The sequence below is a fragment of the Aulonocara stuartgranti genome (genome assembly GCF_965226115.1).
Source record: "Aulonocara stuartgranti genome assembly, chromosome: 12".
Lineage (NCBI taxonomy): Eukaryota > Metazoa > Chordata > Actinopteri > Cichliformes > Cichlidae > Aulonocara > Aulonocara stuartgranti.
The window spans coordinates 20,772,139-20,844,227 of NC_138948.1; the positions used below are offsets into that span (position 1 = coordinate 20,772,139).

The 72,089-nt window shown below is 43.4% G+C and overlaps 2 protein-coding genes across 7 annotated transcripts in view; both read right to left on the bottom strand.

Annotated features, from left to right (window-relative positions):
• Window positions 1-1,014: 1,014 nt before the first annotated feature.
• Window positions 1,015-32,671, bottom strand: slc14a2 (solute carrier family 14 member 2). 5 transcript variants are annotated; one of them, XM_082553306.1, is made up of 11 exons: window positions 29,929-30,149; window positions 18,664-20,041; window positions 4,785-4,856; window positions 4,514-4,697; window positions 3,759-3,948; window positions 3,449-3,577; window positions 2,514-2,706; window positions 2,147-2,294; window positions 1,855-1,989; window positions 1,654-1,703; window positions 1,015-1,553 (listed from the first exon to the last, which is right to left on the bottom strand). In XM_082553306.1, exons 4-11 carry the CDS (start codon window positions 4,680-4,682, stop codon window positions 1,215-1,217), a joined length of 1,353 nt encoding a protein of 450 aa, XP_082409432.1. In that variant the 5' UTR covers window positions 4,683-4,697; window positions 4,785-4,856; window positions 18,664-20,041; window positions 29,929-30,149; the 3' UTR covers window positions 1,015-1,214. The 5 variants fall into 5 exon arrangements, with proteins under 5 accessions (XP_082409432.1, XP_082409433.1, XP_082409431.1 ...); XM_082553307.1 differs by lacking the exons at window positions 18,664-20,041; window positions 29,929-30,149 and adding an exon at window positions 31,881-32,671; XM_082553305.1 differs by lacking the exon at window positions 29,929-30,149 and having other exon boundaries at window positions 18,664-20,509.
• Window positions 32,672-48,200: 15,529 nt separating this feature from the next.
• Window positions 48,201-72,089, bottom strand: part of setbp1 (SET binding protein 1) — a 38,158-nt gene continuing 14,269 nt past the window's right edge. For both annotated transcript variants that reach the window (XM_082553657.1, XM_082553658.1), the window contains 5 exons: window positions 61,362-61,783; window positions 59,194-61,134; window positions 58,865-59,072; window positions 57,679-58,747; window positions 48,201-53,106 (listed from right to left, as the gene is read on the bottom strand). In XM_082553657.1, coding sequence (XP_082409783.1) covers window positions 52,601-53,106; window positions 57,679-58,747; window positions 58,865-59,072; window positions 59,194-61,134; window positions 61,362-61,783 — 4,146 coding nt within the window. In that variant the 3' untranslated portion in view covers window positions 48,201-52,600. The remainder of the gene's footprint in view (window positions 53,107-57,678; window positions 58,748-58,864; window positions 59,073-59,193; window positions 61,135-61,361; window positions 61,784-72,089) is intronic.

Consider the following 72,089-nt stretch of genomic DNA (forward strand, 5'->3'; position numbering starts at 1 on the left):
ATGGTGGTAAATAACTTCCTCATTGGAAGTTATTTACCACCATGGATCAGTCCACCTTTTTCTGTTATATTTTGCAGCTGACTTTTCCCCTCCCCCTTTTTCCCCTCATAAGGACATTAATAAACCACCTTCAATTAGTCTAGTCTTAATAGTGTCAGGAAATTAATAATTTACTTATTTATTGCTTTGACTGGCCCAACCAGCAATCCTACATGGGTTCTGCATTAACAGATTTGCATTAACAGACATTTTACCAGGGTTATAACCAGTTGCACCAGTACCTCTGTCATTTAAATCACGTGTAAGTGCAACATGCTGCGTCCTCAGATCAATGGAGATTTTACTGTCCAAGTACAACAGTCCAACACAGGAACTGCAAGCTTCATTAAGCTCTGGAATGCTTAAAGCTCATTATGTAACCCAATTACATAAGCAGACACGAGATAACAGCAAATCCACAAATCTGCCGTGAACCCTGGAGATCAGCGTAGCCTTTACTTGCTCTGAAACTAACATTAATGTGGATATTTAACTTAAACCTAGATAACTCCATTAAACTTTAAGAGAGCAGAGGAAGTGCTTTGTGATAAGAGAGTAGTTCTTATCACGAAACGCTGGAGTACAGTTCAAACTGATCAAACACACTACTCTAAAAAGCTGAACTCCAACAACTGTTGTATGAAAAACAGCTTTTTTATGTCTGCATAGATTTTCAGTCATCTAGATCATTGTAGTCTTAACAGCTTGAAATGAAGGTGGGTGAACTTCTTTACATTATATTAAAAAAGGAGAAAAATAACTAAGAAGTCCTTCTTTTTAACAGCTTCGTTACTTGACCAATGTATTTAGCCAGTTGGGGATTGACCGATGCAAAACCTGAGTATATTTGATGTGACTTTAGGGCGTTTTTTTCTGTTTTTATTAAGCACTGAATGAAACACACACACACACACACACACACACACACACACACACACACACACCAGGTTTTTAGTTTAAAAAAAGGTCTTTTAAATATATAAAACCACACATATTTGTATAAACATTGCAAAGAACCACCAGAATATTGAAACATACATTATCTCTGAATGAAATTTACCGCATATTTACTCATACATTACTCATACATAAATCTAGCTTTAAAGATAATCAGTGAGCGTGACCTCGATCAAATCATTTTCCGTGTTTCTTTCATCTCCAGGTCCCTCGGCTGTCTAAGGTACTTCAACTTCCGTCAAGTCATTTTTAACCTCTTGAGCCTCATTTTCTGTTTTCCCTTGCTCCATTCTTTCTAGCTCTATCTTAAGTTGCTCTTTCTCTTTTATTATCACTTCTTCCTCAACAGCTCTCTGCTGCTCCTCTCTCTCTTTCCTCTCTTTTTCAGCCTTTTCCATCTTTTCCTGCTTCTTCAGCTTCCAGAAGAATCTCAGGTTTTTCTCAGGGTACGTCACTTTGGCCAGTGGCAGCTTAAAGATTCTTTCGGTCCCCGTGGTTAAGAGAAGGAAAGTCAGGGCAGACAGGCAGAAAGGCCAGGTGCAGGCTGGAAGACCAAACTGTGGATTTAAAAAAAAAAAAAAAACAGTTGTGAAACATATTTTAATGTTTTTTTTAACAGTTTTTATAAAAATAGGAGTGAGAATAAAATGTACTTACCCTGGACATGATGTTGGCGATGGCTGAGCCAAGGTATGCACAGAAAAAAGCTGCAGAGGAGGAGGGAAAAATTGTTTGATGTAAATGATAAAGTGTGATTACAAATAACAGCCTTTGTTTGGTAAGGTTGCACATGGTTGCTTGTCATTTGGCCTTATTTTGCAGATAAGAGAATGCATTTTTGTAATTTTTTTTACTCACCACATGTGATAGCAAGCAGATGCACTTGCCAGGTGAGAGCATAAAACATTCCTCCAATAGCAATGCAGGCTAACACACAGTTGTACCCCCAGAGGCCAAAGTAAATGTCTCCAAACGGAGCCGCCAGGGCCAGACCTGCAAAATATTTCGTTACTGTTACCAGAGAAGAGTTCACCCAAAGATTGGTTTATCTTAGTAAATTAAAACCCTCCTGATCAGAACAAGTTTTACATGGCATGTCCTTTTTTTTACAATATCGGATGCCTGGTTAGACACTGTGACATCCTCTCACCTGAAACCATTCCCACTGCAGATCCCAGGACAGCATGAGCACAGGTGATGGGGGAGGAGATAAAGAGGGAGATGATGAAGATGCCTCCAGTCCAAGGGTTGTCACAGCCATAGACCTGGCCTATTCCTACTGGCACTGACATGAAGAGCTGAAAGTGTACAGGCAGAAATGTAAAGCCCGCTTTATTGGATGTGCAGCTGTATTTAACTTGTGAACAACTTAAAGTTGCATATATAGTTAACAACATAGGTCCACATTATTTTAACTTGTTAGCTGAAAGCATGTGCTAAAACCTCGGCTACAAGACCATGACTTCTGAAGTTAAAAAGGCTGCGAAATCTGCATGTTATCATTTCCTTTCAGCTACCTTTGCTACGTCAAGCTCAGCCCACGTGATGTTGGGCAGCTCCGAGCGTGGCTGAATGAGGACTTGAGGGAAGTAGTTGTTGTAGTGGCCGGTGGCGACCATGTGGAGACACACCAGGATGTTAAAGGGCAGGGTGAAAACAGGAAGATCCCAACGACTGTTGATAGATGCCAGGGCGCTGGACACAATGGGGCTGGACATGAAAAGGCATCACATCAGAAATCTGCTCCACATTTAACTCACATTTACAAAATAACCCAAGTACATCTATGTTCAATCACACCAGTCTGCGCTAATGTTAAAATCACGGAAAGGCAGCGTAAATAACACCTGTATTGTTCTTCTGGAAAAACCTTGGGTCCTGGCCTTCATACCGCCCACCAAAATATTGTTGTAGATGGAGCACACCCTGACAGGAACACCCTCTCACTGCAGAACAATGCACCCCACTGCATTATAGAAACTACTCAGGAATGCTTTGAAGAGTTTGACAAAGATTTTGCACTTTGATCAAACGTGATGCCCTGGAACAAGCCCGATCCATAATACCAGGGAGTGCTCTTAATATCCCAGTGCTAAATACTACAGGAGGCACCCAGACATCCTGTAGTTTTATTGTTATGACTCATCGATGTAGATCAATCATTCTTTTTACACATTTCCAGCTTTTAGGAGCAGAGATGACAGATCTGTATATGACTGATATGGTCTCTTTTGTCTACTTAACTACAGCAAATAATTTGTATTATTTATTTATTCATTCATTTGTTTGCTTTTATTACAATGTCTCAGAACAATACGTAACCTATTATGACACAGAAAATGACAACTGATGGCATTCATGATTCGTGACTGGCTTATCTACTTTTCTTTATCTACCTTTCACTTTTTATGATGCAAACCTAGTGCACAGTTTCACCATTTCTCGGTCTTACCACATCATGGACATAAAGATGTTCGGCAGAAGAAGCCACCAGTACCAGTTTCCTGCGTTAGAGAACACGGCCATCAGCAGACCCACCAGTATCCCGTTGTAGCCGTACAGCCCTGCAGCTATTGCACCCCTGAAGGAAAGTTTTTTGAATCAATTTTTTTTTCTAGCTCAAGCCAAATGATAAATTTTCTTTTACTGCCAAGCAGATAATCATCAAGAATGACTTCTCGGCCCACCTTCTGGCATTAAGACTGACAGTATTTAAAGATAGCATCAGTTAGGGGGGGAAAAAAACACCTGAGTGCTCACACCTGTTCTGTTGCAATAGGAGAGCGGAAATGGTTGCAAAGAGCGTGCCCACAAAGCCATTTAGGGCCCACCAGTAGTTCTGCAGGATGAGGCCGGCAAAAATGACAAGGCCACTCAGGGGGTTGTTGACAAACATCACCTGGGCCGCGCCGCGCAAGACCCAATCCAGCAGCCGCAGCAGGAAGAACTGCTCTGAAAGATGCGACAGTGAGAGATATTTGACTGCCAGCAAACACTTCACATCTTCAAAGGCTGTGAAAGGGTTACTAACATAATCATCTTCTTCTATGCAAACTCTCACATGTATGGAGGGAAATAGTTACACATTGTCTGTAGTTACACATTAAACTCGATAGTGCTGCTTGTCTCAAGGGCACATTTTCAAGTTCCCGTCATGATTTTTGCCACTGCTGGGGAATACTGTCATACATGGAATTTCATGGTAGTGCTTTATTGATGTTTTCTGATTTAAGTACTTCAGTTATGCCAGTTGGTATTTTTCACTATTTTAGAAGCTAACTGGGTAATCCTACCAGTTTCAACACCCACACGCTGATTAACTGACTCATGCACGCTCCTATGAAAAGGCGGCATTAGCAGTGAGAAAGTTTTCTACAAAATAGCATGACCAAATTTTTTTTTACTTAACACAACTATCTTATGTCCCAGATTGTTATACCACCTGCACTGTTGGCAAAACTACTTTCTATTTAGTTCCAAACTTTAAATTTGAAGTAAGCTGCTGATGTTAACCTACTTTCCATCCATTTTCCAAACACCTCCATGTCTCCAGAGAAGTAGGACACTCCTTTGAGGAAACGGGCCCTGGCTTTCTGCAGGGCTGTTGCTCCTGCAGGTTGCACTCGGTCCTCTTGCCTGTCCTCCTGGGAGTTCCCATTCTGAGATGGTAAGTACGGGTGTGCCATCAGGGGCTGGAGCTCCTGCAGTCAGCAGCATGTTCAGTAATTAATTTCAGAATTACAGTTTGAGTCATGATAAGTTGAGGTGAAATATGAATATTGACTAACAGTGAAGGTGGTGGCAGAAACACTGGAGGACAGCACATCAGAACTGGAGCTGCTGGTAATCTTCTGAACTTCCTGACAGTGCAGAGATGTAGCTGTTACTCAGGAGCAAACACACTCTTCCTCCATTTATATATAACAAGGTACACCATAGGTATACATACTGACCACTCGTGAATGTGTTTTGTTTTTCAGTATGATTACTGTTATATTGGTGGCGGTCACGTTTCTGTGCTTCAAAGTCATTCTACATCATTATTAAGTGTGGCCTTTGAAATATCCCCTGAGGGACAATAAATGATTAATTACTGTGTCTGTACCTTTGTTCTATCAAAACATGTAAAAAAAGAAAAATGCAATCTCATATCTTAGGAAATTTTAATATATATCAATGCCTTCTTTCCTTACATGCTCGATTAAATGCAGCCCTTTTAACCCTTTATTTTAAATTTGTATTTAAACTTGAGTGTTACTGGAGGGGATTACAATACTTTTTTTTGCAGTGTCTTTACTTTTGTGTCAAGGTCCTGAGTCTGACGACTCAGTGTTTTGTGTTTCTTTATGCTTTTGTTTATCCTGAGTATGTATTCTGTTATGATTTACAGTTTGTTAGGTTTCTGTTCTTTGCTTACCCTGGTCCCACTTCTGTGTTCTGTCTGTTTATGGCGTCACACTGTCTGTTTGTGAATCTGTCTGTTTAGTTAGTTCAGTGTCTTGTCTGGTTCTGTGTCTGAGTTTCCTGTTTTATTCTGAAGGTCCCTGTCTCGTGTGAGTGTGTTCAGTTTACGCTTCCCCTGTCCCGTCACCTCTGACTTCTTCCAGGTGTGTTGTCCTCCTGTCTCTCATCCCCTGATTACTGCTGTGTGTATTTAAGCCCTGTGTGTTCTCCTGCCTGTTGCCGGTTCGTCTGTGTTCCACGGTGTCCTGTTCCGCGTCTGCCTCTCTCCCTGTTTCGTGTGTTCTCAGGTTTATTTAGTTTTTTCCAGTTTAGGTTTGTTTAGTCCCTTGTCATCCCTCACTGCCTCTTTGCCACTACACCACCCTGTAAATAAACATCACTCGAATCATCAGTCATTGCCTGCATTTTGGGTTCTCCTTTCCTCCAACACCACACAGCCCGCCTCAGCAGCCGTGACAGTAAGAACACCTGTTCTGACAAACCATCCTACTTTGGCAAAACGTCCTACCGTAAGTAGTTTACGCACATTTCTGCTGTCACAGAGTAATCCTAGCACCAATTTAAGTAGGTATGATGGGTTGCCACTTAACTTTGCCCATCAGAGTATGCTTGTAGCTCATATGCATACAGCCAGAATGGTTTGCCACTTCATTTTGCCCGTCAGAGTATGTGTGTAGCTGTTATTAACAACGGTAGGATGATTTGGAGTTACCTGGCCCGTTGGAGCGATCTCCGAGGAGGAAGCAACGTTCGCGTCGTAGGTAGGGATGGGTACCGGTTCTGACACAAATGGTAGTAACCAGACCGAAAAGCAGCGCACATTTCAGTGCTTTTTTTTTTTCCTGAGATGTCATACAGTTTGGATTCCAGCCAATCATTTTACCTTCGCGAGCGTAGTAGGCGGGCCCAGGTACCTACGTTCTTTTAGAGCAGAGCTAAAGATTAAAAATGCCCAAGACAAAGTGGTCAAAGTCTGGCTGTACTTCACAGCAAAAGATTCAAACTCAGCAGCCTGCAATAAGTGCTTTAAGGTGATACTGTGCAAAGGAGGTAACTCCTCGAATCTGATGAAACACCTGGCGACATATAGCATTTTGTTAAAAGCCGAGAAATGCGCCGTATTTGATAACTTGCTGCGAGACCTCACACTGCGCACGTCTACTGCGCGTGGGTTGCCTGTTATCTGACCTGGAGTTAGCAACATCCCCCAAAAACCCGAAGAGTAGAGTCCTGGCCCCTAGCCCTGCCAGTCTAGCACAAATGATGACCGATGATGATGCAGCAGCAGCCGTTCTTCTCTGCGTGAGTAGCTTAATGTTGTTCGTGTGTAATTTACGTTGAGTAGGCTAACCACGTTATTACATTAATGCATGTAAGGTGAACTAGCAAACAGTCGTAGTTACATGCTGCTGACTTCTTGTTTGATGGCAGGTACTCCCTTCACCCTGGCCAAAAAGGCTAAGATGGCCAAAGAAAAAGAGGGAAACGGCTAAACATGAGAGGTTTTTGGATAAAGTTTTTTTTTTTTTTTTTTCCATGGTTGAAGCACTGCTTCCAGCCAAGAGTGATGCCATAAATCCCCTATAGCTGTGGAAAAGGCTAACATTGTTATCTTTTTACAAAAAACAGCTAAACATAAGAGGTTTTTGGACCAATTTTGTGTTCTCCATTCTTTAAGCACCGGTTCGAGCACCGTTTCAAAAGTACCGGTTTGGTACTGGTATCAGATAAAACCTAAACGATACCCATCCCTAGTCATAGGCGCCTCACCCCACAGCCGGATGGTGGGACCTCATAACTGCCGGCTGTGGTGAGTGAGAAAGACACTCTTTCTGTTTCACCAGACTTTGGGACTGTTAATTCTGGGGCTGTGTTTATTCTGTTAGCCGCCCGGCCTGAAGCTCTGTTAGCCGCCCGGCCTGAAGCCCAGTCGCCACCTCCACCACATTCAGCCTCACTACCCATAGCTCAGTTACAGTCACAGCCAGACTTACTACAGACTATGCTACAGTCCATAGCCCAGTCTGTAGCTCAGTTGGCAGAAGATCGATAGTATCGATCCCAAGTCGGGATCGGTATCGGATCGATACTAGCCTGGTTAGATCGATTCTTTACTTGGAGTTCTGCTTGTTTGCTATGCTGTGCTTTCGGCAAAAACGAAACAGCCAGGTCGCTGGACTCGCCGCTCCTGTGTCAGCGGAGAGCAGGCACACTTTGCTTCCCCTCCCCTCCCCCCCCCTTATGTTTCGGTGTTGCGCTGACACGTCACGTGACTTAGACACTTTGGGGGTTATTAAGTTTACATATTAAATATATTTTTACCAATTGTTTTTGTTGTTGAGAATTTTAATTGTAATTTTTGTATTATAGTTTATCAACAGTATTTGTTTTAATTTGTTTACTGGTTTGCCTGCACTTAAGATTAACAAAAAAGAGGGGAAAAAAAAAAAGAGCGCCACCACGGCAGACCCCATGGCATTTTCATGCTTCGCCGCATCATTTATTCTTACAATAATCACACGGTTGCTGTAACAGTACATTCAATGGCTGCAGCTCTCCCGCTGGCAGCCGTACACATCAACACCAAAAACAACAACAGCACAAGCAGCGCACAGGTTTTAAGCCGGTGAGGCATGATTGTAGATGCAGTGAAGGTGAGTCCATCTCATCTGCAGCAGCATCACAGACCACGGCCCGCCACAATAATAAAGCATTTTTTATTTAATTATAAATAAATTATTTCTCCTAATTATGTCCTGGGTTTTAAGTAATTAATAATACAAAAGGAAAAATCACAAAAAACACTTAAAGGCATGAAAATTAATTGCAATTTAGCAATTCAATGAGGCATCCACTTTATTTATTGAAAAGTATCGGTATTGGTATCGGCAATACTGGCCCGAATTTACTTGGTATCAGATCGATACCAAAATATGCAGTATCACACACCACTACTGGCCAGATCTGAGACTGTGATGCACTCCAGGGCCTCCCCAGAGGCTGGGTTTCAGCCCCCAGCTGACTCTGGACCCCTGGAACTTAAGAAGCCAGCTGAGGACTGCACCCGGCTGTTGCTGCCTGAGCAGAGTCAATGCTCCGCGCAGCTGCAGTCTGCTATGTGTTTGCCAGAGGCCCGTGTGCCTGCTGGTTCTGATCTGTTCCTGCCAGGGGACCCGAGGAGCCCGTCCAGCCTCCTGCTGACTGTCATGGTCCTGAGTCTGACGACTCAGTGTTTTGTGTTTCTTTATGCTTTTGTTTATCCTGAGTATGTATTCTGTTATGATTTACAGTTTGTTAGGTTTCTGTTCTGTGCTTACCCTGGTCTCACTTCTGTGTTCTGTTTATGGTGTCACTCTGTCTGTTTAGTTAGTTCAGTGTCTGGTTCTGTGTCTGAGTTTCCTGTTTTATTCTGAAGGTCCCTGTCTCGTGTGAGTGTGTTCAGTTTACGCTTCCCCTGTCCCGTCACCTCTGACTTCTTCCAGGTGTGTTGTCCTCCTGTCTCTCATCCCCTGATTACTGCTGTGTGTATTTAAGCCCTGTGTGTTCTCCTGCCTGTTGCCGGTTCGTCTGTGTTCCACGGTGTCCTGTTCCGCGTCTGCCTCACTCCCTGTTTCGTGTGTTCTCAGGTTTATTTAGTTTTTTCCAGTTTAGGTTTGTTTAGTTCCTTGTCATCCCTCACTGCCTCTTTGCCACTACACCACCCTGTAAATAAACATCACTCGAATCATCAGTCATCACCTGCATTTTGGGTTCTCCTTTCCTCCAACACCACACGGCTCGCCTCAGCAGCCGTGACATTTTGTTACTTTTTACCACATGATTCGTTGTTCTTTTGGCAATAAAAGTGCCTTTACATTATATATTTCACATTCTGTTCAAGAGTTTGTGATCAATTTTGTCTTCTAATTAATGAAATGGACTGAGCTAACACTAGACCTCTAATCTTCCACAGATATTTGTTAATCTCATAAAGAAAAATCATTAACTGCCCTGCTGGACTTCCAGAGGCTTTGCTAAACACCAGTGCCCCTACCTTTGTGCAGTTCGGTCCAGGCATTTGTCCCAGAAAAGGCAGAGGCAGAGACGGCTCCCAGCTTCTCTAGAGCTGCTCTAGAGATCCTTCAGCTGAAGGCTTTTATACTGTAGTTACAGGCTCTAAAGAAAACTCCACCTCATCTCTCCCTCACATCCACCTCTTCATCTCACGTGCATCCTCTGCAGGAATCATTGGAATTCAGCAGTGATAGTCACCGCCTCACTCATATCTTCCTGGACATGCTTAAAAACAGTCCTCAATTCCAAAGGAAGAAAAACTCTGTAACATTTCCACAATAAAAAAACAAAACTGTTTTAAGTCACAGTACTCCACCTTCCTGAATGACTGGCAATGGGCCATAACACACATAAGAGATCATTCTGTTAAAAGTTAAGTTAAAAAACAAGAGTTTGTAATGTAAAGTAATTTAAGGATAAGCACAGCACGACTCCCACTGTGCTTGAATTGATTAAGTTTAATCTGCTACACTTTAGCGCCGTCACTGCGTATCCAAGTAGCATTACTACAACCAGCTGACACACATACACTTAAAGATGAATGATGGAACTGAAGATCGGTTTGTTTGTTTGTTCCTTCAGCATTTATTTTGTCATTAAACACAATTATGATGTAATTGCAGAGATGATTAGCAGCCCTGATTGCCGCCGCAGAGTTTTACGCATTGCTGGAGATGAAAGACGAGTTTGATGATGAGGGCATGAATGAACAACAAACAGGTTTGGTAAAATATTTTGGTCAAAACAGAACACACTAGAACTTTCCAGGAATGGTTATTCAAATGCTCGTTTGGTACTTTTTTCTGATATAGGCTAATCTTCTAATCTAATGCCAAAAACAACAACAACAACAAAAAAACCTGAAACTCTGGCCAGTCCACCCACAGCTGCTTCTACTATTTCCCACCATGTTAAAGTAGCTCAATGTTTTTCCAGCTCTGAGCTCATTGAGTTTACTCAGACTAAATGTTCATATTGAATGAGTAAGGTGACATTACAGGAATCTGTGTCAGCAGTAGACAGATCACCCTGTTCTCCATCAGTATCTCATCTGTCGTTTCAGGACCTGTTATTGCATGTACTGTAACGGCTTCAGTGGGCTGTGACAAGCAGGTCAGCATGATTTCAGATTTACAGGACAGTCGACTTGTGGTACACGTGTTTATGTATAGGGAAAAAAACGCGCAACTTAGGGACCAGGGCCCTGTTTCAGGAAGCCGGTTTAGTGCCAAGTCTGACTAAGTATACCCTGAGTTAACGAAAACTCTGGTTTTTCGGTTTCACAAAGCGAGTTCAGCTGAAGCCTGAGTGAGTCACTATGACGACACACTCCGTGAAGCTAACCTGCCCCCTAGCAGGTTTACTACAACTAACCCTGACTGTCCAGGCCTCTTTGTCGGAAACCTGACAGTAGGAAGTGTCAGACATGGCGTGTCCCTTCCTTGAAGAGCCAGTAGATCTTGAAGCCCAAATACTCCGCAGAGCTCTCCGCCGGGAGAGAGTGATCAGAGCGCGTATGGACATTTTATCATTACCTGATGATTTCCTGTGCGAACGTTACCGTTTCTCAGCACAATCAATAAGTTATTTGGATAACATCCTCAGGCCATATATTGCGCATGTGACACATCGCGGACATGCGCTCAGTCCATTACATATTCTTTGTACCGCACTCCGTTTCTTTGCAAACGGGAGCTTTCTGTACAATATTGGTGACGCTGAGCACGTTTCCAAGGCTACCGTCTGTCGGGCAGTCAGGAATGTTACAGTTGCACTGAAACGTCTCCTGTACACGTTTGTGGTGTTCCCCGGTCATAGACCCACAAGTTTTATCAAAGAGGGATGCCACAAAATTGCAGGTATCAGGATGAACGAAACTTAATTTATGATGTGGTGATACTTGAACTACTACTTACATTTTACATTTATTTCCAGGGTTCCCAGGCGTGATTGGCTGTACAGATGGCACTCACATTCCAATCATTGCTCCTTCAGTAAATGAAGGAGACTATGTGAACAGGAAGTCTTTCCACAGCATTAATGTACAGGTACATAGTTCCCTGTAGCATTTCAAACTAACAAATTATTTCATTATAGTAATGGATGCTAATTTGTGTTCTCTGCACTGTGAAGATCATATGTGATGCTGCCAACATTATCACAAATGTGGAAGCCAAGTGGCCAGGCTCTGTCCATGACTCACAAATATTCCGTGAATGTACACTGAGCACAAAATTTGGACATGGTGAGTTGAAAATACTTTAAAATATATAAAGACCAATTGCTACAGGGACATTTGAACTGAAGTGTATCCTTCTGTCTTAGGAGAGTTCACTGGCTACTTGCTTGGTGATAGGGGTTATCCATGTTTACCCTATTTGCTTACCCCTTACCCTGACCCTGAACCGGGCCCACAGCAGCGATATAATCTGGCTAATTGCAGGACAAGAGCCAGAATTGAAATGACTATCGGAATGCTTAAGGCCCGGTTCCAGTGCCTGCAAAGACTCAGGGTCACCCCAGAAAGGGCATGTGACATTATTGTGGCATGTGTGATTCTTCACAACATTGCCACAATTAGAGGAGAACACTGTCCTTCTGAACCAAACATCAGCAGTGATCCAAACCATGAACATCCTGACCCTCCCACGGACATACAAGATGGAAGCGCAGTCAGAGACACCATATGTCACAATCATTTCTTTTGACCCATCACCTCAACATGTTGAAAGACGAATAAACAGATTTTCTGTTCAACTGGCTTTATTGGTCGCCTGTATTTCCTGTACACAAAGTATTAAAAGATGTAAACCTCATAAAGTGTCTCTGTTGCTTCCTCCTCTGTAACAGCTGTCAATGTTTCTTCATTATTTTCCTGCAGTAAAGAAATAAACAACATTGCTGTTCTACTGTAAACTCATATAATCTGTGGAGTATTACTCACAACTGCATGTTGGTCTGGCTCAACAGGAGGCTGCACCAGATGCAGTACACCATCACCATCAACTGATAGAATATGAGGTTTATACAGGTCACTTATAACTTACAAGGGACCAAATGGCAATTAACAAACATATAGCACTCAGCTTACACTTCATTGTCATTATGCTCTCAAAGACAACCAAGACTGAGGGAAGGCAAAATCAGTAGGAAAATAACTTCACTACAAACAAATTCATTATGGTGAAGAGTTTATCAAATGAATGAGCAGCACTGCAAAGGTGACTGTGAAGAAAGGATGTACGCACATCATGTATTATTTTGAATTTACCCCTTATGTCGGCACTTGTGTCTTGCGGGGTTATTGCCTCAGAGGATGTCCCCACAGAGATGCCTTCGGCCACAGGGCGCCCACTGTTTTGGCTGAGGGCCAACTGCTCAGCCTCTGTGAGTGGTGGTGGTGGAGGACCCCCACCTGTTTTTCGGGCCTCCGCTTTTTTTCTGTTGGCTATAACGGGTCACATTTGAGCATACAGAGTAAGCAAATATGTACTTGTAATGTGCTCAGATAATTTCAATAAGTGCTTACAGAAAGAAAATTAATGTAGCCTCTAACTGCAATCGATTTACATCGGACAAACAGACCAAGCACTATGGCTCATAATACAATTACACCTCACCTGTTTGGACTATATTTTTATATTTCATTTTTACTTGCTGCCAGGAACGTTTGGGGCCTGTTGGGTTGCACCTGCGCTCACATCATCACAAAATAAAATGTATAAAATAACATATGATAAAATAACGTGTTAAATGGGTGGAAATCCCTAGATCAATGTTTATATTAACACTCACGCATTGACTCTGTCGGCTTTGTTTTGCCATGCATGCTCCCTTTCTTTTGCAGCTGAGGCTGTGTTACCTTTTTTTCTGCAAAATTTGCATGTTATCGGCATATGCTGCCATCAGAATTTCGGCCTCAAGCGCTGTAAAATACATTGACCGCGCCTTCTTTCCCTCCGTCTCCATGGTGACTCGCTTACTCTGTGCTCCGCTTATCAGGGCTTTATGTATCCTCGTGCGCGCGCTTCACTTGGGGTTAAAGCAACTCCGCGTTGATTGAACTAATTGTTATCAGCCTTTCTGAAACCGAATATTCCGAGTTGGACAGTTCGGGGTTACTCAACCCTGAGTATCGTTTTTCACTCTAAGTTTTCTAAACCGGCTTCCTGAAATAGGGCCCAGGCGCCAATTCAAAATGTAATGGTAATCTATCTTTGTCACTCGATAATGGAAACCTAAACTAAAACTAAAACTGAACTCGAAAGATATTAAAGTGTCAAAATTTGCGGATGGAGCATTTGGGAATGGCCGCGCCATAGAGAGTCTCTGACCCCCGTCGACCCTACATTAGTTTTAAAACGAAGTAAACGCTCCCAAATAATATATTTCCTCACTGCGGTGACTTGCTAGATCAGTGTCCTCGAATTTATTGAGAGACATGGCCACAGGAACTAAGAAGAAGAGCGTGCAAACCCGAATCTCCACGGTGGCGGCGGGGGAAAGTAATGCTAGCAGTGCCAAGGTTAGCCCTGCTAGCCAAGAAGAAGGGCCAAAGATGGATATAAGCGGCCTGTTTGCCGAAATGACTAAGCTTGGAACTATCCTAACTAGTGTTGCGGCCGATGTATCTCACATCAAGTCAGACGTGGGCGAATTTAAAAACGCTATGAGTGCAATCCAAATACGGATGACCGAAGATGAGGGCCGCATTTCAGATGTGGAAGACAAAATGAGGAGCATAACAGAAGATAATGGCAAAAACGCTAAAAAGCTTGAACAACTTTGGGCCCAAGTAGACGACCAGGAAAACAGAAACCGCAGAAAGAATGTTCAGCTTATCAGTCTGGAAGAGGGCCTGGAAAGTGGTGGCAGCATAAATGATTATCCATCCATCCATCCATTCGCTTCCGCTTATCCTTTTCAGGGTCGCGGGGGGCGCTGGAGCCTATCCCAGCTGTCATAGGGCGAGAGGCGGGGTACACCCTGGACAAGTCGCCAGTCTGTCGCAGGGCCAACACACAGGGACAGACAACCATTCGCACTCACATTCATTCGCACATTCACATTTAGTGACAATTTGGATTATCCAATTAACCTATCCCCACAAGCTGCATGTCTTTGGATGGTGGGAGGAAGCCGGAGTACCCGGAGGGAACCCACGCAAACACGGGGAAAACATGCAAACTCCACACAGAAAGACCCCGGCCTGATGTTGGAATTGAACTCAGGACCTTCTTGCTGTACGGCAACAGTGCTAACCACCGTGCCACCGTGCTGCCTCATAAATGATTATGTGATGAATATACTCGCGGATGGCCTAGGTCTACGAGGGGAGGAATATGAGCTGGAAAGATGCCACAGAAGTACGAGACCACGGCCGAGACCTGGTCAGCCACCTCGAATCGTGCTGGTGAGATTTCTCCGTTACACTGCACGACAAAAAGTTCTCATGACCGCTAAGCAGAAGAAAGGAATACTGTGGGAGAACTGCCGCTTGTCATTTTATGAAGATATGACCGCGGAGCGAGCGGCGCTGAGGAAGCTTTTCTCCCCAGTAATGAAGAAGCTATGGCAGCATCAGATAAAGCACACCCTGGCACATCCAGCAAAACTTCGATTAACATGGAAAGGCCAACAGAAGAGCTTTGACAGCGTTGAGGCGGCAGAGAAATTCGTGCGTGAGAACTTTCAGGAAGTGGTGGAGTAAGGGGTTAGTAAGCTAAATTATGTGTATGGGAGCGCATCGTTAATAATTTCATAAGATGGGGGCGGGCTCCCTGGGGTGTCGACGGGACAGCAGGAGGACAGCAGTTCACTGTCCACGGGACCATCACGGACCAGAGACGGTTTTGCCCACGGGGCTTTTGCTCTGTCATGTTCCTTTTTTAGACGGCGCTATTTCTTTTGTTATGTTTGTTGTTTTTTATTTTTTTGGTAGAGATTCTATAGGTGAGGTACTGTTCTTGTTTAAACTTATGTTCTGGTTCAAGCAGGGTTATCAGCACAGGTTAAATGGTTATGGGTTGTAAGATATAAGGCTTATAGATACCTTAACATGGCATAGTCATGGGGAATGTGGACGTTAATATTGTGTCATGGAATATAAATGGCTGTGGCACACCAGTCAAAAGAAAAAAAGTGCTTAGCTACCTCAAGTCTCATAATGCTTGTTAAGAGATATATTCTAAAACACTTCTTCAGCAGAGAATCAGAGAGGAGAAACACACAGGTTTTCTTGCTAGCAAGGGCAGTCACCAGAGTGCTCGCACGAGAGAGTGAGGGCTCAGAGACTCGCGGCCCTGAGACTGCCCTGGTCTTTATTTATACATCAGTGGGTGTTTGTTCCTTACATTGGAATGTGGAGGTGCATATGTATGTGTGTGTGTGTGTGTGTGTGTGTGTGTGTGTGTGTGTGTGTGTGTGTCAGAGTGTGACCCCATAAACGACTTCCCTAAACCTGCTGGTCTGGAAAATCCAACAGTTCATCTATATGTAAAAAAGGCACTTAGACTAAAACTGACATAGCTACGTTAATCCTACCGTAAAACAATAAAAGAGGGTACAACCTTTCCCATGCTCCCAGGATGTGGGTGTGAATGCCAGAGCACTCTGGAATGCACACAAAGCCTTTGCAGACTGTTAAGGATCGCACATCCTATCACTACCATATGCAAATTTATATTATTAAAAGATTATACTGACTACTAAGTACAATTTTCTATTGACATTCCCTCCTGTTGTCAGTATAACTTTTAGTGAGATATCAGTATGTAACACCTTGTACATTTTCTGTCACATCGTCATTAATCACACAAAGTCTTCATGTTTCCATGGATAAATAAGGCCACTCGTTCAGCCAGACGAGAGTGCAGGAAGGCTGAACGTAAGTGGAAAAAAGATGGGCTGCAGGTGTCCTTTCTCATGTTGAGAGACAGTCTGTACAGGTATCAGGACATTGTTAAAGCAGAAAAGTCAAGGTTTCTTTCTAATGCTATTGAGAATAGCTCCAATAATCCTCGGGTTCTTTTTTCAATTATTGACTCTGCCCTGAATATTTCCCCAGCTTCTTGTATTAATAGTTCCTCAGACACCTGTGAAAGGTTTTTGAAGTTTTTTATCAATAAGATAAAACAGCTTCGATCTATGATCGCCCTGCCCTCACATGACGTGTCTAAAATATTCACCTGCTCTGCTGTTTTTGATCAGTTTGAGCCTGTGTGTCTTGATCAGGTGGAGGAAGTATGTAGTGGCACAAAGACATCATCGTGTCCAAATGACATTATTCCAACACATCTTCTAAAAAAGATTTTTAAGGTTGTCAGTTCTGACATTTTAGCTATTTTTAATAGCAGCCTTAGCTCAGGTGTTGTGCCAGCCTGTTTTAAACATGCTGTTGTACAGCCTGTACTTAAAAAACCTAATCTTGACTCCTCCGTCCTCACTAACTTCAGGCCTATTTCAAAGCTCCCCTTCCTGTCGAAAATTTTGGAAAAGATTGTGTTTGTTCAGCTGCAATCTTTTCTAAATGGGCACAATGTTCTTGAGAGGTTTCAGTCTGGTTTTAAAACTCTTCATAGCACAGAAACTGCACTTTTAAAAGTTCTTAATGATCTTTTATTAGCCACTGACTCAGGTGACTCAGCTGTGCTTCTGCTTTTAGATCTGACCGCTGCCTTCGATACTGTTGACCACAGCATTTTAATTTCACGGTTGGAGCATTGTGGCGTAAAGGGCACCCCATTAGAGTGGTTCAGGTCATACCTGTCTGACAGGACCTTCTCTGTGAGCTTTGGCGATTTTATCTCTTCCTCAGCTCCCCTTACTTGTGGTGTTCCCCAGGGATCTATACTGGGGCCAATATTGTTCTCCATTTATATGCTGCCTTTAGGTCAAATTTTTAGAAAATACAACATTTGTTTTAATTCATATGCCGATGATAAACAGATCTATCTTCAATTGAAGGGAAACAGTCCTGCCTCACTAGAACCCTTACTTCAGTGTCTCGGTGAAGTTAAATCCTGGATGGCCTCTAATTTCCTTAACTTTAATGAGAACAAAACCGAAGTGATAATTTTTGGACCAAGCGGTAATCCCAACACTTCTAATTTTAACCTGCACAGTTTTGAGCCTTTTGTCAAATCACATGCCAAAAATTTGGGGGTTATACTTGACAGCAATTTCACCTTTGAAAAACAAATTAGCTCAGTTGTACAGCGGTCTTTCTTCAAACTGAGGCTTTTATCTAAGGTGAGTTCATTTTTATCTTTTAAAAACTTTGAACGAGCGATTCATGCTTTTATTATATCCCAGCTGGACTATTGTAACTCCTTATATGCTGGAGTCAGCCAGACCTGCCTGGCAAGGCTGCAGTTGGTCCAGAATGCTGCAGCTCGTCTTCTGACACGTACTAAAAGATGTGAACACATTTCCCCGGTACTTGCCTCCCTTCATTGGCTCCCTGTCCGCTTCAGAATTAATTTTAAAATTTTATTGTTGACTTACAAAGCCCTGAATGGACAGGCTCCCGGGTATTTGTCTGACCTCTTGCAGACTTATACCCCCCTTAGATCTCTTAGATCAAGTGATCTTTTGCTTTTAGCTGTACCAAGGTCGAGGCTGGTTCATAGAGGTGATCGAGCATTTGCAGTCGTAGCGCCTAAGCTGTGGAATAATTTACCCCTACACATCAGACAGGCTCCTACTGTCAATCTTTTTAAATCTTATCTTAAAACGCATTTTTATTTACTGGCTTTTAATACAGCATGAGAGTTATTTGTTATTTGTTAATTCATATTTGGTGTTTGCTTTTAATACTCTAAGTTGTTTTATTATGTATGTTGTATTCTTGTACAGCACTTTGGTCAACGCTCCTGTTGTAATTAAATGTGCTATATAAATAATTAAACTATTAAACTAAACTATTAAACTATGTTTCAACAGGTCGGAGTCATCATTTGTCACGGCTATGTATGCAGCAACAGTGGAAAATATTATGCAGTTAATCATGAGTTTTAGACATGGCAGGATACATGTTACAAAGACACAAGATAAAAGTAAAAATGTTCCAACTCCAATGAGTAGTCTTTTTAGCACCTGTAGCCAGGAGCCAGTGTAAAGCCAAGAAAACCAGTCACTTGTATCACTTACTTAGTCCTGATTTTGGGCCTGCTGGATCTCTCTCAAGGCATTCAGGGCGTCAGTCATGTTTGATGAGTGCATATTGTCTGGTATGTAAGTGCAGCAGGTGTTGTTGAAGAGGACACAAAGTCCCTCTTTCTCTGCTAGTATCATGGAGTGGTTCTTCCCTGGGAGTTGGTCCAGGAACACATATAGTGTGGGGTGTGTTGACGTGCTGGGCATATGAGAACAGACATAACAGTCTGTATTTGCCGATTCTGCCTCTGTCCTGTCGTGGATATAACGGTACCAGGCATTGTTCATCCACGGATGGATGTGGTCTTGTGTCATGTCTCTTAGGTGGGAGTTGTCGTGTGTCCATCTTTTCTGTCTGCCTTGTGGTTCAACGGTTTCCGGCATCAGCTGGGGTCCTGTAAGGGTGAGCGTCGTAGTCAAGGTAACCAGGAGGGTCCACCTTCCCATGGCTACGTACAGGTCCGTCACACCCTACTACTTGGTTACTCTAGAGTTAGCCAATGGCTGGAGGTTGAAGTGCAAGCAATGCTCAATCAGCATTTCCCCCTCACCACTGAAGCAACCAAGTGAGGGTGAAACTTTCCCCTACTAGTTGATTTCTGTGGAGGAAGTGGAATCCTCTGGGACCTCAACCTTTTTGCAGTGGCTCTGATGTATCCAGGAGGGTCTCTCCGCTATTTTGCAGGCAGTTGGAGTGGTCAGAAGCACTTGGTATGGCCCCTGGCACCGTGGCGAGCTCCAATTTTCCTTTGGAGTACTCTGACAAGGATCCAATCACCTGGCTTCAACCTTGGGTATTATGTTTTTGGCAGGTCATACATGTTCTCACATATTCCTTTGCTGAAGTTTCAAAATAAAATTGTTGATTTATTATGGAGATCATCCCTCCGGTTGAGACATGGCTTAAACCATGGCTCACTAGAGCAGCTGTTTTGTGTAATGATTTGGGAAGAATGGGTTTTCCTGCTATTTTCATTATATCATCAGTGTCTAGTACTGCTCCGTGTTTTAGCCATTGCTTTTGTTCTTTTGATGGTGCTGCTTTTTGTTCGTCCTCGAGCTCCCCTGCGCTGTCGATGGAGCTTGGCACGCTCCCCTCATCATCCAGGTGCCCGTCTGTCGTCCACAATTTCCTCTGTTGGCCTCTGGAAAGCTCACTGGCACAGCTCTCATTCTAACGCAGCTTCATTGTCCTTGCTGTGGCTCCGAAATCTGATCTCATGATGAGCCCAAACAGCTTGACCTTTGACCTCAACCACTGCCTGGGCTGTCAGCTATGGCTGGAATGATTCTCGCTTCTCACTGGGCCTCTGAAGATTTCTCAGGAGATTCCTTTCAGCAATATTCTGACTGCTGCACCTGTATTTCCTTGCTAGGAGGAAAAACTTCTATTTGGAAAGCATGTCAACAATCATCAAACCATATTCTTTAGTTCAATGAACTTCACTTATAGGCCATCAAAGCCTTATCAAAACATGGATGCACCACTTGTATAGGTTTAATACCCGTTAATGAACTGTTAATCACACAAATCACTGCAACAACCATAAAAACATAGTTTAGAAAACATAGTTTTATGTAATTCATGTAATTCTGGACCCCCTCCTCTTGACGCATGGACACTCCCATGAGTCAACTCATCAAAACCAGATTCCTGTCTGAAAGAAAAAGGTTAGCTAGATCACATCCCAGGCAACATCAGGGAGTCTCCTCCTCCAGAGCAGCACCACCCCGGACCTACAATCCTGCAATAAGAGATGTTAGTGTCTTTTGCATATTAAGTTTGCTTAAAAACTGGTTCCGCCAGGAGCCTGCATACACACCATCATGGCCTGGAAAACAAGATTTGGAAGTGAACTTCATGCTTATAAACAATTGTATCATAAGAGTAATAAAGTATTCAGCACTTCTGATGGCTCTTTTGCCATCAGAATTGTTGTCTAAAGGCAAAGAAAGATGCCCAACGGATTGACTTTACCAAATTGACCATCCCAGCCTTGCTGTAATAGTCCATTTGATTCACCTTTTATTGTTTATTTTATTTTCACTTACTGAATACGGGACAGAAAGAGGGAAAGAGAAACAGCTGAGAACAGGGACGGGGGAGAAGGGCAAAAACCAAAAACCAACAGAATGGGCAGAGAAAAAAAATGCATATATCAATCACCTGGATCACCTGCTGAGAAAGAAAAAAGAAAACAAGCAGAAGAGAACAAGAGTAATAGACTAAACAACATCACAATGATATATGGGAATATGACAGTAAATACTAAATATTAAACATTATTGTGCAGCACATAAGATCAACAGAACACAGTGTGCTTTGAGGTAGGAGCCAAAAAGGGTGTAGTTTGTGGGTGTGATCACCCGTGTGTACACCTGTGAGCATGGACGCGCTTGGTTTTTTTTTGGTTTTTTTAAAGGTTCCTTCATGTAATGATCTGCTAGAGGGTGTGGGGGGGGCACAGCCCCGTCCTCCAGGGCATGAAGCAGGTATGGAGGAGATCAAAACTCCAGACATCCAGAGGCCCCCAGAACACAAGAGACCAAGGAAGACCAACAGAGGGGCAACCGCGCCACTGTCCCAGAAAGAGCTGAAGAGAGTCCCAGATGAGGGCTCACTCAGCAGCCGTGGAGCAGAAGCCAGGGGGAGTTGCAGTGACGCGCCCGTGAGCTCCACCGGCAGCCAGCCGTGCCTGAGTGACCGAGCCCCAGGCCGAGAGGCCGGGGGCACCCCACCTCCGAAGTGGCCCGAGCGAGCCCCAGGCTCCAGGCCCCGATAAGCGGCCGCCAAGGAGTGAGCCGGTGTGTACCCGGACGCCCATCCCTGGACACAAAGAACCACCAACGCACCGATGTCTGAGGGAGTCCGCCACTGGCAGGGGAAGTGGTGGTAGGGGGAGATAGGCCTCCAAACCTTGGAGGGCCTAAGATGTCCCCAGAGAGGTGGCGCCTGACACCCAACCTGATATATAGACACAGAAATACAGGCACACACATATACAAACATCCATTCCCACCCTCATGCTCTCATATGCACTTACTCCACACTCAACCAACGTGGAGACAGACATAAAGAGACGCTGTACACACGATCACACTCCCCAAGCGTACTCTACGAACCGGGTCTAGGTACCCTTGCCCCTGGAGGGGGGAACTGCACCCAGACCCAGGTGGTGTTACCCTTTTCCCTGCGGTGGGGGGAGGCAGACCGCCCCGACTCCGCAGCAGCAGGGAGGCCCCACACTCCAGACCGCAGTCGGACGGCCAACTCCTCCTCCTAGCCCCCCCGCTCCAGCAGGTCGCAGAGAACGGGGGTGAGTGAAGACTCCAAACCTCCCTCCACCCACTCATTGCAGTGTTGATGCATGTGTGTTCTAAGGTGCATTTAAAACCCAGGAGGGCATGGAGCTACAGTGGGGCAAAAAAGTATTTAGTCAGCCACCGATTGTGCAAGTTCCCCCACCTAAAATGATGACAGAGGTCAGTAATTTGCACCAGAGGTACACTTCAACTGTGAGAGACAGAATGTGAAAAAAAACTCCATGAATCCACATGGTAGAATTTGTAAAGAATTTATCCGTAAATCAGGGTGGAAAATAAGTATTTGGTCAATAACAAAAATACAACTCAATACTTTGTAACATAACCTTTGTTGGCAATAACAGAGGTCAAACGTTTACTATAGGTCTTTACCAGGTTTGCACACACAGTAGCTGGTATTTTGGCCCATTCCTCCATGCAGATCTTCTCGAGAGCAGTGATGTTTTGGGGCTGTCGCCGAGCAACACGGACTTTCAACTCCCACCACAGATTTTCTATGGGGTTGAGGTCTGGAGACTGGCTAGGCCACTCCAGGACTTTCAAATGCTTCTTACGGAGCCACTCCTTTGTTGCCCAGGCGGTGTGTTTTGGATCATTGTCATGTTGGAAGACCCAGCCTCGTTTCATCTTCAAAGTTCTCACTGATGGAAGGAGGTTTTGGCTCAAAATCTCACGATACATGGCCCCATTCATTCTGTCCTTAACACGGATCAGTCATCCTGTCCCCTTGGCAGAAAAACAGCGTGGTTCTGGGATCTTTGCTCACCGTTCTCATGATCATTTTGACCCCACGGGATGAGATCTTGCGTGGAGCCCCAGATCGAGGGAGATTATCAGTGGTCTTGTATGTCTTCCATTTTCTGATGATTGCTCCCACAGTTGATTTTTTTCACACCAAGCTGCTTGCCTATTGTAGATTCACTCTTCCCAGTCTGGTGCAGGTCTACAATACTTTTCCTGGTGTCCTTCGAAAGCTCTTTGGTCTTGGCCATGGCGGAGTTTGGAGTCTGACTGTTTGAGGCTGTGGACAGGTGTCTTTTATACAGATGATGAGTTCAAACAGGTGTCATTCATACAGGTAATGAGTGGGGGACAGAAAAGCTTCTTACAGAAGACGTTACAGGTCTGTGAGAGCCAGAGATTTTTCTTGTTTGAGGTGACCAAATACTTATTTTCCACCCTAATTTACGAATAAATTCTTTACAAATCCTACCATGTGAATTCATGGATTTTTTTTTCACATTCTGTCTCTCACAGTTGAAGTGTACCTCTGGTGTAAATTACTGACCTCTGTCATCATTTTAAGTGGGGGAACTTGCACAATCGGTGGCTGACTAAATGATGACTTGCTCTTGGCCAACACCCTTAACGACTTCTACTGTCGTTTTGACGAGCCATCAGGCAGCCTTCACACCTCCAACGGCCCCAACAATAGAGACACTTTGGACACTAATTCCCCCACCTCTCCCCCCTCCATAGAGCCATCACCACCTTCAAACCGTTCACCTACAACACCCCCCTCCTCACCCCACACAAAAGAGGATTTCACACCACCTCCTCCCACCACAACTCTTCATATTCATGAAGCAGATGTGAGGAAGCAGTTTAAGAACCTGAATGCTCGGAAAGCTCCCGGCCCAGACGGTGTGTCTCCTGCCACCCTCAGACACTGTGCAAACGAGCTGGCCCCAGTGTTTTCTGGCATTTTCAACCCCTCACTGCAGGCATGTCATGTGCCTGCCTGCTTCAAGTCCTCCACCATAATCCCTGTCCCCAAGAAACCTAGGATCACTGGACTAAATGACTACAGACCCGTGGCTCTGACATCTGTGGTCATGAAGTCCTTTGAGCGCCTAGTTCTCTCCCATCTCAGGACCCTCACGGCCCCCCTCCTGGACCCCCTGCAGTTTGCATATAGAGCCAACAGGTCTGTAGACGACGCCATCAACATGGCCCTACACTTCATCCTGCAGCATCTGGACTCCCCAGGAACCTACGCCAGGATCCTGTTTGTGGACTTCAGCTCTGCCTTCAACACCATCCTTCCAGACCATCTCCGAGACAAGCTTTCCCAGATGAATGTGCCTGATCCCATCTGCCGGTGGATCACTGACTTCCTGACGGACAGGAAGCAGCATGTGAGGCTGGGAAAGAATGTCTCGGACTCCCGGACCATCAGCACCGGCTCCCCTCAGGGCTGTGTTCTTTCTCCTCTGCTCTTCTCCCTGTACACCAACTGCTGCACCTCCACCCACCAGTCTGTCAAGCTAATCAAGTTTGCAGATGACACCACCGTTATTGGACATCTCGGACGGGGACGAGTCTGCCTACAGGAGGGAGGTTGAACGTCTGGTGTCCTGGTGCAGCCACAACAACCTGGTGCTGAATGCCCAGAAGACAGTGGAGATTATTGTGGACTTCAGGAAGCACACAGCCCCACTCCCCCCCATCATCCTGACTGACACCCCCATCACCTCTGTGGACTCATTCCGCTTCCTGGGTACCACCATCACCCAGGACCTGAAGTGGGAGCCCACCATCACCTCCGTCATCAAGAAAGCCCAGCAGAGGATGTACTTCCTGAGGCAGCTGAAGAAATTCAACCTGCCAACACGGACGATGATGCAGTTCTACACTGCAATCATTGAGTCCATCCTCACCTCCTCCATCACCGTGTGGTACGCTGGAGCCACTATCAGGGACAAACAGACACTGCAGCGTGTTGTGCGCTCTGCTGAGAAGGTGATTGGCTGCAGACTCCCATCTTTGCAGGACCTGTACACCTCCAGGACATTGCGGCGTGCAGCTCGGATCTCAGCTGACCCTTCTCACCCTGGACACAGTCTGTTTGACCTGCTCCCCTCAGGCAGGAGGCTCCGGTCCATTCGCACCAGAACCTCTCGCCATAAGAACAGTTTCTTCCCCTCTGCTGTTGGACACATGAACAATAACCATATGACTGTCCCCGCCACTAACACATGACCCTACGCTGTGTTCACTGCATCATTCTATGTTTGGCACTGATCACCACCTGCACTCATGTATATATCTTTCAACGTAGCACTCTTAATTCTTACTCTCATGTATATATCTCATGTATATCTCATGCACATATCTTTCCACGTAGCACTTTTAATTCTTATCCCCACTTTTATTTTTTCCATGTCTATTTAAGTGTTATTTATGACACCATGTTTGCACTGAAGCACCGCAGCAATTTCCTAATGTTGTAAACCTGCTCAACATTTGGCAATAAACCCCTTTCTGATTCTGAAATACTTTTTTGCTCCACTGTACCTGCCAGAGAGCAGCAGGTAAGCGCATGGTCCCTCCTGCTAGCCCTCAATGTCTACGTGTATTTAACCTTGAGAGGTGGGCAACGACGCCAGGGGTGGGGTGTACACCCTGATGGTACTTTGGATTCCGTGTATCGTGCCCACCCCCAAGATCCTATATGTATGTGTAATGAGAGTGTGAGTAATGTGAATGTCTAAGTTGTGGGATAAAATTGAGGCAGAGGCAGCCAGAAGGGGACAGAGGGGGGGTAGCCTCCTCTGCACCCTGGTGACATACCCCTACTCCAAGGTCCTGCATGTGTGGGTGGTTGTGGTGGAGCGGGAAGAGGGAGGCAGCTGGAGATGGGGAGGGAAGGAAGGGAGGGGCACGATAATATGATAAAAGATTTTCTTTGGAAGGGTGGTAAACCCCGTATTAACATTAATCGACTGTCCCAACCTAAGAAAGAAGGGGGGCTAGCCCTGCCCAATATAGAGTATTATAGCATCTCTTTTGAAATGGCTAGATTAGGCAAACATTGGGCAGGGAAAAACAATATAGATTGGATTTTATTAGAACAAGAGCTTGCATCTCCATTCACACCAATTGATATTTTATCACAAAAAGTGAATAATCACGGTAAGACGCAAAACCCTATTTTGAAATTGTCGAAAATGGTATGGTTGGAGGGGAGGGGCATAAGAAATATAAACTTGTGCCATATGTACAGAAGTATGCCCCCTTGTGGTATAATCCTAGAATTAAAATTGGTAAGCAGACTGTTTACTGGACACAATGGCTAAGAAGAGGTATCAGAACTGTTAGTGACCTATTTGAAGGGGGTGTTTTCATGTCATATAAGGATATTAAAAATAAGTTTTGTTTAGAGGGTAACAGTCATTTCTGGAAGTATTTACAAATAAGAAACTATTTAAAAGGAGGAGTTACAATAACATGTGAAAGTAACCCGATAGAGAATTTTATGCTACTACCCCCATTTCTGTGCACAGCTGCGAAATGGTATAATATTTGCCCATGAATTAAAAATAATATAAATAAGAGCCTGAAAAAAGCATGGGAAAGTGATCTAGGGCGTACAATGGATGAAGGTACATGGGATTCTACATTGTCGAACAATGGATTATACATTAGGGAAGTTTTGTTTGTTTGTTTTGTTTTGTTTGTTTGTTTGCTTCTTGCTTTTGGTTGCTGCATCTTTGTATTTGCTGTTATAAAATGCAAAATCTAATAAATACTTGAATTATAAAAAAAAAAAGTGTCAAAATTTGCTGTTTCTGAGATTAAAATACAACTAAATAGCACATGTTAGACATCATCCAAATCCATGGACAGTACCAAACTATCCCCCAAATCTTTTACTTTTTACCTAACTGTGTACAAAATCTTTTATAAAAGGACTCATTTAATGAGAAACACTCACACTACACACTTAAAGAATTCAACCTGGTGAGTGATTAAAGCAAAAGACAGAGTGACATTGACATCTAGTGGAACCAAGTTGAATTACACATCAGTCCTTCGTTACTCTACCTCCTCCTTCCATTATGATTATTTGACCTGGATGCTTCACATTGCAACAACCCGGCACATTCCTCTGCATTCATTCAACCTGTTTAACTTTGGTCTTGTTTTGTTTTTTAATTGTATAAACACTCAAAGAGAAAAATAAACATTTCTCTATTATAACTAAATCTACCATTTTATCCTAATGTCTCTACAGACAGGTCTTAAAAGGTTACAAGAAGCAGCAGTTCATGATTTTTGCGCATTTTTATCTACACACAATGGTGTGGGCTGTGTTTGCGCGTGTTTATCTCTTCTTATTATTTTCTTTGACTTATCTCTGTCCCGCTCTGTGTGTGTGTGTGTGTGTGTGTGTGTGTGTGTGTGTGTGCGTGCGTGCGTGCACGCACTGAGGTGGTGAGGGGGCTCCAGCCTCAGCCAGAGTCTATGGAACCTGATACTTGATGACTCCTCATCACAAGAATGTGAGTTTCCTTCTCTCGGAGCGTCTGGCCCGACGCCCGGCCACATCTCCATCTGTGTGTGTTTGTGTGTGCATGAGAGTGTTACTTGTTACTATTTTGCCCCCTTTTCATGAGTGGCCCCTTCAGCACAGGGAGACATTCTTTGTGTGATGCTTGTTCGATTTGTTTTTCTTTTGTTTAGTGAGAGCTGTTCGCTCCTGATCAGATCACTGAAAATGCATTTTAATAGTAAGCATGAACAGGGCCTCAGTCTTTTGCTAACACACTGTCCCTTTTATTTGCAATGCTTTGGAAGGAAATTAAGCCAAATAGTAGAGTTGTAGCGACAAAACAGACTCTTGATGGCTGAGAAGAATTGAGAAGAATTCCCTTTAAAAGGTATGTAAGTGTTATTTCATGGTGAGAGGTATGGCAGTTTTTAAATTATGACTAAACAGAGGACTAACATAAACAGCCATATTCATACTTTATAAAATATTATTGCAGGCTTCTATTGGTTCTGTCACCTTGTATAAAGTGATGCAACTTCAAACTTAAAGGTTATTTCTATTTATTTTGTAATTTTGTTTTTAAATCCTGTGCTGTCTGGCAGCTTCTGCAATCACAATTATGATCTGAATGCACTGTTGTGCCAAACATTTTGCTTTTCCAAGATCAGCTCTATAAATTCTCTATAGGCTTCTCTTGTTCAGGTGTTTCTTTTATCTGTTTATTTCTTCATTTCTCTTTGTGTTGTTTCAGTTATTACATTATATGCAGTATACAGTATGACAATGTCCAAGGAAAGACAGGCAAGGAGAGAAAAAAGGAGGGGGTAGGAGAAGATGTAATAAAAGAACGGAGTACAAATAGAAATGCACAATATATCACCATCTGCCGCACCTGTAAGAAAAATAAACAACACCTGGAACACAACAATTTGAAAATGCAGATGTACATAAATCAACAAAGTTACTGTGTGTGTGAGTGAGTGAGTGAGTGAGAGAGACAGAGAGAGAGTAGAGTGTGAGTGTGCTTGTGTCTTTGTCATGAAATGTATTTGAAAAAAAAGCTGTGAAGCTGCAGAGGCAGACAGACATGGATCCAGGAGAACCGGGTCATCCACAGCACCCAAGACTACCGAAGACCTGCGGCCACATATCTTGGTGTCATCTGTGCGCCCATCCCAGCAGGAGAAGGAAGGAATCCCCAGATGGTGCAGCCACAACCAAAGGGTGGGACTCCCAGAAGACCAGCGGCCATGGGTGGCAATCTCCACTAGAGGCCGGCCATACCAGTGTAATTCGAGATCAGGGTCCCGGGGTGTCAGGCAGCCCAGTACCCTGCAGAGCCACCCCCTCTGACATGGAAGAGATCCAAGCCACCCTGGACCACCAAGGGAGCAGGTCAATGACCACGACAGCCATGCGCCCTGGAACCAACAAGCACCTGCATCCCAGGGGGGGCAGCAGCGGGGAGGGTGAACCCCTCCCTCTATGACTACGTCCAACAGCCATGCACACTCTCTCACACACGCAGACAAACACACCCACCCACACCCACACACACACACACACACACACACACACACACACACACACACACACACAAACAGGCCATTCACTCACTCACTCGCTTACACACACCTATCCTAACTTTAACTGTTATTTGGTGTTATCCACGATCATTTGAAAAAGCCTGGCTGTTTCCATAAGAATTAAGTGGGTAAGTAGCAGCCATGAGCTGCTAATCAAACTTGATTAACTGATCAGCAGCAAGTGCGAGCACATCTATAAAAACCATTTTGGCACTTTGCTCCTCTGGCTCACTCTGCCATAATCTTCCCAAGAATGAACAGCAAATTCACCCCAAGGTCAGATCGCACAATGCTCAGAGAAATTTTAATAAATCCAGGAGTCACATTTTCGACTCTATGGGCCCTGATTTTTATCTTAAATGTTAAGAGAAGACGAATGAATGTCCAGAAACTTCAATGAACAGAAACAATGCTGACAGCTGCAGTAGTTAGCATTGTTGCTTCACAGCATGAAGGTCCTGGGTTTTTACATGTTCTCTCCATGTCTGCATGAGTTCTCTCCAAGTCGAACTAGCCAAGAAAACAGTTTTGCTACGAATAATTGCAAGTCTGTACAATGTGCTCTAAAGTGAAAGACACCTCTAATTCTTATGGTGCACCACTCACTTGAAAAATGTGCAAATGTGTGTGTATGTGTTCATGACAACTTCCCAGCACTTTCTGCATTCCTGACATATTTGTGCTGTGCTAAAAAGACATAACAGGACAAAAATGGTCAAATATTTAAGCTCCTTCGCCTCCTCAGGAGAGTCAGGGGGGAAAAAGACATATTGTGAAGCCAGATTTTTTTTAAAAAACAAAAAACATTTAAAATCCTGTATACTGACCGTTTTTATCAAGGTGAAACCAATACAGTTATCAGTTTTCATCCTCAGGATGTCAAATACTCAATTACCAGACTGTAAAAATATTATTTATATTTAATTTATTACTTACTTCTTTGTATTGACGTTTCATGAGGACAAGCAAGGCAAGCAGTGTTTTGGTACGTTTTGTAGACGTCAATTAAAACATACTAAAGTAAAGTGAACCCTCTCCTTTCATCTCAGACAGCACTGTCTTACAGCTCCTCACCTGTCAATGAATATGTGCATCCGTCCTTGACATTACTGCCATCTTTAAACCGCTTTTGGATATTGTTGCTGACGTCTGTGCTTATTTCAATCTTATAGCAAAGTGTTGTTGTCTTTGTCTCTGAGGTCTTGTGTCCATCTCGTGTTAACAATTATTGGAGCTAGGCAAACTGAGCAGCATCTTGTTTCTGGTGGTTTGCCCGTGCATCATGGATAAACAGGTCTTTGACAGGAAACAGGGGCTGTGTCCCAATTCAGGGTCTGCACGCTTGAAGTACGCACACTACGCGTACTACGTACGGTGCGTACTATAAGTACGAGAAGTGCGGAAGTGAGAGGCTTGTGAAACGGGACGGTCTAGCCTTCGTCGCGCTGTTCAGGTTGCCAAGCAACCATGATACTAACCGCGAGAAACGTTACATACAACTTTGTGTGACAGAAATGAAGGAGAAAAATGTTTTGTTGGTCATTCATTTTTGTCATGACATCACTGTGATTAGTTGAGTATCTGAGGCTGAGACCACGGGACTGTAAAACATGATTGTCGGGCTTCATTTCAGTGCTGAACAGTTATTTAAGATTAGTTAGTAAATAACAATTAGCTAATGTTGTTCATGAGACTAAAATCATCTCACTGTGGTAATGTAAATATAATATGGCCAATATTATAGTATTGTCAGATTATTATGAGATATATATATATATATATATATATATATATATATATATATATATATATATATATATATATATATATATGTGTGTGTGTGTGTGTGTGTGTGTGTGTGTGTGTGTATAAGGCTTTACAACCAAGTTAACGCTGAAAGTACAAACATCACTAATGTCACACAACTTTGCCGACACGTGACCAACAGCAATGTTTTAATGCTCTTCGTTATTAAAGATTCGCACATAAATAAGTGACATCATATTCAGTACTTACTTTTGACAGTTCACTCTTCGGCCGCTCCCTTCTGCCATATTTTGAGGCAAAATTATCCACACCGACCGCCGTGCACCGGACCACGCTTGATATTTGGGGAAATCGACAGCGCATTTGGAGTACACTTCGAATAGAGATTGACAGACTACGTGACTTTCGCGCATTGCATGCCGGGAACTCGTGGCAAAACAATCCAAGTACCGCATCAAATGCAAGCATTTGCAGCACCGCAAAACGTTCATTCTCCGGTTCCAATCCCTTTTTGCTTTTTCTTTGCCCCCCAAAAAGCTATGTACAAAACGAAGGAGAACAATGCCAGTCCGTACAAAGACAGACTTGATGAAAAGGCAAAGAAAAGATACGAGGAAAAAATCAAAGGAGTGAAAGGTTTAGACCCTTACGAGCACACAGAGTGGACAAAATACGTTAGCGTGCTGCCCAACTTTCACCACGCTCATATTTATAATTATACGGTTCTTGGAGTGAGTGCATACACTCATGAAGCTTAGTAACTTCAGGTCACTGCAACAAGCCCAGGTACAGTTTACCGCCGGATGGGTACAGGACCTTGAAATGCACCGTGTAGAACGAAAGACCATCGTACTAACAAAGGTAAGTTTACCTCACAAATCGTCGTCATAAATACACATTCGTTAACCGTTTATTAATAGGACCTTTGAGCTCAACGGTAATTAATTAGTAGTGGAAATAATTTCTGGTAGCATCACAGAAATGTAGCAGTGACAATAATATTGTATGCTGTAATCCTACTGTGCAATTAGTGATACAAAAAAACTGTTTTATCCTGTGAATAAAAGTATATGTTTTTGTCAGTGTACCATGGTAATAACAGAAGCGAAACGCAATATTGTGTCAGGACAATTCACTATTTATGCACAATAAACAAAGGAGAATAGCGCGACAATTTCTGTTCAGCGCCAGACTTGCTTGTAACCTATATCACCAATTATGTTATAAAAATGACGTATTAACTACTACAAAACACTGACCTTTGTGGAAATGCTTGGAGCAGACTAACATGTGAGCTGGAGTGTTCTGGGACGTTATATTTGGTCTTTGAATGGCTGCAATCCAGGCCATCCGTGGCTCTTTGTTACTTCGGAAACATGGCTCGAACAATTTCTCTTCAACGACGTAATCCGATAACAACCGATCTCTTTACCCGTCGGCTTCCCGTGGCTGTCATGCGACCGGCTATTGCAGTTAATAATACAACAGCATCTTGCCATTTTTGTGTTTCTTTTTATCGCTGTATAACTGATTTCAATTGAAAGTCTGCGTGCGCTAGTACCTCTTGACACGAGTTCCCAGAATCCTTTGCGGTTTTACCCCTGAATGACGTCACATTTTCAATCAGCCGTCGTCGCGTGGTGGTGACGTAATCGCACTTAAAATGCGTACTTCAAGCGTGCAGACCCTGAATTGGGACACAGCCAGGGAAAACCGGAGGGTGAGGCAAGCTGCCACTGGCTCAGCTTTTGCTGCTCTGAGATCAGTTACAATCTGCGCCTAATATGGAAACTCTGCTACCATTAGCAACTAAACAAGCTTCAGTGATTTAACATTATAACAGACGAGTTTTCCTTTTGCTAACGTGCTTGGCCATCAACCAGGATAATTATAACCATGACAGCGTGGGGACAGCAGCTCTGACCGTGTCCCATCTAATAAAACAGGCAAGTTGAGCAGGTGTAGGCTTAGCCAACAGTTTCAAATTAGCATCTGTGAGAATGTCTGAATGTAATAAGTTTAACCAGCAGGTTTTTTTTTTTTAAATAAACACAGTTTAATATACCTTAAAAAATCAAATGTAGGTCTGTCTTTCTAAACTTACAAACAACTATTTTTTACTAGATATATGTTCCTCACTGGACAGCACAGGCATATGATTTATAAAATATAATGCTGGACATTTAACAAAATCTCAATTATAGTATTAAATTATATAGTAAATTTATATTTAAATAAATGAGCTCAACCCTAAAGTTATGCAGCAGTAATATTAATCTATTTAACACTAATGGGGAACATTTTTCTGGATTATAATTATTTTAACTTTTCATAATTCAGTTTCATGTGTAGTGAGTGGAGAAATGTTTTCAAACCATTCCTTTAGAAAAAGAAGCAATAAAACATTAGGAGAACACCTACTTTGTCATGTTTAGCTAATAATAATTATTCTTTGGTAATATAGTAAATATTTATTCAGCTATAGTAGTTATTATCTCTACCTGCATTTCTCTAAAAGTCATCGCCACCACTGGTTGCAGGTAAGTCGTCCTTTCTTTTATAAATTCATGTTGCACAAAAATCAGCTCTGATACCTCGTGCATGGACTGTTTTTAAAAACTGCATTGTTACTGGATTTCTCTTGCAGCACAGATATTTCTCATTTTAATTGCATGCATTATTAACATATACACAACATGCTATAACTTCTCATAGAGTGTAGAGTCTCTATCTTAATTTTAGAGCTGTTGTCACTAAAACCCTCCAGTATCAGAGACCTGCTCCCTTCCACACCTGTAACACACCTTCAGCGCCATCATGTGACAGTAAGCCTTAGGTGCATGACTGTTGTATTTATTGATTAACTCAATAGTTTGAGGAATTGCAAGGGAATGAGTTCTTACTTGAAGAAAGCTGTTATATTATAGTCCTAATGATCCGTGGCTTGATGTTGAGAGTTAACATGGGAGTCTGAGACAAAGCCAGAAGGTCAAGGAAAGGGTGTTAAAGCAAGTTAATTTGCAATTAATTGCAGAAAATAGTTTTTTTTTAAATGATGGCATAAATTACTTGATTTATAGTTTTATGGTTAATGACCAAAATGACTCCTCAAAATCCTAAAATGCTGACAGTAAAATACAAAAAAAAGAATATGTGGAAATAGATTAAGAGAGAAAAACATTTTGCTCTTCAGGTTATTGAGGATCTTGCAAAACATAACATACACCGTGAAAAATGTCTGGTCAAATATGAGTCCTGCAGAAATCATTCAAGGCTTGTTTATTATCTATGTGGGAAAGGTAGAGCAGATCAGATACCACTGATACTGCTGTGTGGTGTGTTTCTTTACAATTTGATGTGACCACAGATATTGTCTGAGAAGCATATGTTGTTTAAGGGCAGATTAGATTATGAAAGATTACCACGAATATTCTGCTTTGCTGACCTTTTACTAAAATGCACAGTTGGGTGAGCAGTGTGTTGCTATTTTAGACTTAGAATTGCAATGCTCTGAGCTAGCTGTGCTGATGTGTGGCATCATACATAGACAAGCCTTGAGGCTAAAAGTACTATACCTGACCGCAAACAAGCAATGAATGAAGCAGTTAGCACAATAAACTTGACAACACTTCGTATAAAAAAACCTCCAGCCCTTCTTTGTCAAGAACACAACTTCAGTGTTGTATCACTGCACAGTGCACAAGCTATGAGAGCATTTGTAGACACTTAATTTGGGGGTGGGGTGGACACCTCAATAACTCTGTCTTCTGATAGAAATGGGTTTTCACTCCAGAAAAGTCTGAAAAACACTTATGCAGATATTTAGTGTACTTTAAACCCAAAGCTGTGTGCACACTGGAGTTATGAGAAAGCTTGTGCAAGGTTGTACTGTAAGTGTGTGCAAATTGTTTAACACTGCAGAACAATTAAATTCAAGAAAAAACAAAGGCTATGGGCGCTCAGACTGGTCAAGTGAATAATAAACACAAAATAGCATGTTAAAGTAAACTAAATCTGCATTCTGCCACAAAATATCTGTATCTACAGCCGTGCAACATGAATTATAAATGACTTTTGGATGACTGGATGAATTCATCTGTTGTTCCAAAAATCTCTGACCAGTACTTTGGTGTTTCCATTTAAACAAAACAAACATTATTCTGGATGCTGTTCGCTTTCTTTAACATTCAATAAACTGCAGTTCCCAGAAACCCAGACATGATCCAGCCATGTGTGTGTGTGTGTGTGTGTGTGTGTGTGTGTGTGTGTGTGTGTGTGTGTGTGTGTGTTCAACAGCTGGAGAGCGAGGGACAGCCGCAGGTATAAGGGAAAACAAAGGCTCGCTTGTTCACAGCGGTACTTTATCCTCATTACACTCCTCATTTGTTTACACTGTTAAGTCTCTCACTTCCTCCATCCTTCACTGCCCCCCTCCCCCACCTCCGATTCATTTAGTCCACAATCTGTAATCAGTGTTTACACTCTTGACGCCCTTCGTCATGGCATGAGCTGCAGCTCCGACATGTTACTGTAAATTTGTCTGCCGTGTTGGCAGAGCATGCGACTCACAAACATTTCGCGTTTCAGGAGGAGAATCACACCTAAGGAAAGTGCATTTAAGCTAACAGTGAGGAAGGTGAAGTAGTCTTCATGCAAGAAAGGATTAAAAGAAAAACAAAAGCATGAGTGGAAGTATGCTCTGGTGGTGCTGGAGAGGTTAAATCTGTCGAGGCAAGGAGGATGAGCGTTAAGACTATGCAGAAGAATTAAAATCAGACAGACGGAGAAAATGGGAGCAGAAGGAAGAGATCAAGAGGACAACAAAGCAAGGAAAAAAGAGAAAGAGGCCGAGCAAAGGAGAGCAAAAGACAGAAAGTAATTGGTTCTATGATGGCTTCCAGCTGCATGGCACCTGGCCAAACCAACTTTTCATATTATTCAGACACACACAGACACACACACACATTCACACACTTTTCGAGGGAGTTGTGCACCATAAACATTAGATCTCGGTAGTTTGTGACAATATATGTTAGGAACTGTGACATGCTCGGTTGCTCAATGTGAAAAATCCTTCGTGAGATTGCAATAATGACCTGTTCCTCTCAGTAACGAGCAGATTCCTTCCTGTGCTCAGTGCTGAAGGTGTGCAACATAAATAAAATGCAGTTATACCGCCTGCAGGATTGAGGGGCCAAAATAATTCTGTTAGAGATGTATCTTTGCAGCAGAGACTTTCCAGGCAATTCATCTCCCCCTAAGGTGCAGATAACCAGCGTCTGCATTATGAAGGGAATGATATTAGGCCAGTAGCTCACTTCAGTAATAGGAACATAGTCTGTGTTTAATAGAGACAGAAAACAGTTAGCTGATGATTAAAACTTTTTTATATGCTGTTGTAATGAGTCTCTTGTGAGTTGTTGAAACTCAGCTGGAGACGTCAAACTCCCGGCGACAAAGACTCTCTGACAGTCGATGTAAGCACATATGGGCAGATGTGATATACGCTCGCGACGATCTGACTGCAGGAGGTGTGATGTGACATCTGTTTGAGAGACAGTAAATTAGCAAGTTTGCCTGCAAGTGAATCGTGTCAGTCAAAATAATTTATCCCCACACATCACACTCACATAAAGAAAACAAACATGGCGAACAGTCGAAGAAGATCCGTGTTAACAATGGCACTGCTACAAAATGCTGCAAATAATCGATTAAGATTAATTAAGAGGTGACAGACATTTCAATTTGTATTTTAAAAAAACAGAAACACGGAAAAATCAGCCTGCTTTTCGTGTGGGCTTGTTTCCAAACAGTTATGACAGTGTTAAATTAGCTCGTCATGCACGCAGACAGATGAGTTGCCAAAATGAAACTAATATTAAATCGCTGAATACTGTATTACTCAGAACATCACAGCCTTGAACAGCTCCCCCTTATTGCTCTCAGGATGACACTTTGGCATTTCCAGTTAAAGGACAGGTTTTTTTTCTTTGTTTGTGGTTTTGGGGGGTTTTTATTTGTAGGTGTAAAAAGGAAGTCCCTTTTTGATCGGGTAAAGAACAGCAAGAAAGGGGGATGGTTACCAAGTATTCCAAATAAACTAGGATCAAATGTATTCAATTAAAAGGCGTTAAACTACAACTCTAAAAAACAACAACTGGCAGGCAAAAACTAAATAAACAGCTACAACAGTCTCAGCAGAAACTTTGATCACTGGTTGTTGCTCTCGTTGCTGCAAGGTGCAAGCTACCCTGGATCCAGCCTCTCTGTTGTGCCAGTAGCTCATTCCAGAGGATGCGGTTCCATGACTTGTGAGCCCTGGGATCATTTTTTTAGTTCCTTCCTGCCTTCCTTCCTTCCTTCCTTCCTTGGTTGCAACCCTGCCCATCTGGTCCCTCTGCTGTTTGTCCCTTACTTTCCCTTTTTGAAGGGATGGACTGGACAGGTGTGATCCATGAGCTGATTGTTAAAACATATAGAAAAGTTTTGCAATGTCTATCAACGAATGAAACTACAAATTAAAGCAAATACAGCAAAATTTGCCTTAAAAGCAGAGGATCCCTGGTTCAGTCCTGGGAAGAGACACAAATCTCATTGGGGCCACATCACGAAGGGGATCCAGTGTAAAAACTGCCACCGCTGTGGTGACCTCTTGTGAATACGGGAGCAGCCGACAGTCGTGTCTTCTCTACTTTTGCTGTGTGACATAAGCATTTTCAAAGTCAGTGTCACAGGGAGCAGGAGGCTTTACAAGTGTGAACATGTCTTTCTTTTTTTTTCTTACTTGGAAGGCAAAGAAGAAGAAATAAAAGGTGGAAAAGTAAATCTGTCTGCCAGTTTAACAGCTCATTTTCAGTTCTAGAGTCTACAAAGAAAATCTCTCTAATTGATATGCAGCTAACACTTTGTCTTACACTGAAGGTTAGTCACGGGCTGTTCACTGATACTGTAACTCCTAAAACAAGGCTTCGGATGGCTAATCCAAGTCTTGAGTCAGTAAAGCCGTCTGCTGTTTGACATTCTCACAGCTTCTTGCTCTCTCCCCCTCCATCCCCAGTTGCCTGGGGGCTTTATCCACTAAGTCTAAACATTGGCAGCTCCAATATTTTAATTCCTTCTTGAAAACTGATTTTTCCCCTTTATGCCTCATGCTCATCTGTTTTTTATGTGGCCGTGACCAAGACTATAATGTTATTAGAGTCCGAGTTAAGACAAAAGCGCCATTTGGATCAGATAAGCTTGATGAGGGCTGGAAAGAGCAACTATGAATCCGTGCGGCTTTCTCTACATTTCTTTTTCTTGCTCTCTTGCGCTGATGGATGTCCTCTTCTCTGCTCTCAAACAGATGGCAGCGGTATTAGGACTTGGATGTTCAGGAACAAGAGAACTAAAATTATTATCTCTGACATTTCAATACAGCCTTTAGTGCGAACTACCACAAGGGCTTCCAAATCCATTCAAGCTAATCTAGACCCCTCTTCATACAGCTTATCCTTCTCAAGCTTCTTCCTCTTTAAGCTCCTTGGATCACTGCTCGTCAAAATCATCTCAAACAATTTACAGTGTGTAGAGCATAGCCGCAACATAAAGACACCATCATGTAATGACATTTAAGCCCTCAGACACTGACTGGAAGTGACTGGATCCATTTCTCATGGTGTTTATACTCTCAGCAGGAGACGAGCCAAATCCCAGGCTATGGCATGGTAAATTAACATTGACTGTGGTCTTCACTTTCACAGCAATACGAGCAGTTATCAGAATCACACAATCACACAAGAGAGTCTTATTATGCATGGTAGTAAATGACTAATCTTTAATGAGACCCACATTTAACCTTCTAATGGCTCTTTATTAGACTAATGAGCTATGCCCTAGTGTGTGTGTGTGTGCGTGTGGAAAAGGAGGAAATGTGTGTGTGCAGACTGTAAGTGAGTGCAGCAGTGAAACACTAATTAAGCTGTCGGATGGTGCAGCAGATTAGGCAGGGCCCCCTGCAGAGTCTTCGGCCCCGGTAGGCAAACAGGCTTCATCCCTCAGCCAGCCAACCCAAATACATCCCAGCCCAGCTCTAACCAGAGCTCAGGAATAACATCAGCGCTCGCTTCACCCAAATATCTTCAGCCCAGTGAGGACAGATCAGATGGCTAGCCAGAGCCAGCAGCCCAGACTGAAGGCTGGACAGAGATTTTCGCCTCAGCTGTGGAGGAGATTAGCAGCTTTTCTCACACTCTATATGCACACATATTCAGGGGACACATATAGAAGCACATGCATGAACGCAATGAACACAAGCATAAAAAAAAAACATTTGCCAGAGATAAAGTTCAGAGAGGAGAAATGAGTCTGTGTGCATCGGCTGCACATCCTGACCTATATTTAAATAAATCATTGAGGGAGGTTGTGCATGTTTTTACCATATAAATAACAAATAATACATGACACTTGTGTTGCAGATGAATTTTTGTGTGTGTGGGGCTGGAGGCCACAAACTGTCTAGAGGGAGCACCAAAGAATAACCACAAAATAAACAAAAGATTGCATTCACCTCCGGAGTGTTCACATTTGTATCTTATATTTTACCTGTTTGGGATAAAAGCACAGGTTGCCTGTGTCTGCTGCTCATCCTGGAGGATGTAAGGCTACTCTCCCAGGCTCTTAAAATGGCCGCTTGGAGGCATGGAGACAGAGGGTTCCTTTTATTAATGCTACACCTTTGATTAATCTCAGCAAATCTGTTCCCCATCCAATGCCTGACAGCTCTGGGGCTGATGCAGGGACCCCAGTACACACGCAGACACACACACACACTTGCGTATGCACAAACACTGTCAGTGAGTGTTGACACAGTCCAGATGTTGGCAGCTCTGTTCCAAATGAAAGCAGGGCAGCCGGCCAACAACCTGAACCACTCTCCCCATCAAATGATATGTTTACAATAATACTTTTCTGAGACTCTGGAGACACACGCACATGTGTGCATGCATGCACAAAGACAGTCCATACACACACATACACACAGCATGCAAGTGCATTCTCAAAGCAAGGGAAATGAACTAATGGAAAGCAACGTTACCACATTGGGTGCAAAGGCATACCAACTTGTGGTGGGACAGATGAGAGAGATGAGACCAAGACAAGGAAAGTTTGGTATAGCAGAAAGTAGAGAAAGGCAGAAAGCAGAGCATGTGACAAATAGTGTGATCAAAAGAAAGGAGCGAGTCATTATCATTGCCTTGTTTGGATCTGTATTTCCCCCGCTATGTCAGTCAGACAGAGTGAGGCAGGGGATGGAAAAATAATAGTGTAGTTATGTAATGTGCCCGGGAGGGCTGGAACTGCAGCAGGCAAAGAGGGAGGAAAAACACCTCTGGTTACACAGATTGGGGCAGTGAAGGTCAGTCTGGACCTACTGTTTTCTATAGCAGTGTCACTCATATATTTCCAACCCCTTGACCTCCTTTCCATCCTCCAAAAAGTCAGTGAGAACTAGTTTTGCAGGATTGAGGAACAAAAGTTGTACAATTCATTCCCACATGATAATTTCCAAGGTGAAAAATAACAAGGTAGTGCAAAACTGTCAGAAACTGCACTTCCTTGAGGGGCCACTTGAGGCTGGCTCCACAGGTGAGACTCCACTGTTAAGTTTACAGCAAAAAAAAAAAACTGAAAAAAAAAAAACAGGTCTAGGTCTCTGCTGCTAATTTTCCCCATTAAAACAACTGTTTAAATGTAGTTTAGACTTAAACTTGTGCTTAATCAGGTCCTCTGCAGCTTTGACTGACAGGTGGCTATTACCACTAGCTTTCAATGAACTGCGTCAGAGCCAGGCTAGAGGAGTCGTTCAACTTCCTAATTAATAACACAGTCGCAGAATTTGCTGCAATTCAGCTGGGACTGCAGCAGAGCGCTTTCATTAGAGAGTCATCAGTGAAAGAGAGTGAGTGGAGCTATACAATAAATATATACACCTGCTTTTTGATTTGATATTTAGTTTCATTTGAGATTTTCTTACAGGAAAACCAACATTCTGCTTATTTTTTGGTTAATGATTTATACACATTCCCTCAATAGCTTCAGTTTGCAGATGATAACTGGACGTTTGAAACATTAGATAAACACAGATGAAACTTACACATGTGTATAAGAAGCAGCTGGTTGTGGTGGACAGAGGTGACTGCTATCAGGTGACAGCCTCATGCCTGAAATCAAAACATCTTTTGTCTCAAAAACATGTTTGGACCATGAAATTTTGATTTTGGGGTTGAATGGTAAGTGAGCTGGTACTTACACAGATGTTTTCTACTCTAACTGAGCACTCAGAGGGCTCTTTTTTTTTAACCACTAGCCACATTCACCAATCCAAACATATATTCATAGTGTGGTTTATTCTATGTCTTGAAGCATTTCATGCACTCACACTAAGATGATTGCATTGGGGGAAACTTGGGGTTCATTATTTCGCCCAAGGACACTTCTACATGCAGACTAGAGAAACCGAGGATTGAACCACGGCCTTCTTATTGGTAGACAAACCACTCTATCCTCTGACTCAGAGCCACCCACTAAAGCGCCCATTCATTCTGGACTGCGGGGTGAGCAGAAGTCTGGGTTTTTGTCTGGAGCTTTAAACCATGCTCTTCCTTTAAGATTATTTTCAGTCTAATTATCTGACACATGCCCTTGTGGTTTAAACATAACAACAGCTTATCCAGGAAGTGTGTGCTCCGGATTGTCTGAGTTAAATGTTTTCATTTTATTTATGAAATGTATTTTACCTTCATTGATTCATATCCTATCATCCTGTGCATGTGCATCCGTCTATGGAAAGTCTATGCATTTCTTAAAAATCTGAATCTCTGAAAAAGAGCAGAAATAGCCATAAACATTGGATGCATTGGATGATTTCTTTCATGTTGCGTGATTGCTTGCACATTAATGTTGCCCTGTGTGGCTACTTTTTGTTATAGGCTAACTAGACAGCCAACCTAGGGCATCGCCAGCTGGAGGGGCATTAAACAGGAGAGAAAGTATTTTGTCATTAATCATACATACAGACGTAATTTCCTTAGGGATTAATAAATCTGACATTTGAAAGTCTGCCGCTGACATCCTGTGCATACCACACATTGTTACACTACAATAACCAGCTAATGCAGACAGACTGAAGGAAAAGTGTCTGAGGGGAACTGGTTCTGAAATATCCTGGAGTTATTTAAAGCTTTTTGATCTGCAGTTCAGTTGCTAACACTGCTAGGAGGATTAACATATGAGTAACCAGGTTTCTGACGTTCTCCACTAGCATTAGTGTAATATAATCCACTCTGTGATAACTTATAATGCGGATAATATTGGTATGTGCAAGTCTGAATTTGTATGAGTTAGTGTGTCAGTAGCTCAACAGTAATGGGGATTCCCACGGTGGTCATACTGATACCCTGTGAACTATAAATCCAAATGTTAGGGGGACATAATATCCAAATCTCGCCTAGAAATCAAAATGAGTAGAGCTCTTGTTTTCAACTATCCTTCTCTGTCACAGACTCTTGTGTTGACAGACTGAAGCGTCTGCACAGGTGTTTTTATCTAACGACTGCCTGAAAATGTTTCTATATGTCGGTACGTAACCAAACATTGTCCCATGCATTTAATGAGCAGCCACTCAGTTCCAGTCCAGTGACTTTAATCATATGCCTGTTCTCAGCATGTAACTCCTGACACCAAATGCAAATCTGCACGGCTGCGTTCACAAAAGTGACGGTTTAGTCAGATAACATTACACGCACAAACATACAAACAGATATTGTTGCTGAGATGTGGTTTACCGTTTCCTGGGAATTTAGCAATCAGATGGCTTATCCTTGTCATTGTTTGCAGAAGACAAGCCACTGCAGGCCTGTCTTTATCTCAGAAGAAGGGAATGAGTGCCTGATAAAGACCTTAATCTATTCATAACTTCCAACAGGACTAGACAACCACCCCAAAAAAATGAGAAAGAAGGAATAAACCGTTCAGAATGCAGATTGCGTGCATGCATGCTGTAATGCAAATGCTCTCAGATTCACTTCTTTCTGTATTGGCTTTTTAGCAACTGTATATCATAAACTACTAAAAATATCACCAACATTTGATAGCATTTGAGACAAATTCTGAATTCTAGAAATGTTTAATTTGATATATCAAGAATATCAAGAAAATATTTTCTCATGACTTTGGTTGATGACACTACAATTTGGTGCAAAGCACACTTACACAGAGGCCTTCTGTGTGGCCATAGACTCTAAATGAACTTAGTCACATAGAGGAAAAGTTGATGCACTCCCAAATTTGTAAGACAATATATCATTGAAGCAATATAGCATTGGAGAAAATTTGTCTTGGATGAGCGTGCTTCACCACTGTTGCTCGAATTGCCTGGCACTGTTGAAACATATGGTATGAATTATCTGCACAGCTCTGCAGAAGTGGGAGAGACAACGAGACACAGAGACATGGAACAAAAATCTTCTTTCTCTTTTTTTTTAAATCCCAGAAATGTTAAAGTTAATAATTGAATGTTGTCTTTTATTTTGCTGTTTTCGGCCTTTTGAAGCTTGCGCTGTTCCGTGCTATCACGGGGCTGATGGAAGTGTAATGAAGTGTGGAGGAACAGTGCCAGCTTCAGCAGGAATGCCTGTGGTTCTGCCTTCCAGCCCAACACTAACAACGCAGCAGACGGGCGACGCAGATGAAAACTAACAGAGGAGTTGAAATCATTTTTTAAAACTGAGACACCACTCCCCGTGCGCCACATAATCTCATCCACTAAGGGGTGTATGTGTTCACTATGGGGGTCCATTAATAAAATATGACTGTATCATATAATAGACTCATCTGCCAAATTACAGGAGACAAGAGGAGGCTTATTAGGAGGATTGAGAGGGAGGCGTGTGTGTGTGAGAGATGGAGTCTAAATAGTGAGATTAAGTGGCCTACTCTCATCAAAAAGGCACATTACCTAAGTGTTGGCATCATTAATAAGACTCAGGCAGAGCCAATCTGCTAACAAAGACTCTAACTGTGACCAAGGAGACATGAGAGGTGGAAATTACTCTCAGCACAGAGGAAATTTTGTCAGTTTTTTTCCCCCCCGTCTTTCACAAAGCACACAAACTGCAACCGTATATGAAAACATTTACATACTGTATACGCAGGAAAATGCTTATACACACACACACACAGACACACACACACAAAACAGGGCACCTAAATCAAACTGCTCTGAGTCACACTGTCACCGTGGCAACAGTGGCCGGCTCCATGCAGAACGCACTTTGTCATGTCTCTTGTGTTATTTTCTGTTTGCACCCCACACACACACCAGCGCGCACACACACCGAACCATCGTTCAGCTGCAGTAATTCCTGCACTGATCTCTCAAGTGGATCACTGAGCAAAGCACTGCAGGTGTGAGTCCTTCAGGTCACAGGGCAGATTTTTATCCTTTAAATCCTTAAAAATAGCATTGCATCTTCCCTGTTCTCTGCTACACAAAGTGCATTTGTTCAGCTGCCACATTTTCTGCTGTAACCGCAGCGAGTTAGTTGTTGCTCTCTGTCCTGTGGATGTGACATGAAGGCTTTTGAGGGGACTGTAGTCGCACTGATACGTTTCACCACCAGATGGTGTCTCCCATCGCTGTGCAGAGGAGAAGAGAAGAGGAGGGAAGGAGGGAGGAAGGAGGCGCTTTAGATGTTGCCTGCTCTATCCATCTTCATAAACACAAGCAACAGTCATCCTCTGAAAACACCAACAGAGATAAATTGAGAGGATGCTTGGTTACGGCAGGCTTCCTAGTTAGTTGGCCTGGACTGCAGGGCTATCTGTTGTAAATTTATGACTCTGTCTGTTGTTGGTGGTCTGTGTGGCTTTGGATGTGCTTCAAACAGACACTGATATTCATTGGCAATCACTCGTGCATCTTGACTCAGGTCAACAAAACTGATTTTCAACAAATCTGGCTCTGCGGTTTGAGTCTCACCATGAAGATTTTTGTATTTGTAGTATTAGGCTTTGATGTTTATTAGAAATATTTTGGAAGCAGATCAACATTTTGGTAAATGCACATATTCTCTTTCTTGTCAAATGTTAGATGATCGAATCATTACTCTTGAGTTTGTCTGGTAATTATGAAGCTGGAGGTTATCACAGCATAAAGCGGGGTGAATATGTGCCACAGTGATTTATGCAACGTAAGAAAAGGGCACTATAACTCAATAACTAAAGCAAAAAATGGTTAAGAGTGATTACAAAAAAATATTTTACTAACATAAAAAAATAATTATCCTGCAACCTTCAAGGTGTCTGATACGCACTAATGCATGGCTTACTGATAAAATACTGCACAGGGATCTAAATAAATGGCAGTGTGGTGTCAATGCAGTCTTTTGCCTTTTTGGGGAGGTGGGGGGGCTGGTCTTGTTTTTCATTGAAGATTGTGATGGGCTGCTGGTTGAATACAACTCTGTGTTTTGCTCATGTGAGGCATAAAGACACTGAGATATCATAAACTGTATATAAAAGATGGAAGTCATTCAATGGATCTCAAGGTCTAGTTAAAATCTTAAACTAAGTGTTTTGACATCCACAAAGCATCATATATAAGATATGAGAAAGTAACACAAATCAATGAGAACTAATAAATTAAAATCTAAGGGGAAGCCAGGCTATCCATGTTTATCAATAGTCATTTGACATTAATGTAAAGCATAGTGTAAGTGCTCCTTTAAAATTGGTCAAAAATAGAGGACTTGCTATAGAAAACTTCCTGAAGCCACTTGTGTCACTACATATTAGACCACATTAACAATATCTTAAGGCTATATATACCCAGGCATCAATTTTCTGAAACACACATCCATACTAAGTCAAACTGAATGGGTAAGTGGTTGGCAACTGCAGTCCATCACATAAAGATAGAGACAACCACAAACTATCAATTCGAAGCCTACAGTCAATTTAGAATTACCAATAAACCTAACATGCATGGCTTTGGCCTGTGGGAGGAAACACAAGCACCTGGAGGAAACCCACATAGGCAGATGGAGAACATACGGATTTCACAGTAAATGCCCCAGGCCTGCTATTAAACAGCAGTGCTAACCACTACAGCACACTGTCACCAAGTGGTATATGTGTATGAAAATATGTTTTAAATTATTTTAGGCTTTAAACATGAAAATAAAAGTTCCAGAGGTACAAAGGCTGCTTTGGTTTGCATAAATATGGACGTGAATAGAAGACGACACAAGCAGCTGTTTTAGTTTACAGTTAGTTAGGACGATTGTGCTGCAGATGTTGGTATGAAAAAGAAAACACTTTCTGTACTTTTTCTTCCCACAGACTTGCTTCTTTGCCGCATGAATACAAGTGGGGTTAAAACACTGATTTGAGGAGTTGGTGAGACTTTAGGAAGAAAAATCAGCAAGCCGAGATCACAATCACAATACTACCAAAAACCACTATCACCAAAGCAAGCTCATGCTCAACACGCACAGCTTTTGGACCATGAGAAAAACAATTCAACACATTACAAATTACAATCTGTAAAAAATTAAAGTTATTACAAATGGTCAGTTTTGCCTGCAAGAAAATGTACAGTCTGCAAAGAGACAATCTAAAGTCAGAAGAACTAAGTAGATTACCCTAGAAATTAAAAACTGCTGGTCAACTTGATTTATGCATATTTTAAGAAGCCTGTGCTTCTCCCTCAACCCCAAATCTACATTCCACAAAAGGGTGGACCTACACAGGGTTGGGAGGAAGATCCTCCCAAATTTTTGAGCCTTTTGTTTAAGTTTGAGAATAGCAAACCTTCAGCCTCTGCTACAAACCACAATTCATAAAACATGTTCTCCCCCTACACTCCATGAGTCCAAGTATTTAGCCCTGCATTTCCAAGACAGTCTTTATCTTCAAATACCATCAGCATGACACTGATGCAAGCCTCCCAAAATTTTGGTTAACTTTTTATTTTTACTCAAAAAAAGAAAAAAAGAAAAAGGTGTGTTTTAGGATTTTTAGGCTCTATTGGACAGGAAAGTTGGAGACTGAGTGTAATGGAAATGTCACCCAGGAAATGGTCTGGGATGGCCCCTGCAGAAGTGATTTAAAGGTCTTCTGTGCAAACAGGTGGGCCACAGTGGCAGCAGTCAAAATATTTTTACTGGAATAATTCGGCATAAACAGATCAGCCTTCACAGAACTGTCATGAAACAGAAAAGTTTTAGATACAGTGTGGAGCAATAAGACAGGAATACCAAAAAGTACCTGTGACAGAAATTCCCAGTGGTTTTCTTTCTTTTGTCCAGGATGGTGGCTCCATCTTCTGACTGCTTAGAATCTATTTCTAACTTAATTATAAACAGATTCATATATATATCTATATATATATATCTATAGATATATATATATTCGTATGGGCAGAGCTGTAGTTATCACGCTAGTATTTCTCTGCATGGATACCCTGGAGGAAGCTGGTGCCCTTTGAAAGCTCCAGTTTCCCTTTTTGAAGTAATATCACTTAAGTTATTGTCTGCCCATTTCAGCCAGATGACTTTTAATTATCACGGGCATTCATCCAATCATTGATAATATTGCATGTGTTTTATGTAGTCAACCACAGTGTCTCAGAGTAAACCGCGGTTTGACACTAAACCCTGTGAGAAAATCCACCTATCATCAGATTGATGATTCTCTTTTCCCTCCTTTAATTGTAGCTTCTGCTTGAGAGTACATCCATCATACAGGATGTGTTTCGCTGTTCTTTTTTTTTTTTTTCACTGTGATCTATCTCATCCTCCTGTGCAGAGGGTGGAGTGGGGCCGTGGGCTCATTTACAGGCATCAGTAGTGAGTGATTTGGGTGCAGCACCACTGCAGCCTTGACTGCCATCAAATGAAGGGGGAGATTTTTTTTTTTTTTTACCACAACACCGGCGGTGCCAACGGTTCAATCAGCACTACAAGATACACTGAGACACATTTGGGCAGCTCACCCTGCAACCATGGTAACAGAAGAATTTTACTAGTTGGCAGCAGCCAATAGTGGGGCACTTCCCACTCAGTTCTGTCCAATAACAGAGCAGCCTGCAGCCCAGCCCACCTAGAACTAACACTGATGGGCTAGTGCAGTGACGATTTAGAGATGTAGGCTTGGTTAATGAACAAGTACAAGAGTAAGAGTGTGTAGGTATGCGTGTGTGTGTGTGTGTGTGTGTGTGTGTGTGTGTGTGTGTGTGTGTGTGTGTGTGTGTGTGAGAGACTGAATGAGGCTGTGCTATAATCTGATGAGAGGATTCCCTCTCGTTTAACCTCGACACATTGTAGAGTAGTACTGATTCACCGAGACCATCTGACATTCAGCACCAACAGTGCAGCAAGTCCCCTGTCATCGCACTCCCCTCACACGTTACGTGCACATGCATGCTGCACACACACTCACACACACCCACGAAGCACCTGGCTCTCATCACAAAATCAGACAGATCGGAAAATCGAATGCGATACGGTCTTAACCAGAAAGAAGCAAATGATCCCATCAACTGTCAATAAAGTCATTTATTATTTCACACAATGGATAACATGAACAACTTGAACTGTAGTTCTTCGTAATAAGTGCTCAACGCTGCCAGCCAACAGAAGGGTAGCAAAAGAATGAGCCTTTCTTTTTGAGGAAAGAGAAATAATAATTAAAAAAAAGAAACCTACAAGATCATGAAAGATAAACATGACCAAAAGCATGCCAGCAGACATGGATATACATATATATTACAGGTATATATGTGCTTAAGACACATATCTGTATGCCAGCAAATGCAAATACAAAATATATGTGTACATTTTACACATACATACTGTGAAGGATATATGCATATGCATGCGCCTCTAGTATTTACTCTATATGTCAAATATTTGCAGTTTTTAATATTCATACAATGTACAAAAATGTTTCATGAATTAAAAAATTCATTACAAAAAGAAACATATCAAACAATGTACAAGTCTTCCTTCAAATTCAATTGAAATTCAACTTTCGGCTTGTCTAAAATATTTATGCATACAATCAAGTTGAGCATGCAAATAAAGGAAACCCACTCTAGAAAAAGGCTCAAATACACTATGTATACAAACTAAAATATGCCCACACTGTTAGAAGAGCTCACTTTGTGCTCTAAAGAAGTACATTTATTGGTTTTCTCAATGCTTCATCTGCACTTTCAGCTTCGAACATTATAGCTTAGAAATGGTAACGTATGCTGTGAGGATGACTACATGTACATTTATGAGGCTCTGTTCCACACGACCCCCTTGCTCCATGTGTAGGATGCACATCAAAGCACGCTACATATTGAACGAGGGGCGAAATCAAAACTTAGGTGCCATTATCTCTCATCCTAGTTGCTGTGTTGAAGTGGTAAATGCACACTACAGGAAATACACCCCACACCGCTAACGTAAGGTCAAACACTGCTGCGCCGCCCTTGGTGCTGAAGCCAAAGACGAGGTAAGGGATCCTTACATCAGTGTTTAGGGGCCTCCGGTAGCCACCGGTCCAGATTGGCTGCTAAGTACATCACAACAACAGTGACCTTGAACCCTATACATAACCACATCCCCTCTGCGGTCTCTGTGTAGAGTGAAAGCTCTGGATTAGGACAATACTTGTCAGTGTTAGAAGGCACCGAAGCATTGGCTGGTAGGAGAGACAGACAGGACAGACAACACCTGGGGTCTTTAACTCTAGCATCAGAGACCGCTGACTGACCACAGTATGAAGGAGTAAGCTGCCAAGTGTGTATCCTCTACACCTCATCGCCTCACATTTCTAGACCCCATCTTTGCCACAACAGACTGCAGACCCACCTAGCAAAGCAAGGTTACGCACACTAACATCAGGGCGAGTGTATTTTTGGCTATTTCCTCTGAGAGCTCCCCGAACAAAACAACCCTCTTACTTACTCACTGCTACGGCGCTGCCCAAGCTGGCCGCAGGCAAAGTAGCTACAAGTCAGCCGGGATTTCCTATTTTTGGTCGAGTGCACGACGTTGGGGCTTCTATCCTCAACTTTTAAAAAGCGCGGTAAGGCAAATCGTTTTAGCATTCGGTGTAATTTAGCCGGCCGGAGCCATGACTGTCAATAGACAGTGGAATTTGTCAAATATTAAAATCACTTGAAGTTGTCATTTTTCTGAATAGTTCCTTGGGTCTTGAGCAGCCTTGATAGAGAGATAAGGTCTACTGTGGTTTGAGGAGACAGTCCCAGCATAGCTGAGCCTAACTGGTATCCATGCAGGATGGACATACTAACACTATTTACAACAGACACATTAATACTGTAGTTTTACATCTGGTTAAGGCTGTACTGCATAGAGCTGCAGTCACTATAGTTTTCATGAGATGATAGTCACTTTCTGCACAACTTATTACAAATTATTACTGGTATTATTCACAATTCTTGATACATGAATTCAATTTATTGAGTAAATAAGACCACTTATTTCTCTTTGTCGAAGGGTGGACCCAGAACAGAAATTCCTTTTAAGGTCACTGCCAGGCATGGCCTGATGCATAGCAAACAACAATGTACGAGAACGTGATTTCCATAAAAATCTCGGCTGTTCCTCCTTTGCCAAGTATATAATCAGTTATATCTCTCATTATTTACTGGGCAGAGTAAGTGGTGTTTAATTATATATCTAAGACTCTGGGTACAATCAATATCACTGGATGGAGACACATCTGATACACTGTCCACCTCCGCTGCTATAGCAGTATGTAGGTAGGTATATGATGCGGATTTAAAACAGTAATATAATAGCTCCTTCAGTCCAGCCCTTCTACCTCTGTTATGATGATATGAGTCAGAAAATAAACCAGGAGGAAGCTGGGAGACACCAGACAGCAGTGTCCAGCGACAGAAGATGCTAACTATGGAAGTTGTGAAGGGACGCCGGCAGTTTCGGGGTTCTCGTGAATAAGACACACGTGTCATTTGCACAATCATGAACATTTTGGGTCGTTGTCTGGGGCACTCCTTGCCGCTTCATATTCCTCAGGTCAAATGGTAATTTGTGAGAGAAAGAAACATAAGGCACAAGTCGAACTGCTGCAACTGAGAATCCCACCCCCGGCCGAACAAAACAGAATCTCCTGAAACAAAATTTCAACAAGGTTGCCAAAGAAACACTGATCCATTGCTTATTATTCAGAAACACCTAATCAAGAAAATACCAACCACTACCCAAAGCCACAGATACTGTCGATAGAGTTTAACAAAGGTTTAACATATTGACACACGCAAAAAAAAAAAAATATCCAAGATGGCTACATTCTACAGTGCACATAGGAATGCTTTACATTGGTGCCAACATGGTGGAGAGTTTGTCAAACTCTGATTTAGATACTTTTAAATTATACACTGAATACTGAGACTTTGGTTTCTAAATCTAAATACTGGATTTACTTTCCAAAAATATTTTTCCAAGGATATGGATTGAAAATTATGTTAAGTAGAAAGACTGGGATTAGCTTTTTCAAAACACTGACTGTGTGAGCCCTCTTCTGCTGAACTGTCCAATTCAGACTCGGCGGGCTTCGGTTTGACGCTTTTGGCTGCGCAGCCTGCATATACAATTTGATTAAAATAATGTATGGTCTCTGGACTGGATAACCACACCGTCGAATGCCGAAACATAAGGCTGGAACAAGCATGTAAGTGCTGCATTTGATTGATGAAAGTGTATGTCTTTTTTTTGTTGTTGTCTTTTTTTAATAGTGCATTTAACCAATTTTTTAAGGTTTACCAAAAATACACCTGATATTCCTCCTGTATGCAATGCCCCCTGTTTATAAACACAATAATGAGTGTATGAATGAATACATGTGGTTCTTGTCTGTCTGAAAACAAGCTTGTCTTGAGTCACACCCATGTCTGTTTTTTTGGTTATAAAACAATACACACTTTCATTGTCTATGGTACAACAATTCTATTTAATATACTGTGTGCCAGTACACATCTATGAGCTGGTTTTCCCATTGTACAAGGCAGGCAACAGTGGACTTTGTTTCTATGTACAGTCTGGGACAGTCTAACCCACCATATTGCCTTTATGTCACTGCCCAGGAGAGGCCTGAGCAGGGAGAGAGGGAAAAAAATGACACAGCGGGTAGGTTGAGGGAGCTCAAGAAATGGAGATGTAAAACATTAGTGGGAATAGGTGAGAGGACAAAGGGGGATGGATTTAAGCGGCAGGCACCAGGGAGGGCTAAAGAATTGGGGTGAGCGTCAAGCAGGGAGGGGGACCACGAGTGCGGAGCTGCCAGGAAGTATCAGTTACTTCTCAAAGGGAGCGAGGACACTAGGAAGGTATAGATGAATGGGAGCAAAACAGGGAAAGTAATAGGGTAAGGTGGCTTAATTACTGAAGTTATTATTCCACATGTTTTTGACAAGCTTCCTCAGAAAGGCAAAAATAAGCAGAGCTGCACAGTTTTATATTAACCATTCCCCCCTCCCCTTGCTGGTAAATATATGGCTGAAGCCACATTCAGATACAGTATCATAAAGTACCATACACATCACTGTATCAGATACATAAAGAGTCACATAATATCCTACACTATCATAAGTACCACACAGTTTTAGAGCATCAGATTCAGTATCAAATAGTACCATATAGTGCCATTGTAAATAAAGGTCCAATGAATCTTTGAAAGGCCCATGTCTGGTTGGGTGTAGCAAACTGAGGGATGGCACAGGCCAGTGTTCTCTCCTCTGGCTCCACCAACCCACTGTATTCCTCACGACAAATCAGAGAGGAGGAACAAGTCAAAGTGCACCAAGGAGTCCCAAGATTAAGGGCACTGCATCTGATAGGCTTGAAACACTGCCTCCGTTAACTGCTCTCCAGTTCTGCTGGAGGTGCTTTCTCCTGCGAGTCTAGTGACTGGAGGGAGCCCACAGTTCGTCCCTGCTGAGGCCCCTTCCTTTGCGTTTCCCCCCTTTGGCCAGTGGATTCACAGACCGCGCTTGATGCACCACAGTCTCAATAGTTGCTGAGATGGAATCGTGACTGGAGAACTCCAGAGGCTCGGGGGTCAGGCTCGGCCTGAGGCTGTGTCTGCCTGGCAGGTTATCGCACCTCTCCAGAACAGGCATCCCCAGAGTCCTCTCATCACTTCTCCTGCTAGCCAGCATGTCCAAGCCTCGAACCTCAGCCCAATCTTCCTTCCTCGTCTTGGTTGGCTCCGGTTCCTCCAGAGGTTGTTTTCTGGGTCGTCCGGGTCGTCTTTTGATGACATTGTTTCCTGTTTTGGCTTGTCGCTGCAGGCGCTTGGCACGAAGGATCTTCTGCACATGCTCAAAGTTCAGAGAATGCATCCTCCTTACGTCCTTCTGGATCTGTTCCACTTCGCGACGTTTATACCTCCGCTTACTGGGAACACCTGGAAGAGGAGAGAGGGAGAAAGAATCAGGTGAGAAATGTCAAGGAAAATAAAGAGCAAAGTAAGGTCTATAAAAAGAAAGGACCATTTGTGCTTGCGTGTCAGTTAAAAAGAGCAGTCTTGGAAAGACTAGGAAAGACATCATGCCAATTTAGCTCATGGAGAGAAAGTCTTTTCTTGCTTTAAGAGCTTCCTGCTAATTTTGAGATATTCATGTAAGCTTTTCAAATCCCAGCTGAGCCAGGAGAGCAGATCCTATCCTGTAATTGTCTACTAGAGAGCAGAGAGAAGAGGGGAGAGGAGGAGATCCTATTCTGCTAGCAGGAAATGTCTCCTTCAGCCATTTAATATGTCGCTACACAATAACAACCCTGTGCATCTGGAGCACAGACTGCCAAAAAGCTAAACACACACAGCAACACAAACACACATATCGGCACTCTTGTCCACATGCACATGCGCATACAGACACAGATACAAAAACACACAGATGCATACATACACATGCACAAAAAATGAATTCAGCAGTTCAGAATGGCTGAGCAGAAGAAACTGGAGCCATATTGTTTCCGTCACACTGGTGAACTGGGCAGTATGCCCTTTACACATTGCTCTATCCTTACTCTTTCCCCGTCACTCACATTCTCTCTTCCACTCGTCTCTTCATGGGCGGCAATATGCTACTCTCTAATTTTCAATTAAACTGGTAACACTGCACCATTTCATTTCCATCTTTATTTCAGAGACCGCTTCCTGATCTTAGTCTGTCTCTGTCATTCTTTTTGTTTCCCATCTATGTCCCATTTCTTCGCTTCCCCCTCCTCCCTGTCTGGGCACTGTTCCCGGGGCTCGGACTGAGCCACAGCCAAAATGGAGGAAAAGCACAATCAACCACCAGTCCCCAAGCAGTGTGCACGCAACATGCTTCGTCTCTTTTCCTTGAGCTTCTTACTCCTATTGCTGGATTCCTGCGCTCTAGCCTTTCTTCCTTTCCCGCAGACTCCTGCTGATATGGTGTAGCAGGTTTCTTCAGTGCTCTAACATTTGATGAGTACATTAAATCAAAGATGCTTTTTCAGTTTTATACTTTAAATATTGTTGGCTGTGTTACAGGAAAATGTGTGAAAAATGATGCTCAAGACATTTAGAATATGTCTCTTTCATAAAACATAAGGGGGAAGCATTTAATATTTAATAGATTTTTTTAAAGATTTGCACAACGTCAGTGAACTGCCACAACTAGCAGAATACAATATTTTTTTCATCTTAAAGAGACCAAATGGTAATGATGGGGATGAAAATTTGAAAAGCACCGCACAGAGCTGTTTGCTAATGAATTAAGAGTAAGGGAAAGATAAAAAGCCGCCTAACTACCTCCCATACAAACCGCAGAAGAATATCACGCTGTTGTTGGTCAAAAATTCGGGCCTGACAGTGAAATTAGTTAATGCACAAAGCACTAAGTAGCAGTGGTTTATGAGCTGCAGCAGAAGTGAGCACATGCTCAGTTCACACACACACACACTACAAAGTAGCAGAAATTTATGAGCTCCATACACGGAACATAAAACCAGTGACCTTCAGCAGTGTGAGAGGCAGTATAGTACCGAGAACCTGTTTCTCTGTGAAATAAGAAGTCACAGCTATGCTCACTTATCCACTGCCTGTGCTGTAGCTGAGAGCACTTTTCGGAGACAGATTAAAATAATCCTTGATGTATGTCATTTAGTGTAATTTTTTTTTTCTGGATGAAGGTCTGTGCATGTGTTTAAACAAGCTGCGTGACTTGCCGGACTACCGCAGGTCCAGTCACTTCTCTATCCTGGCAGTGGGTGCCTCTTTCCAGATGTTTTGGATCTTAATCTATATCCTCGTCTTCTCCTCTTGCACTCTCGACCCCCTAACCGAAAGCTGCTTGATGTCCTCCCAAATCTACGCTTCTCTATTATCTATTATTTCTGTCATCCTGTCTGTTTACACTGGTAATTTACTATGTTGTTTTATGGCGTACACAGAGCATCTATCAAATGTCCTATCTTATCTGGACCGGGGATCAGTCCAGATAAGTGTGTCATATGCTGTGCAGACTGCAAAGCCCCTTGAGGAAAATCTGTGATTTGTTATACTGGGCAAAATAAATACAACTTGGCTTGACTTGCCACAAAAAATTATTCCGAATTATTCATTAAAGACTTTCATTCAGACATTCATGTAAGAAAGTTACAACTGATTCAGCGAGGTCTGCTTAAGAAGCAAACGCACAACACACGCAGAGACACGCGTGTGCTTAATGATTTGTCCATGACCGACAAACTCATTGTTGCACGCTCAGATAATAGTATGAATTTTACATCTGGATGGGGACCCGTATATCTGTGTGTATGCGGGGGCCTGCGCCTGCATGTGCAGCGAGCATTCTCATGCACATGCGTCTGTGTTTTAATTGGACTAAAGCTGTGAAGTGAAGCAGTAAGTCATGCTAGAGGAGGAGTGTGTGTGTGTGTGGGGTGGGGGTGGGGGGGTGGGGGGGTGAGTAAAGAGAGTAATGGGAAAATGAGGGGGAGGGGAGACAAGGGAAAAAGCAAAAAGTGAAAGGGAAGAAGAAGAGAGCTAGAAGGGGGAGATGGAGAGAGAGATGAGGCAGAGGAACAAGGGGAAATCTGCGTGTGGATGTGGGAACCACGGGAGAGAGGCAGAGGGGGAAAGCAAGGGCAAGAACTGCAGAAGCAGCAAAAGGGAAGGGAAGGACACAGAGGGTAGAAGAGGTATAACAACACTAGAGGGATAATATGGATGGGTTGGGGGAGGAGGAGTCATTATGGGGGGAGGGGGGGGGGGTGTATATGAGTCATCCGTCCTGGATCCCCTGGGGCGGGGGGGTGTATTCTAACTGAGCCCCTGGCTTCTCCTCCCCGCCACTGGACTAGGCCCCAGTCATTAAACCCCTGGCTACCAGCCAGCTCTTTTAACACAGGCAAGGGCCTTTTACGGCGTGTCTGTAGAAAATAAATCATACTGTGTGAATAATATATCTCTGGCAAAAGCATTGGCAGGAGAGAGGGAAGGGAGGCAGGGTGGGGAGGTAGGAGCGATTGGTGAATTATAGTCGTCTCCATCCATGCATTACGTTCTCTTTATCCCCAGCCAGATGTGCTCAAAGACAGCAGAATACAGAATGTACCAAAATACACATTCATTGGGTGGTGAGAATTCGGTGCTACCCAGTCTCTTTGTCTGCTTTAAGCCCCGATAATGATGTGCATAAGCATATTTATAATAGGAATCACCTTGACATGCATTACTAAATCTACATTTAAAATGGGAAAACCCAGTTAACTGACTAAATGTGATAATCCAGCAAATAACTGAAGTCAATTAACACTCAGGAACAGAGTTTAATATTAGTGTATAACCTTTTTTTTTTTTTGGCAAACATGCTCTCATTTGGCTACATTAACAGTTCTGATCACATATAAGTGATTAGTAAAAGCATGTATGTGTCTCTTTCTTCCAGTTCCACGGGCTAGCATAGTATCATGTATCAAATATCATTCGTATGGTTTTTCTTTCATTAATAAATTCCGGCCTCCTACTTCTGTCTAACAGATAGGAACCTTGTTGTTTTATATAAGTAGTGATGTGATGTAATAAGGTCCACTGCTGGTAATGTCAGCTGCTTACACGCTGCCGATGCTTCAGATCATAAGCTTTCCACATGTGATCCATTCATGGGTTTATTTAGAGGTAAAGTCAGCCTGTGTCTGGACTCTTCACTCCCTCGCGCATTATATAGCGCATATAAACTTTGGGAAATCACTAAGGAACAAGTGCAAACAGCTGTTCATACATTTTGGACATTACTTGGACGCACCGCTGTCTGTTCACATAAACACGTAACAGAACATGTGCACCACATTTAAGATAATGGACACAACAACGTTGCTGTTATTTTGTAAAGGACATATCTCTCTCACCACCAATCCAAAACGCAAATCTGTGCACATGTAACTTAACATAAAACATACTTCAGCTAAACATTATCCCCCCTCTACAAGCACAATGGGAACCGGAGCTCTAACTGTGCAATTATATGCTAATCTCCAGTATATTAATTGTAAATGAACATCAGTCATGCAGAGCAGTCAAATACATTAACATAACCATTTGCTTCAAAGTGGTGGCCGTGTTGATGTTATAGCGGGTGTGCAGATATTTAACAGGGTGAGCACATTTGTAGTTTAGACTGGAAAATGCAGCTCCTGGATGCTACTTTTAGGGGAGTCACATTATGGTTCTGTAGGCCCCGTACAGTGAATGATATTTACAGCTCAGATTTGGAACACTGGGTGAGCCTGTGTATAGCCATGAATGAACGGCTTGGATAAGCAAAGACAAGCAAACAACAGGAGTTACTGCGTTTTAGGCAAACCTCAAACCTCCAACACTTCATTAAAGAAAGCAATGTGCTTTATCATGCTGTCCCAGTGAACAGAAAACAACTGCTGCTGTTTTTATTATAAGTCCAACATGCAATGCAGTGCGCTTTCTCATAAATATAGCGTATTCTCTTACCAGTGAGGGAGGGACTGGGACACTTGTTCATCTGTTCTGGCTCCTGCCTCGTCGTTTGGAATGACATTAAGCCCTGATCTCCAAACACAGTGAGCCTCGTCCGCCTGTTCCTTCCGCCGCACTCGTCCTCTTGTGACCCCGAAAATAGGTCAGACGCTGACTCTGACCGCTGCGACTGGCTACTATAGCTGCCCATGAAGCTCTTTTTAGGCTGCCCAGTCTGAAGGGAATGGAACTGACTGTCAGCAAGAGAGTGTGATGACAGCTGGTCAGACTCAAAAATCCCTAAGCTGGATCCCAGGTTTGAAGAGCCTCTGCCATTGCTCCTCTGCTTGTCCAGAAGCTTTGAAGGACCCTGACTGGCCAAGTCTCTCCTCTCACTCAGCATGCTGAGGCGTGCATTGGTCTTAGCTCCGCTGAAAAGCCCTCCCAGGTCCTGCCGGTCTCGTGGTGAAAGAAGAGGTTCATCCTTGTGCTTATGTTTATGCTTGTGCTTCCTCTTGTGGAGACGAACCCCTGCAAGACCACCTGCGCTGCTGCTGCCCAGGGATCCCAAACCCTCTCCCCTTACAGATGGCCCCTGAAGTGGACCACTAGTGGTGCAAAGCTTGGCACCAGGCTGGATTTTTGAGTGTCCGCTGGAGTGGAAAGCCTTGGGAGGGGGCACAGCAGGTCTCATGAAGGGAGATGGGGGCGCCGGTCCTAGCGAGTGATGGGGCAGATAAAATGGGGGAGTAGGGGGAAAGTAGCCCAGACTCAGAGGAGGAGCGTAAGGCATCGCATACGGTGCTGCATAGTAATTTCCCCCTGCCAGCGGATAACCATATCCTTGAACAAAAGGCAGCTTTGATGTGATTGGCTCGCTGGCTTTGGCTGGACGACCGCGTCTCCTCTTAGCCTTCAGATCAGCACTCCTGCGGAGGTATGAACTGGAGTCACAAGGGTACGAGTCGTAGGTAATAGGGTAGTAATGGTGGAAGTTGAGGCGGAAAATGGAAGGATAGGGATGCTGGGGGTAGCAGGTGAATCGTCTGTGAGACACTCGTAACTGCTGGAGCTTTAACACGACCTACAGGGAGGAAGGAAAGAGGAAACATTTAGAAAAACAAACACCCTTTAGTGCACGCTTGTACATTAGAGCGGTTGTTAAAGGCTCACACGCAGGATTTGTTACAGTGTTTCTAACCTCGTCCAGTTCAGAGAGAAAATGAAGATGATCCCGACTCTGTAGGCACTTCCTCTTCCGCCGATGATGCTTTTGCTTCTTCTCCTGCTGCGACAGAAAGTTATCGACAGCCGTTACTTGGCGCTCGCAGCGTGTTCTGCCACCTCTGTTGGATGCTTCCAAAGCTGCTGCCTCCGCAGCCTCAAACCCACACAGATCAAATGAGTACCTGTATAAACACAACATAAATCACATTAAAACAGCAGGTAAATGAATGCGTGCCAATCTATTACATACAGAACAAAATGCCTATAAAGCAAGTAAAGGAGTATAACAGCAGTCTACTGCACCTTCGTCGAGAGGCATGACCCTTCTCAGTTTGATCTGAGGTACTGTTGTTGTCCGTCCCAATCCCACTGTCACTGGGAATAGTCTCCTCACTGTGGGACTCGCTGATGGGGGACAGAGTTACCTCCTTCACTGACGCCCCCTCTGACAGGTGGGATGGTGAATTAGCCAGAAGTCGAGGAGGAGACAATTTCCATCCCCCAGTGAGAAAGCTCCTGCCTGCTGGTTTAGAGGGCAAGGCTGAAATGGGCTGCAAACTGGGCATAGCAGCATCAGAGTGACTGGCTCTTATAGACGGAGCACTAGAGCTGGGAGATGAGGTGGAGGAAGGCACTGCGGGGCATTCGTAGAGACTCGATGTGGAGACAGACAATGCTGGCTTGTCCCGAGTGGTTTTGGGAGGAGTGGAGCCTTGAGTTTCTGCTCGAGGTTTCCGCCCTCTCTTCTTACCAATGTAGATGGTTCCTCTTTTGCTCACATTTATCTGTTTTCCCAGTCGAGCTTCAATGGTGGATGCCATGGCACTCATAGCTGAGGTAACAGGAGCAGAAGATGACTTCAGAGCCAGAGTGCCATTTTGACTTGATCCTGAAAGGATTTCATTCAGAATGCTCTGCATTTTCCCAAGCTTCGTCTTATTCACTGGCCTGGATTGCCCCCTTCCACGCTTTAGTTTGAGACTGTTGGCATTGGTCATCGTGGAAGCCATTTGCACTAAAGTGTTCAGTGTGTGCGTCTTCCTCCTACGATTTAGCCCTGCAGTGGTTTCCTGGGCCAATGGGCTTGGAGGTGAGGTGGAAGTGGCCTCGTGAATGGTCTCCACAGTTAGGAGTGGCTGTTTCTTGGGGCGTCCTCGTTTCCTCTTAATGGGAGTGTGGACTGTCAGGCTGTCAGTGTTGGTGTAGAGCGGGCTGGAAGGGGTAATGGGGAAAGCAGAGGGCGGGTCAGCTAAGGTTGCGAGGCTACCCAAGGTTTCTCTCTGCGGTGATGTAATGCTGGCATGGCTTTTTGATTTCAGGTAGGACCACCTGTCGTTGGCCTTGGTCGGTCTGGAACTGGCCGTAGAGCTGGTGCTGTGACTTGGGCTCGGACTCATATCGGCTCTTGATCTGGGGCTTGGACTGGGGCTGATGTTTGCCCTGGGTCTGGGGCTGGGGATAGGGCTGATGTTACTCCGGGGGCTGGGGCTGGGGTTTGGGCAGGGGAATCTAGGGTTCAAGCTGAGACTGGGTTTGCTGATGTGATTGTGAGCTGGATCTCTGGGTTTAAGGGTGTCCGCGCTGATCTTAGGACGACCCAAGGGGTTCTTTTTCATCCTGTTTGCGCTCAGATGTGACTCTTGGTCAGCCCCATTTGTAACTGTCTCTCCCATTTCCACCCTGTCCACTCTCTCTCCCTTTTCTCTTTTGTCAACTTTATCTCCTCTTTCTGCTTTATCCAGCCTTTCTGCGCTGATATCAGCTTGACTCATGAATCGAGAATCATTTTTGTGAGTTTCTATCTTATGTGCTCCTCTGGCTTCTAAAGGCCCAGGCTGCTGCTTCTCTGTTGCATCAGAGTCCAGAGTCCGCTGCTGAGATTGCTCCTCTACAGAAAACGAATCGTCAAAAGAAGGCCTTCTCCGCCTCTTTCTTCCTTTCGCTTCCTCTGCCAGCATGGGCATCCCTCTGTCTTCTTCGTCTCCTTTCCTCCCAGCAATTGCTCGCTCTCGTTCCTCTTTTCTCCTTTCCTCTCTTTCTTCATGGAACCGCTCAGCTGTCTCCTCTTGCCTGTACTTCTGCCTCTCCTCTGAATTATTTGGGCTCTCTGATCCTTTCTCTGGCTGTCCCCAATGTGAATCAGCACTGTGGGGATTACAGAGCATCCTCTGGGAGTCCTTCCTGCCGTACTTCCTCTTAATGTTCCCAAAGAGCTGCTCACTGACCTCTTGCAGACCCTTCCCCCTGGAGAGATTTACACAGAGAAATAATTAGGATGAGTGCGATAAAATGAAGAGAATGGATAGTTTTGTATTTCACCAACACTGCGCAGAATACTTACTGCCTAATTTGAATCACCGTGTCAAGTTAATTAAAACGTCTTCCTTTTAAATTTCACTACTCTAACTTTCACATTCCATTCACAGTGCACAGTTCATGATATCATGCATCACAAGGAAATTAAAATATACCTGCTGAGAGAGGTCAAGTTGAGAATACTGGCATCTGTGACCACTGGCAGCTGCAGATCTGGAGTCAGAGACCGCTGAGGTGAGGGACTTTGCGTCGCCGTTCGTGAGAAAGCTTGGCTCGGATCTAGCAACGAGCCTCTGCTGTCTGCTGCCAAGTCTCTGGCTGCCTCAGAATCCGCAGGATGGGCTGGAGACACAGAAGGTGCTGCAGACGGGATCCAGTCTGTACCGATTTGGTGCTGGGGTGCGTGAGTGTGTTGAAATTTCTGAGTGGGGGAGTGCTGCGTTTGCTGTGTGTGCGAGAGTGCGTGTGCAGGATGGAGGGAGCTGCGAAGCTGGTGTTTGAGAGAAGGATTATCTCCCAGTAGTTGCAGCAGGCCTCCCTCTCTCTGCTCTGGCATTCTGAACTGGCGCTCATATGTCTGGGGATGACACAAAAAGAGACACAAAGACTGGTGACTACATTTAAACTGCAATCATGAGACAGCCTTATATAGCTGCAGGGATAGACAAATGATATGATAATGATAATGTGATCGTAAAACTATGACTGCTATATTTCATGTCTTCTTAACATTGGCCTATCTCCACAGATCTGAAGATTTTCATGCGTCTCGCGTGCATGAGAAAACAGTGTGCAACAGAACAAAAGGCTTGTTTACAGAGTAATTAAATTCCTGTGGCAAGGATGTTACATGCTGTGAGAGCTAAGGGAATCAAGTTGGGGGTGTCTGAGTACTAAACACAGTAGCATAGCGAAGCTGCGTCCCTGCACTAGATCCATCATTATTTACTGCAGATCATATTTATGTTTGTGACAGCTCTCATACGCTTTTCTCAACTATAACTGCAGTGTCATGCTGTCAAGAAGGCGCCGTGCACAACATATGTCCCGGAAGTAAGATATAATTTATATACATTTTCTTTCACTGAAACGCCACAAATCTGAAGTAAGCCTCTGCTCGGTTAGACTTGTCCACTTAAAGGAGAAAATACTAAACCTTAATATACTGTATTGCCCCCACATAACTCTGCTTAATGTATCACTGCTGCATAATCAGTGTACTGCTGGAAGATGAGAAATAGAGCAGCGGATGGCCTTTGTGGTTTAGCCTGTTATTAACAGACTCAGTATGACGCAACGAGACACTGTTCTGCTGCGCTGCAGGGAGATGTAACCTAACCACAGGCCTGCCTCTCAGCATGTACACAGGGGCGTGCAAGTGCACACGCACACACTCACGCTTGTATACAGTAGATGCACACATTTCAAAGACTCAAAATCCCGGCTACACACGTTTGAAAACGCTAATCTGGTCTAGATGGAGCAGCTCCTTGTCAGTTGATAAGATATCTCCTCTTCACAGATAAATATACACAGCCACACAGACGCACAACAATAAAATCTATCGTGCACTTTTATGACAGCGTACATATTTGCGAGGTCAAGAGTGCCATATATTTCCCTTCCCTGCTAACATCCAGTTCAGCCTTCATCTCCTCTGTTGCTTCCCTATCACTCTCTCTGCTCTCCCGACTGCTGTCGGTAGTCAAGTAGTGACACTCATTATGTTTCCACACTTGTTGCAGAAGCTGTTTATTGGCCAGAAGCAGTCTGCACGAATTCACAAGCACAAAAACACACACACACACACACACAAAAATGCTGAGAGGCACAACACTCACAACACATGGGTGAAAACACATACTGGGCACGTGCGCAAATGCTGAGCGCTGTAAATGATTAACGAAGCCAGCAAATGCAGGTATGTAAATGCACCCTCAAATTTATCTCCTGAACGTACTGCCATGGTATCCTTTCAGTTGTGAAGTATATGTGTGTGTGTGTGTGTGTATACACATTGACACTGGAGAAGAGGCGCTGTGAGTCCACAGAGGGGTAAGATGACAGACACCTGATACACACTTGCTTTCTCATTTAACCTGTCCTAGAATACCTGCTGTTTCAGGTTAAAGGAGGGCACAGGTAAAAAAACAGACAGCAGGGCGATGGGGGCGGTTAAGAGTGCGACCGGCAGACATACACTACGCACACAGAGAAAATGTACACAAATGTGTATGTGGTCAGTGGGGACCAAATGTGTATACACACACACACACACACACACACACACACACACACACACACACACACACAACCACAGAGAGATAATAAAGAGAGGGACACCTTTCCTACAAGAGACAGGAGAGCAAAAGAGAAGAAAAAAAATTAAGAAATAGAAAGCCCCCTCCTCCTACTTTTTTCCGGTTGAAGCTGGGTTGCTGGCACCAGTTCAGCTTTTTGTTCTTAGTTTCCTCCCTTCTACCACTCTCCTCCGTCTCCCCTCCTCTATGCCTCTTATACTCGACAAAGCATTTCCAGGGAAAAAACACGCAATGTCTGATATTCCAGCAAGCAAATACAAATAGTTGCCATACAAACTGAGGCACTCCCATAGTTGTTGTTGTTGCTGCTGTGAGCACAGTGAAACTTTCCTTCTTTGTCTTTTCCTGACAGGGTCAGCTTACTCACTTAACCATTCACTTATTCACATTTTGATTTACATTTCATAAAGAACTCCAAATTTGCACTTGCATGCTTTGTATTGCCCTTTCATCACCACACTGGTGGTCAATACCATTCACTAAAAACTTGTTACTCATAGGTCTCCAGAGCCTGCATAAGCAAGCAAATTGATTCAGATGAGTTTTTTTCTAATGTTTGTCTTATACACTGCCTGCTCTTGTGGTGCACTCTGTGAATAAGCCATTATCTCCCTGTGCTACTGCTGACCTGCAGCAGGGGGCAGCGGTCGGGAAATGAGCATAAGCGCTGGACTCTGACCCGTGTGCAGCTCACAAGCGAAAAAGAACTGTGAAGCTTCAACCTTTTTCCACACAGGCCATCTTTCTACAAGACCCCTACTGATCACATAACGATAAACACCAGCTCAGGGCCGAACCAAAGCATCTTTGCTTCTCAACCCATCCGACGCACTCTTCTTCCCCCCGGGGCCCTTGGAGCTCTTGGGGCTGTGTTTACAACACGGCTGAGTCAACTGCCTTTTTTCTAAGATGTCTTTCTCTGGATCAGCACCGCAGCAACATGGATTTAATGCTGGCTGTCCAACACCTGAGTGCAGGCAGATATGGAGCTGTACATTCCTTTCCGGTGGTGACGTAACCATCAGATAAGGTCAGAGCACAGGAGGAGGAGGTCATGGATAATATGTGACTAAGTGCTGCAATCACCCAACTGAAAGGCACTTTGCAAATGAGTCAGCATATATTTACTGACAAATAAGTGTGTGTGTGTGTGTGTGTGTGTGTGTGTGTGTGTGTGTGTGTGTGTGTGTATAAATGTATCACGCTGAGCAGCCTGTTTTAAATGACAATCTGGATGTAAAACACAGTGTTCTTCTATCCTCCAGTTTGATGTGAAGGGAGGGTTATGACGGTCCCTGCTGTCCTTTTCCTCTCCTGCAACCTTTCATTTCTCCACCAACAAACTGAAATTCAGGAACTGCTCCCGCTCCCTGACACACACACACACATGCACATAGCACCCTGGCTGCACCATTATACTGGGAAAGAACACCCTAAACAGGCACACCCAAATCTCACAACCAGACCCGCATATAAACACACACATATACAGGGGCAAACATATACACAACCTCCTTGCACGCGCACACAGACACACACACACACACACACACACACACACACACATACACACACAGGCGCACACAAACACGCTGCCCTTCAAATAGTTTTTCGCAGCCTTTTATTTGGCTGCACGCCCAGCGGTTAGAGTGTTTCATTTTTCCCTGTGTATGGAACTGGGCAGCTGTCCAGACAGACACACAAAGAGAAAAAGAGAGTGAGAGAGAGGCAGAGAGAGAGAGAGAGAAGGGAGAGAGTGGGAGGAAGGAATGGGGTGCAACTAAAAGAATGAGAGCAGCAGAAAGGGAGGGAAGAAGAGGACCAGCAGAAAAACAAGAAGAGAGGTGCCTAGACTCGTTTGCTACTGGTTCCCCTCCGAAACCTTATGATTGATATGATCCTCTCCTTTCCTCTCTGTAACACCTTGTCACGCAGCCTCTCTTGGTTTTGACACCATACTGTCTCCCTCTGCCCCCGTGGCCTTGTGCACTAACCCCCCCCCCTCCTCATCCCATCGTCCTTTTCTTCTTCTTCTTTTTTCCCTTTTTTTGGAGCTGACCATTTTCCTCCTGTGGGAACTACCACCCCACCACCCCGCCCGCTTCTCCCCAGCTCCATTCACAGCGCTGCTTCTCTGTGATCTGTGTTTCTGACAGGTCTGCACACACACACACACACACACACACACACACACACACACACACACACACACACACACAGAGTTCCTCTGCAAACAAACACCATGAATACTAACAGGGCTTTGTATCCACAGCACTTAAAACGGGATAGAAAGGCGCGGGTTTGGAAGAGGGAGGGGGCGGAGGGGTGAGCGCAGAGAAAAGGAGGGAAAAGCGATGGAGGAGAAAAGAGGAGCTGTGGCACTGTGTTGATCTTGTGGCCACTCTCACAGACCTCCCCCCTCCCTCCTTGCCAACCCCCTTATCCTTGTTTCTCGTTCTCTCGTTCTTCCCACCAGTTCTCCCGGGAATAAAGACTTCCATTCATGCGCCTGAGGCAACCCACAGCAGGGGAGAGAAAAGAGGGAGGAGAAATGGGAGGAAAAAGGAGGGGTTGTCAAGGTGGGACAGTTTGTGGATCACTGGGATCAGGCCTACTGCCTAAAATTGTGTTTGTGTGTCTGCATGTCTGTTTTCACTCAGCATATTCCCGCTCAGCCAGCGCTTTACTATCTCAGATCTGGTGGCATCTGTGCCAGACAAAGCTTCATCTGGGAAACTTGGGTGGGAAAGTTTGGAAACTGGGCTCCATTGAAAAACTTCCACTCTCCACTTAATGCTGCAATTCCAAAACTATGCGTTCAGCCTACAGCCACAGTAGGAAAAAGAGGCTCGAGCTAACTTTTTCTGCAGTATTTTCTTTCTTACGTGCCTTTTTATGTACCCTTCCTGCTGAGCATGATCAAGCCTTCGATCTATTGTGTATTCTTCCTTTAGATAGCTGTAAAGCACAAGCCGCATTCAAGGCACAGCAGTAGGTCTCAAGTAAAATGTTTCCTCCTACGTCCACAGCAGTAATCCTTCAGATTGGAGTGCTCCTAAAGATAGCAGCGAAACACCAAAGAGTCTCCTTGTCACACTCTCTTCAGACACGCTCAGAGGTAGATGACTCAATCTGAACAAAGCCCGTGATTGGCTGAACCGAAGCATGCTATTATGGTGCATTTGGAGGTTTTCACCCCCTCAGTAATGACAGACACATTTACATGCTACATATAGTGTATATCTAATCCCTGCGATTAGCATTAATGGTGTGCATGGGCGCTGGTGTGCCCGGTTTTTGAATAGCTTTAACAACCACATTTGACTTTTTTTAAATGGCAATTATCCACAAATTGTTCCCTGTATGTACGTGTTCAAACAATCTATAGATGTCATTCAGCACATAAGTTTAAAAACAAAGAAAATGTACAACATTAGAACAAGTGTAATGCTTTTTGGATGCAACATGACTACAGAAAGTTGTTAGAACAGCGCATCTTTTAGGGTAAGGAAATTATACAACAAAACAGGCACATGTGCTGCTGCACATAGTATAAAACCAACGCATTGTGTTGGTCACTTTACTCTGTGCACCATATGACCCAATCATAGCACTTCTGTACAACAGGAAACAATTAAGCTCCAATGAGCTGCTCAAAGTCCTTAGGGATGACTTCCTGTGTGGAATGATGGGTAATTCAAGACAGAAGCTGCGCTGAGATTAAACACTTCCTCTCTGGCAAACAGCAGTCTGTAACAGCCCCACTCACTGATTAGCTACTTAAAAATAATTCACTGCAAGTTATTGTTGTCTGTCTGGTTAGTGAATCGATATGCAGCCACATCACCTGCAGGTTTTTTCGCTTCTTTACCATCCAGCATATATTACTATATAACACTGCAATATCATACTCACATTGATAAAGAAAAGCAAATGAAAAACTCATTGCACATTACATTAGCCATGCATCTCATGTATTAGTGTATATTTCATGTATGTTTTTTTCTGCTTGTCATGGCATATGGAGTAAGGACACCTTAGCGTGTCACGCCACATGTCACATGTAAAATGCCTGCAAACAATTGTTAATGGATGACTAAATATATGTCTTGTAGAAGGACTCTGGTGTCTGCAAGGCAAGTTTTGAAGTTTGCGAAGGAACATTTTCATTGCTCGGTCTGAATGTTTCTGTGAATATCTCAAGTCCTCAGATGATCTCTGGCTTGTAAGGGTGTGGGGGAGTGGGGGTGGCAAGGAAGGAGACGGAGAACAAGTTAGAGAGCCACCGTAATGACATCCTCAGTGACAGGGAGAATGGGCAAAGTGAGACACAATAGTCTTAACCAATCAGACTGCCTGCCTCCCCTCAGGCCCCCTCTCACCAACAATAACGCCTTTGTGTGAGGCTGCACTCCACTCGTGTGTTCGCACACACACACACAGACCGCAGCATCCTACACTTTCTCAGATGGTCACAAAAAGAGGTGGGTGAAGGAGAGCAGCACATCTACAACAACTACATGTATGCGTATACAAACCTGCCAGAATTAATGTCTTTTAGCTAGCTAGAAACCTGGCTCTCTGTGTATGTGTGTGTGAGTGCGTGTGAGTGTGTACGTGCATTTCCCTTCAAGCCCAGGCACATGACTGCAGCTGCCCCCTCACTCCCTCATCTAAAGCAGCACCCCTCCTTGGTGTGGGTGAGAGGTCACACAAAGTGGCATTCCTCTCGGTCTGAGAGCGAGCGAGCACTGAGCAGAGGGGGAAGAGGGAAAGAGAGAGAGTAGAAAACACCAGGGGTCAAATAAGCAACAGAGCGGGGCAGGTAAAAGATGAGGAGCACGGGGCATTCGTGAGTGTGTATTTCAGTGCGTGCATGTGAACATTTTGTATGCCTGTGTGCTGAAATGGACCAGTAAACAGAGGACCCTTGTGGCTCTTCTTTGCTTCATAAACACAGCTGTTTGTTTAGTCTGAGCTGCCCCAAGGGACAGACACACAGACAGAGGGATAGACAGACACATTTATATCATTTATTCATGTCTGTATCCATACTTAAGAGACAACGAGCATAAACAGCAGAAGTGCAGCATGATTATTTTACAAATCCTGGTGCAAAGAGATAAAACTGGGCAGAAAGAAAAAGACTGTAAAAAGCAGCTGGCTTCCATGCTTTTGAATGTTCAGTGTGAAACATGTAGCGCATTGATGTGTTTATATAAAGTTCAGAATCTTTTCAAACCAAACACTTGAAGAATATTAACAGTTTTAGAGCCTGGCCAACATTGGAAGGGCTAGGTTGAAAATTTTTAGCGATACACTTCTACGATGTTTAGATTGTGTATCGATCTGATCCGCATTCAAAACACTGAATCGGAAGTCAGTGACGATCTACAGCTGATCCATTCAGTTTAGCTTTACAGCTTTAGCAGCAGTGCGTCAGGTGCTAGCAGGAGAACTAAAGCAGCATGAAGGAAGCTAAAAGCAAAGGTGTAACAGGGTGGAGGTATTTAATTGGAGCTCCACCGACAGCTTTTGTATCTTTACAACAGTTTTTGATTTGTGGTTAAGCGAGCTTCCTCTTTCTTTTAAACTTGATCTCACTGTCATATTTCATACAACACTTGTTGTACGGAAGGTTTTGCTAAAGTTACGGTAACATAACCTGTTATTTTTACACATTAACTATCTTCAGTAGGCTCCACTTCACACACAATGTGTGTGACGAGCAGTAAAAGGCGGTGCCCTCAGACTGAGGGCTCAAACATGCTTCTGTTGTGGTCGTACGGAAAGCTCTACCGTTCGTCTACATATATATATATTTATATATATATTGTATATGTATAATCTTTGATGTTTGTTTGCACTTCTGCTCGTCGCTCCCTTGCCTATTGCAGCCAATTAGCGCTCGGCATAGCCTCATGCATGCATGCTGCGTGGTGTTGGGTTTTTGGAGGATGGCACAAAAGCGTTTTTGCGTAGGTCGAAAACTGTTCAAAAGGACACAACTGCGGTACCGTAAATTAAGCATGAGCATCACCATATGTAACAGCAGTTTGCAGCAGCCTGATGACTTTCATACTGAGCTGAAAGCGAAACTAGTGGGTGATCTATCGGGTGACTAACACAAATACATTATTTACTTTTAATTTCATATGCTTTCAAATACCATGAATCCTCTTCAGTTTATCCAATTCTCAGTCATGTGGGGGCTGGAGCCTATCTCGGATACTAATAAATACCAATTCAGAAAATATTTATTTGCTACATTAAATTTTTTAATGTTGAAGTTGAGCCTTATGCATAAAAGAAAGAAATTCCAGGCTGTGATGAACAGCTTAATAATTTAATGCTGTTATCAGACTGTGGCTTGGTATCGGTACCTATCTTAAAGGAAGGATTACAACTGTAAAAGGTCGGCTTGGTGAATCTCTCGTATCCATCCGTGCAATACAATACATCAATACAGTGTAAAAAAAAAAATAAGTAGAGATGAATCCACTAAATTTGATGAAAACATTTGTAAATGCCAAAATGTCTTTTATCGAATTATGTGTTGTGAACACTGTAACCTCTTTTTCAGAAACACACACGCCCCCAACCTTCTGACAGGCACATCCCAGACAGCTGATGGGCCCCATCAGATTTCACTGACAAACACACTTGCAGCGAGACACAGTGAAAGTCAATACTCGTCGCCTTCTTCCCTTCTCTTCCTTTGACTCCCCGTCTCCTTCACTCCTCTCACCAAACATCCGCATCTATTCCTGTCGGACCTCCTCTGAAAACCACAGCATACACTCCTCCTCACACAGACAGACACACACACACACTGACTAACCACAGAGGCAGAGGCATGATGGAGCCACACTAACAAAGCAGCCACCGGGAACACATGATGCTGTGACTCAACATCATCCGTGCCTGCAGAGGACATCAAAAATGGCTGCCCTCCAGATCATCCCACAGTCAAGTGAGTCACAGTCAACCGCTGTGCTGTCGCACAAATCAAATTCAGGCCTGTGTGTTTTCTATACAGTTTGCTCTTGATGTTTATTGCAATCTGTTCTTTTTGAAGACCTCAATGAATAAAAAAGGGCAAACAATGTCAAAATGATGTATTACAATTACGTTTTTATAAACAAGTCATAACTTCCAGTTGAGTTTACAACTATTCAACAGTGCAGTAATAAATATTTTATGCTTTTTATAAAATTATAGCCTGGATCAGTCATCAGTAAAGGGAGATTACACGATCTCTCGTTGGTTTTTCAGTCAATATCTACATTACAGGGATCATCCTGATGCTATAAAAAAACGAGTTGGTAATGGAACAGTGGAAGTCTGTGAAAGTTGTGCTATTAGGCTGAAGCCCCCCTAGAGTGAGAAAAATAACAATGGCCCAGTGGCATAAAACCATGACAGCTTTGTGAAACTTAGTGATTTTGGCCACAGCAGCAAACAACAGCAAATGTGAGGTAAACATATGCTTATTATGCCTTATTTTAATTTCAGGAATGATATTCCAGGAAGTTTGACTTTTGTTCTTTTTATGACCCATATGAGGTTTTTAGACACGAGAACCACAAATATTGGTTTAGACATTGCACATGTTCTCACTACTAGAAATACTCTGGTTTAGGTGAGATTACTGCCTTACTAGAGGATTCAAATGGCAGGATAACCAGTCACTCGCTGTGAATTCACCAGATTATTAAATGGTAAGCATACTGGCACTTAAAGAGCTCTTGTAATGGAAGACTCAAAGCACTTTTTTCACAGCCATTTACACACACATTTATAGTGTACTTTATGCTATGCCTTTAAGGGCTTGCTGTCCAAAAGTCCGCTAGGGTCCACTTAGATCCCAGTGGCAAATTATGGTAAGTTGGTAAAAGTAAATGACATCTTCAGAAGGTGCGAGGGTCAGTGCAGACACCTGTCAGTTTTTTGTGACCACGTAGAGCTGTTCATGCCAACTTTTCATTATAATGCACCAACCAAGAATCCACCACAAGCAGCAGATTTTAGAGAAGTATAACAGGAATGACTGATGAATGATGTCCATTTCCATGTCTGCAACAGAGTATAACCTAGGCTTCATTATACGGACACATCAGAATCGAAGGGGCAGTTTGGGGCTGGGTCGTGAACGTGCAGACTGAGTGAGGCGGGGATTCAACCACCAACCTTTTAACTAGTAAATGACCTGTGCAATCAAATATCTGTTACACTGATACTGGTATAGTTCATACATCTACATTAGCCATATGCAAAAGGCCAATGCAGAGGTCCAAGTTTCCCATTCTTCCCTCACCTGCTTTCCTGTCTACACTACCCAATGTAGACAGGCATGATGCAAAAAAATAAAATATTGCAATATCACAGGTTTTGCAATTCAGAGCTAGCAAGTTAAATTAATCGAAGTTGATGTTTAATTGTAGCTTCAGACAGTTCTCACGTGCATCTCTGTTGGGTAATGTCACGCTGTTTGAAAAAGGCTGAAGCCTATCAGCTGTATCTTTAAAAGACAGAACCTGATATGTTTGTTTTGTTTTGGGT

What these genes read in the sequence shown, in the direction of transcription:
- slc14a2 (XM_082553303.1), bottom strand. Translation starts at nt 9,517, where the DNA reads ATGCCTGGACCGAACTGCACAAAG. An exon ending in CTGGACCGAACTGCACAAAG is followed by an intron (nt 4,857 to 9,493) that starts GTAGGGGCACTG and finishes CTGCACTGTCAG; the next exon opens with GAAGTTCAGAAGATTACCAG. An exon ending in TTTCTGCCACCACCTTCACT is followed by an intron (nt 4,698 to 4,784) that starts GTTAGTCAATAT and finishes TGCTGACTGCAG; the next exon opens with GAGCTCCAGCCCCTGATGGC.